This window comes from Prionailurus viverrinus, chromosome B3, assembly GCF_022837055.1.
Source record: "Prionailurus viverrinus isolate Anna chromosome B3, UM_Priviv_1.0, whole genome shotgun sequence".
Taxonomy (NCBI): domain Eukaryota; kingdom Metazoa; phylum Chordata; class Mammalia; order Carnivora; family Felidae; genus Prionailurus; species Prionailurus viverrinus.
In genome coordinates, this window is record NC_062566.1 from 85,292,515 (window position 1) to 85,364,603 (window position 72,089).

Consider the following 72,089-nt stretch of genomic DNA (forward strand, 5'->3'; position numbering starts at 1 on the left):
ATATAGCAATATAGGCCCACATCAAGAAGCAATAAAAATCTAAAATACACAACCTAATCTCACACCTAAAGGAGCTAGAAAAAGAATAATTGGTGAGCACTTAAGCCAGCAGATTAAGGGAAATAATAAAGATTAAAGCAGAAATAAATGATACAGAAACTAAAAACAATCAGTGGAACAGATAAATAAAACCAGGAGCTGCTTCTTTGAAAGAAATAATAAAAATGACTTATCAAAAAGAAAATAAAAAGACCCAAATAAATAAAATCACAAATGAGAGAGGAGAAATAACAACCAACACCACAGAAATAAAAAAAGAAAACTATAAGAGAATATTTTGAAAAATTAAATGCTGACCAATTGGACAATTTGGAAGAAGTGGATAAATTCCTGGAAACATATAAATTACCAAAAGTGAATTAGGAAGAAATAGAAAACTTGAACAGACAAAAAAACAGCAAATAAATTGAATCAGTAATCAAAAATCCCCCAACAAATAAAAGTCCAGGACCAATGGCTTCCAGGGGAGTTCTGCCAAACATTTAGAGACGAGTTAATACCTATTGTCAAACTATTCCAAAAACAAAAAAAGAAATTGAAGGAAAACTTCCAAACATATTCTATGAGGCTAGCATTACCTTGATTCCAAAACCAGGCAAAGACTACTGAAAAAGAGATCGATTGGCCAATATCCCTGATGAACATGGATGCAAAAATTCTCAGCAATATACTAGCAAATTGAAACCAGCAGTGCATTTAAAGAATCATTCACCACAATCAAGTGGGATTTATTCCTGGGTTGTAAGTGTGGTTTAATTTTCACAAATCAATCAACATGATGCACCACATTAATAAAAGAAATGATAAAAACTATATGATCCTCTCAATAGATGCCTAAAAAGCACTTGACAAAGTACAACATCCATTCTTGATAAAAACCAAAAACAAAGTAGGGATAGATGGAACACACCTTAACATCATAAAGGCCTTATATGAAAGATCCATAGCTAATGACCTTAATGGGGAAAACCTGAGAGTATTTCCTCTACAGTTAGGAACAATACAGAGGGGGTTAGTTTTACCACTGTTATTTAACATAGAACTGGAAGTCCTATCCTCAGCAATCAGACAACAAAAAGAAATAAAAGACATTCAAATTGGCAAGGAAGAAGTCAAACTTTCACTATTTGTCGCGAACATAATCATATAGAAAACCCAAACGACTCCATCAAAAATCACCAGAATTGATACGTGAATTCAATAAAGTCACAGGATACAAAATTAATGTACAAAAATCTGTTGCATTTCTATAAATCAATAATGAAACAGCAGAAAGAGTAATGAAGGAATTGATCCTATTTACAATTGCACTCTAAAACCTAAGATACCTAGGAATAAACCTAACCAAATAGGTAAAAGATCTGTACTCTGATAACTGTAGAACACTGATGAAAAAAATGGCAGATGACACTAAGAAATGTAAAAACATTCCATGCTCATGGATTGGAAGAAAAAATATTGTTAAAAGGTTTCTACCACCCAAAGAAATCAACATATTTAATGCAGTATCCATTAAAATACCACCAGCATTTTACACAAAGGTAGAACAAAGAATCCTAAAATTTTTATTGAACCACAAAAGACCCCAAATAGTTAAAGCAATCTTGATATAGAAAGGTAAAGTGGAGGCATCACAATTCTGGAGTTCAAGCTATATTACAAAGCTGTAATCATCAAGACAGTATGGTACTGTCACAAACACAGACACATAGATCAGTGGAACAGAATAGAAAACCCAGAAATTGTCCCACAACCCTATGGTCAAGTAATCTTTGACACAGCAGGAAAGAATATCCAATGAATAAAAGACAATCTCTTTAACAAATGGTGTAGGAAAAACTGGACAGCAACATGCAGAAAAATGAAAGTGGATCACTTTCTTACACCATACACACAAATAAATTCAAAATGAATTAAAGACCTAAATGTGAGTCAGGAAACCATCAAAATCCTAGAGGAGAACACAGGCAATAACTTCTTTGACCTCACCTGTAACAACTTCTTACTAGATATGTCTCCTGAGATAAGGGAAACAAAAGCAAAAATGAACTATTGGGACCCCATCAAATTAAAAAGCTTCTGCACAGCGAAGGAAGCAATCAACAAAACTAAAAGGCAGCCTATGAAATTGTAGATACTTGCAAATGACATATATGGTAAAGGGTTAGTATCCAAAATATATAAAGAACTTTTGAAACTCATGAACCAAAAAGCAAATAATCCAGTTAAAAAATGGACAGAAGATGAATAGACATTTTTTTTCCAAAGAAGATATCCAGATGGCTAACAGACACAAAAAGATGCTCAACATCACTCATCATCAGGGAAATACAAATCAAAACTACAATGAGATACCACCTCACACCTGTCAGAATGGCTAAAATTAACAACACAGGAAACAACAGATGCTGGCAAGGATGTAGAGGAAGGGGAATTAGCTTGCGCTGTTGGTAGGAAAGCAAACTGGTGCAGCCACTCTGGAAAACAGTATGGAGGCTCCTCATAAGTTAAAAGTGGAACTACTCTAGGATCCAGCAATTGCATTACTAGGTATTTATCCAGAGGATACAAAAATACAGATTTGAAGGGGCATATGTACCCCAACATTTACAGCGGCATAATCAATAAGAGCCAAATTATAGTAAGAGTCCAAATGTCCATCATCTGTTGAATGCACAAAGAAGAGATTTGGGGGCATTAGGAGGCTGAGTATCTGACTCCGGCTCAGGTCATGATCTCTCGGTCTGTGAGTTCGAGCCCTGTGTTGGACTCTGTGCTGACAGCTCCGACCCTGGATCCTGCTTTGGATTTTGTGTCTCCCTCTTTTTCTGCCCCTCCCCTGCCTGTGCTCTGTCACTCTCACTCTCTCAAAAATAATTTACATTTTTTAAACAATTTTGAATAGGGATTATATATATATGTGTGTGTGTGTGTGTGTGTGTGTGTGTGTATCTATGTATATCATGTGCTTATGTAGTAAAATCTTTAGCACATTCAGTATGAAGTGTTCCATGTCTGCTACAACTGGGGTCGATGTTCATTTTACAAGACAATGTTGAGTGGAAAAAGGGAGACCCTGGTATCTTGACCACATCACTTGCATTTTACCTGCTGCAACATGAAGCTGGAGATTTGGAAGGTGAGGAACGGTGGCCACTTGCCTTTCTTAAGAAGATATCAGATATCCCAAATAACTAGGAGCTGAGTGAAGCGAAACACCTGTTTTCTTGGGCATATCTACCTGGTGGAGCTTCTATCACATGGAGCTGGAGGATGTTAAAGAGACCATGGATTGTGATTTAGCTGCTACAGGCTCTTGATATTCTTACTGAGATTTAGTAGATCATCCTGAGTAATATTTCTTTATTTGCTCTATGTCCCTTGGGCAATTTCCAGAGGTTTTAACTTTTTAATAATTAAAAACATTTTTAAATGTTTCATCAGTTAGGGTATTTTCACTGAGAAGTGTTTTGGTGGCATCCCTTATACCACAATTATGGAAGTCATCTTTATCCTATGCTTTATTTTTGTTTCCATTTATATTTCTTTTTGGATAATTTCTATTGAGTAATGTTCAAATTTAATTATTTTTTGTCTGTGTTGAATTTCCTCAAGAGCCTGTTGGAAACATTCTTCATTTTTATAATTGTCTTTGTTTTGATATTTATAATACATTATTCCTTAGAGTTTCCATTTCTCTGATGAAATCACCCATCAGATCTTGCATGTGGTTCATATTTTCCATTAAAAAGCAAGTTAACTTTAGATATTTTAAATTCCCTTTGTCATATTTGTGTCTGTTTATTGCTTTGTCTATTGAGTGTCATGTTTTTTCTGCAATTTTTTTGGTGTGTGTGTGTGTGTGTGTGTGTGTGTTTGAGAGAGAGTCTGTGAGCAGGGGAGGGTCAGGTAGAGGGGAGATAGAGAATTCCAAACATGATCCTCATGGTCAGCACAGAGCCAGACTTGGGGCTCGATCCCACCAGTGGTGAATTCATGACCTGAGCTGAAATCAAGAATTGGATGCTCAACTGAGTGAGCCACCCAGGGCCCTGGTGTGTGTGTGTGTTTTTTTGTTTGTTTGTTTGTTTGTTTTGTTTTGTTTTATGCTTTGTATTTTTTTTAAATGTCAGACATCTAGCGTAAGACAGTAGACATTGAGGTAAGTGGTTTTTATATGTGAATAGGGCACATTTTTCTTTTTATTAGACTTAAGGCAGTGGATTGAGTTAATCTAGTTAAGAGTAAGGGTTAAGTTCTGTTACTGCTATGACTTACCTCAGTGAATCACACACTTCAGATTTCTCTAATAATATCCATGCTAGAAAAAGAACAACAAATGTAGCCTAAGCTAGGAGGAGAAGGGAAATAATAAAGATTAGAGCAGAAATAAATGATACAGTGTTGTGGATTGATTTGTAAGTTTTTTTTCCCTTGGTGTATAGTCTACTTCTAGCTTATATCTTTGTATTGTTAAAATCACCTAACTTGTATTGGTTATTGAATTAATATTTTATGAGAAAGAAAGAAAGATGAAAAAGAAAGGAAAAATGAACCTTCTATTCACTGGCTTTAGAAAAATTGTCAGTTTTATAACTAAGAAACAGGAAATAACTGGGTTTTTTTTCTTCTTTTTTTTCCTTACCTCTGAGTTGGTAACAGGATAGACATCTCAGATTAAAAATTGGCAAGTTCTGGGGGCTGGGTAGCTCAGTAGTTTGAGTATCTGACTCTTGACTTCAGCCCAGGTCATGATCTCATGGGTCCTGGGATGGAGCCCCATGTTAGACTCTGTGCTGACAGTGTGGAGCCAGCTTGGGATTTTCTCTCTCCCTCTTTCTCTGCTCCTCCCCTGCTCACATGTGCGCTCTCTGTCTCTCTCTCTCTTTTTCTCTCAAAATAAATAAGCATTAAAAAAATAGCACGTTCTTTTTCTATTTATATGTATAAATTTAGGGGCTTTCTTGGTCTCCAGTATAATTCTTTTCTTTTAACCTTTCAATGTGAAATATTTTCAACCTTCAAAAAGTTGTAAGTGCAAAAAAGAGTGCAAAAAGAGTATATCGTATATGTGCTCTCAAATTTCCTAATGTTTTACATTTACCACATTCAACTTATTCCCTGTCAATCCACTATTGTAGAAATATCTATCTACCTACCCACCTACCTATCTATCTATATAAATGTATATATACTTACATACAAAATATCTTTTGAAACATGTTGCAAGTATGATACCAAATTATAGGTTACTATTTTAGTGTGTGTTTCCTAAAAATACCAATGTTTCCTTTTATCACAACAGTACAACCATGAAATCAGGACATTTTCACTGGTAAAATTCTATTATCTATTCCAGGGATGTTAAAGTATTGCTGAGAATTCTAATATTTGTTTTTATAGGTTCATAATCCAATTTGAAATCATGCATTGCATCTAGTTAACATGTCTCTTTAGTATTCTTCAGTCTGGAGCATTTCCTAAATTTTCCTTTGTCTTTTAATACTCTGGCATTTTTGACACAAACAGGCATTTAATTTGTAGAATGTCCCTCAACTCAAAGGTTTGTCTGATCAGTCTTATTTGATTCAGTATATGCATCATATTTTTTTAAAGGCCATGCCATATATAATTATATTATCTACAAAATTATCATATTGTTTTAAAGATATATCAAATGAAGAAAATAGATAAAAGATATATACAGAAGAGAGATATTTGTTTCATATAATAATTACATACTATTTGTTATTATTTGTGGAATGCTTATAAATCTGTTCCAGTCAAGCAACTAATCCTAATGGTAATGACCTGACTTATAACATCTTGTTTAGAGATAACAATCTTTCTCTTCCTCCAAATTTTCATATACATCAGGAGAACAGGATGAGTTTATCCCCTGAAATTGTGAGAATAAAGTACCAATTCCCAGCATGTAGTTTTGTATAGAAGCTCTCATTCCTGCCTAGATGATGCTTTTCTCCTGACATAGTTTTCTTAATTACTCTGAATATAAGCTGGCTGTTTATATTTGGTAATCATTCAAAAGAAGCTCTTTAATCAAATAGCTCTTCCTTTATGCAAAGATTGTAATAGTTTGTTATTTGCTGTATTGGGAACTATGAGATCTTTAGGTTTCTTTTGATCACTATGCCAATTACTTTGTTGTAATTAAAGATAATGGAACTTTGATAATGATTTTGCCACCTATGATACTCAAGATAATAGGCTGGTAGAAAAATATCAATAGTTACCCGACGTTGTTTTGAATGGCAATTGATATAACTGTGGCATGCTAATATAAGCATAGCAGCTGTCTACTTCTTCAAGTGTGTGTGAACCCTGACCCATGACAGCTGTGCTGGTAAGATGCTGTACATTAGTCTGACTCAAATAAAAATTACTTCAAAAACAGCTTGGGTTGTATATGACCTCAGAATTTAGACTGAGAAAGGATTCAATAAAGACATGATAAATCAATAAGTTTTTTTTTCTATTGTCCACTAGTACTGTCTAATTTGGTACATTAAAAAGGAGGGTAAAATATCATTCTGATAATATGAATCACTTTTGCATTGTATTTTGGCTTTGCTTTTCATCTTCATGGATAAATGGAATTTTCAAAAACTAGTGCACATATTGTGAAGTCTCAATTATTTCTCCGATGCTTTTTATTTTTTAATTGAAAAAAAAGCTAGATCCCAACAATGTCTTTGTACAAAACCTGGAAAATCTACGAGATAGGGTTAAGAATGAGTGTTGGAAGATAGGTAAATTTTAAGAAGCTGTCACTGAGGTACAGGGGCACCTGGGTGGCTCAGTTGGTTAAGCATTCAACTTCGGCTCATGTCATGATCTCGGTTTGTGGGTTCCACCGCATGTCAGACTCTGCTGACACCTCAGAGACTGGAGTCTGCTTTGGATTCTGTGTTGCCCTTTCTCTCTGCCCCTCCCACGCTCGTGCTCTGTCTCTCTCTGTCTCTCAAAAAATAAATAAACTTTTTTTTTTAAAGCTGTCAGTGAGGTACAATTTACAACCAGGAATCAGTGATTTTGGAGATCATTTCTTCCTTTTTATTTTTCAACTTGCATATACTCTTTCATGTAAGCCACCTCTTTGACACATTATGTCTGCAAAGACATATTCTTGCAAAGAGAGGCATTATTTTGGGATCACCTCCTATCTCATATAACAAAGGCATTTCCTTTTGTAATCCTTTTGGAAATATCTTTATAATGAACTTTTCACTTCTAGATTAGCCTTATTGTTTATCCCTGTTTCCATGACATACTATTTTTTGGATATATTTATATTTTCAATATATTTATATATTTTTATATTTATATGTATTTATTTATATTATTTTTATATTTGTATTTTCAAGTATCTATTGCAATCTTTTCTTTTGATAACCTTGTAAAAATATGGAAGAACTAATATACACCTACTTACTTTCTACCATTTGTAGTACACTAACTTCAATTTGTAAGTTTCTTCTATAGTCTTCTTCACGTCTACATCCCTCAACTTCTTGGCTTCTCTCATCTGTACTCTTATGATATTAAGGTGGAAAACATTAATAAACATTCTATGATTATGAATAGATACACAAATCTTTGTCTAAAAGCTGGCTTTAAAGGCTAAAAAGGAATATACAGTGTTTACCTTATATTGATATGAATATAATGTTCACTGTTGTATCAGACAGTTATGATATATGGCAAGCAAACACAAAATATCAATGGAATAGACAATAAGCATTTATTCCTCGCTCACTCATCTACATGTTAACTGGAGTTCCATCGATCATAGGTGGGCTCAGTTTTCCCCAGGTCTCAAGCTCATATTGGGCCCATTTCACATATCCTAATATAACAAGGCAGTCTAAAGAAGGCTCCTCTCATTGAAGCAGGGGGAAATGTGAGAGGAAAACCTCAGACAGAAAAGCACGTTTTAAAGATTTTTCTTTGTTATATCTGCTAACATCGCATTAAACAAAGCAAATCACTTGGCCAAGTCCAAAGTAAAAGGGTGGTGAAACACATTCTGACCTTGCTAAAGCAATAACAGTATGTTAATGTGTACTCTAAAATTGTGGTAAAAACACAGATCAATAATTCAATGTAACAAAATTGCATAATTGCATTTTCAAATGAAATCCTACAAGTCTATTTCCTTTCTACACAACAATTTATCTTTTCATTTTTTTTCTTTTGCTGTGCAATTTCATCCTTAAGTAGTTGTAGCTATTCTAGTGTAATGTCTACTCTGTAGAATTTTTTGCCTTGAATAAATCCAGTCTGAGATTGCTCTATTCTCATCTTTCTCTTATTTTTAATTACTTTTCTCTAGCTGTGCACTGAAGCTATTGTTTTCAGAAATTCTGCTTCTTTAAAAAAATATTTTTATTTGTTTTTGAGAGACTGAGCATGAGTTGGGGAGGGGTAGAGAGAGAGGGAGACACAGAATCCAAAACAGGCTCCAGGCTTCGAGCTGTCAGCACAGAGGCCAACGTGGGGCTTGAACTCAGGAATGGCGAGATGATGACCTGAGCCAAAGTCGGTTGCCCAGCCAACTGAAGCACCCAGGCGCCACCTGCTTTTTTTTTTTTTTTTTTTTTTTTTAAGATTAGACATAACATTTCTTGGTCCCCTGTCTTTATCTTTATTAGGTGCCACCTTGATTTTCTGAAGCTCATTCTCAAGTAAACTCTTAAGAGTTGAGGTAAACTCACTGAAATCTGCTAATATGACCTGTCCTTTAATCTACCTTTATGTTTGATTATGAGAGTTTAACTGGACATCTAAGTTTAGACAAAAAAATTGAAATCTTTATTAAAAATTAACTGATGTGAATTATGATGCTCTATGTGACTTTTGTTGTTTGTATTTGACTATATTTTCTTTTATGAAAAATTTAAATTTCTTCTTATAATCAAATCTTTCAGAGTTCACAATGTTAAGTTTCTAAATATGATAATGGGGTAATATTAAAGTCATATCTTTGATCATTTTTATCTTAAAAAGGTATACTTCTTTCTTCATGTGCCTAAAAAACAAATGAACAAACATCCTTATGCTATAGGCATAGTACTCCACAGTAAGTTTTTGGGGCACCTGGGTAGCTTAGTTGGTTGGCCATCCGACTTCGGCTCTGGTCATGAGCTCACCATCCGTGGGTTTGAGCCCCGCGTAGGGTTCTGTGTAATACCTCAGAGCCTGGAATCTGCTTCAGATTCTGTGTCTCCCTCTCTCTCTGCTCCATCCCCATTCATGCTCTATCTCTCTGTCTCTCAAAAGTAAATAAACTTAAAAAAAAGAAAGCTTTCTTTCTGTGTCTATTACCAAGTTGGTCTGTTTTCAACCTGCTCAGTGGCTTTCTTCTTGCTTTTTAAGTAAGTGTGTAAGATTCTATATTGTTCTGGATCTTGGTGAGAAGACAAATACACCAGTTGTAAACAAGCATTAATGTCATGCATGTTATTCAACACTATTTATGCTTAGTGTAGCAGTTCAGCTACTTGAATTTCTCAGTAATTTACTCCTACTATTGGGTAGGTTGCACATAAAAATGTTTGGCATTTTCTGTACTTGTTACCTTTGTTTAAATATATATAGTTGTATTAAAATGGGTTCATATGTAATATTATTGGTGCATATATATTCACATTAAATATTTGTTTTCTGGGGTGAAAATTCTCCAGCCCTGCTCACCTCCCACTTATTCTCTGAGCTGTAGCTAGTGTGATCTTTTGAGAAGCAGTTATATAATATTACTGCAGGTCGCCGAACCTTTAGTATGGCTCTGTTGCCTTAAAACTAACATTGAAATCCAATATTAAGATGTACAAACCCTTCTATGACCCAGTCTCTGCTAATCAAAGTACCTCATCTCTATTCAGTCTCCTCATAAAAATCTGATTTGTCTCTAACCCGCCTACTGTACCCCCACTATCACTGCCCAGCTGTATCTAACATCCAAATAATTCGATATCTTCTTCCCTTTTTTTGGAAAAAAATGTTCCATGACACTACTTTCAGTGCCAGCAGCATCGTTTCCCTGACTCCCCTGCTGCCCCAATTATCCCTGTCAATTCATTAAATGGTCTCACCTTGGCCTTTTATATTTAAAGTTATCTCTTTCCTGACAGTCATACTAAGCTGCATCTTTCTCTTTTATATTCCAAACATGAATTTATGTCTCTGACGTAAGACCAATGACTTTTAGATTCTGAAAATTGCAATTTTCAAAATTAAAAATTTTGACCACTTTATCATAATGTTGATGCCACAGCTACTTATTTTAGTTTTTTTCACTTATCATTTTTATCTGTGAATAGTCCATACCAAAAGTAATCCTCACCTTCTAGAAAATAATTATGCTTCCTTTTATTTCTATTTCTTTTTTTCCCCAGCTTTATTGAGGTATAGCTGACATAAAATGATAATATCTTTAAAGTATATACAATAATATAGGTATACATTTGATAGAGGTATGCATTATAAAATGATTTAACACATCCATGCCCTCACATAGATAACATTTGTTGTTGTTGGTCATAGTGAGAATATTTAAGATCTACCCTGGTAGCAAATTTCAGGTATATTATATGGTAGTACTATAGTTACCATGCTGTATGTTAGATCCTCAGGTCTTACTCATCTTGTAACTAAAAATTATGCATATTGGACTTCAAACTGATTTCTAAATATAGTTGATGGGGAAATCATGGTGACTACTAATATCTTGATAGAGAAAAATAAAACTGGAAGACATAAGAAATCAAAGTGATCTATTTAAACATGAGGAATATTAAGTAAATATTTTACACATACTGCTTTATTTATCCCTATCTTAACTTATTTTTAAAGACTATTTTGAATGGATAAAGAAGATACATATATACATATACATATACATGTATATGTATGTACACACACTTATATGTGGTATATATAAAATGGAATGTTACTCAGCCATAAAAAATAAAATGTTGCCATTCATGACAACATGGATGAACCTAGAGGATATTATGCTAAGTGAAATAAGTTAGACAGGAAAAGTCAAATACGATATGATTTCACTTATATGTGCAATCTAAAATACAAAACAAATGAATAAACAAACAAAACCAGAAATAGACCCACAAAAACAGAAAACAAATTGGTGGTTGCCAGAAGGGAAGAGATGGGGGATGGGTGAAATAAGTGAAGAGTATAAAGAGATACAGACTTCAAGTTACAAAACAGGGGTACCTGGGTGGCTTATTCAGTCAAGCGTCTGACTTCAGCTCAGGTCATGATCTCGCAGTTCATGGGTCAGAGCCCCTCATTTCGGGCTCTGTGCTGACAGCTCAGAGCCTAGAGCCTGCTTTGGATTCTGTTTCTCCCTCTCTCTCTGCCCCTCCCCCACTCGTGCTCTGTCTCTATCTCTGTGTCTCAAAAAAAATGAATAAACATTTAAAAAATTTTTAAAAAACCACAAATTTCCATTTATAAAATAAGTCATAGGGATGAAACGTACAGCATAGGGAAAACAGTCAAAAATAGTGTGAAGATTTTGTGTGATAACAGATGGTATCTACCTTTTTCATGGTGAGCATTTCATTGTGTATATAATTGGTGAGTCATTATGTTGTATGCCTGAAACTAGTATAATATGGTATATCAACTAGACCCCAATACATTTTTTAATTAAAAAAAAAACAAAAAAAGACTTTTTCAGAGAAGTTTTGGATTTACAGCAAAATTGAGAGGAAGGAACAAAGATTTCCCATATATTGCCTGCATAGGTATAGATACACATGCACAGACCCCACCTCCCCCATTATCAATATCCCCCCAGCAGAGTGCCACTTTTGTTACAATTGATCAGTCTACACGGATGCATCATAATCACCCCTATCTATAGTTTACATTAGAGTTTTCTTTTTATGTTTGACATTCTATGGGTTTGTATAAAAATATGTATCTTTGGGGCGCCTGGGTGGTGCAGTCGGTTAAGCGTCCGACTTCAGCCAGGTCACGATCTCGCGGTCCGTGAGTTCGAGCCCCGCGTCAGGCTCTGGACTGATGGCTCAGAGCCTGGAGCCTGTTTCCGATTCTGTGTCTCCCTCTCTCTCTGCCCCTCCCCCGTTCATGCTCTGTCTCTCTCTGTCCCAAAAATAAATAAACGTTGAAAAAAAAATTTTTTTTTAAAATATGTATCCATTATTATAGTGTCATAAGAGTATTTTCAATGCCTTAAAATTCTTGTGTGTTCCACTAATTCATCTCCCACCTCCCTGAACTCCTGTCAACCATTGATCTTAATGTCTGCAGTTTCGCCTTTTTCAAAATATTATATAGTTGGAATCATACAGTGTGTAGTCTTTTCAGACAGGCTTCTATCACTTAATAATATGCATTTAAGGTTCTGTATCTTTTCATCGTTTGATAGCTCATTTTTTTCAGCATTGAATAATACTCCATTGTCTAGATGTACCATAGTTTATCCATTCATGTACTGAATGACATCTTGGTGGCTTCTGAGTTTTGACAATAATGAATAAAGCTACTGTAAACATCCATACTCAGCCTTTTGTGGGATATAAGTTTCAACTCCTTTGGATAAAAACTAGAGGTGGGCAATTGCTAGATTGTATGCTAAGAGTATGTTCAGTATTAAGAAACTGTCAAACTGTCTTCCAAAGTAAGTGTACCATTTTGCATTCACGCCAGCAATAAAAGAATTGTGGTTGCTCCACATTCTTGTCAACATTTGACATTGTCAGTACTTTAGATTGTTCCATTTTAATGGGTATGTTGTGATATCCCAAATTTATTTTAATTTGCATTTTCTTAATGATGTGTGATGTGGGGCATCTTTTCGTATGCTTATTTGTCATCTGATATCATCTTTAGTGAAATGTTTTAGTCACTTTGGGCTACCTAACAATTAGCATAGTTTGGGTAGCATATAAACACCAAAAATTAATTTTTCACTATTATGGGTTTGGAAGTCCGAGATCATCCTGTGAGTTTTGTCTCCATAAAATAGAATTCAAGCAGAGAAAATGGATAAGACCAAAAAAGTATTTTATAATTTTGAGAAGAATCTGGATATTTTGCTAAATGGGCAATTAAGGAAGGGGAGAATATGATCTATAATTACCTGTGGAAAGAGTTATTCCACAGTATATATATGCAGAACGTATGTAATTGGTTTTAACATAGGAAGCAGTGTGAGCTCTAGCCTCATTAAAGTGTCAAGGTCTTGATCAAGTCACGCATTGGGTTCTGTGCTGACAGCACAGAGCCTGCTTGGGATTCTCTTCACCCTCTCTCTCTGCCCCTCCCCTGCTCTCGCATGCACATTCTATGCTTTCTCTTTCTCTCAAAATAAATAAATAAACATTAAAAAAAGATAAGAGAATAATTCTTAAAGTAGTAACCTAAGAGAAAGTGAGAATAAATTCACTTTGAACTAGCAAAATAATTAAAAGGGCTCAAAATCATCTAAGACCGAGAATGAGGATCCTGAGAAACTTAGAAGACCATGGGTGAGGGGAAGGAAAAAAAAAGTTAGAGAGGGAGGGAGGCAAACCATAAGAGACTCTTAAAAACTGAGAATAAACTGAGTGTTGATGAGGGGGTGGATGATGGGCATTGAGGAGAGCACCTGTTGGGATGAGCACTGGGTGTTGTATGGAAACCAATTTGACAATAAATTTCGTGTAAAAAAATGCATTTTGTTGTTTGACATATTCATATTAAACAACATCGAAATTTAAAGTAGTACCAACATTAAAGTGAAGATGGGTCAGGAATTCTTCATGGAAAACATATTAGGGTTTATTTTTTAACAACTCTATCCATTTTATACTATCTCTATTTTTGACTTTCCATAAGAATCGAAACTGATGCACTTCTGTAACATTTGCTTTTAGTTTTGATTAAAAACAAATTCCGTGGTCTTCCTTCCTTTCTCTCTTTATTTCTTTCTTCCTTCCTAAATGTTTATGTATTTATTTTTGGCAGACAGAGAGCACAAACAGGGGAGGGGCAGAGAGAGAGGGAAACGCAGAACCGGAAGCAGGCTCTGGGCTTCGAGATACTTTTTCAGCCTTTCTCTATCATATGAAGAGAGCCTTTCTCTATCATATGCACTTATCTGTGCATTTCTCTGAATCTTTATGGTTGTTGAACCTGTTTTCTCTCACTTAAACCCCTGATAAACATCTAATTTATGCTTCATTAAATACTATAGAGAGCAAATTCTATACAACAGATTTCTGTGTGTGTGTGTGTGTGTGTGTGTACTTGAATTATTCTCACATATTAACTCCAACTTTCAATCTTGTAATAATTGGATCCTCACCACAAATCACCAGAATGCTTCTGTATAAAGAATTCCACCCTGTGGACACAGCTGAGCTCACCAGGGAGAACACTGATACAGGAGCTATTCTCACCACAGTAGCCAGTCTGTTCTTTTCAGAGATTCTCCAGCCTGCTTCTCAGGAATTATTCATTTCTACTAAGAGAATCTACTAATCTTGAGGATGGATAATTGGCTTATCCCTGATGTGAAAAATTGTACAATATGTTCCTCACCAGGGTATTAATTCTTAAGTGGAAAGCAGACTTTCAATTGACTACTATGGCACGCAACCTGCCTTGTGTTTACGCTACAGTTATTAGAGATTTCCATATGTTAAAAATCCCTGCCTCTCCAGGGACCATGTTTCCCTGGGAATTGCACCTGGAAATCTCCAAACTAAGGTAAGCACAGAGTACTCAGGATTACTACCTAGAGGGATAGGAAACTTTTTTCATGTGCACAATTCGGGCTGCTCTTCCAACAGCAAGAATACAAGCAACCAGAAAAATTCAACCAGAGTTTATTATTATCCTGGAAGAAGTAAAAAAAAAAAAGACTAATATTATTCTAGAGGCCTAGGTTACATTTATTAACCAGCGTTCAAGCACTGCTCTGAATTATTTTTGCTGAGACAAAAGAATTAATAGTTAATGGATCATGCTGCATCAATATAAATAGCATTGGTTAGGTGAAACAATATGCACTATACATCAGGAAAAGGCCACCTGACTTCCTAAGATTAAACTCAACTGCTCATTAAGACATGTTACTATGGCCTAGGCTTACCAATTAGATATGTGTACTCATTTAAATTTAAAGGGACTCATAATGAATTTACTTCTAATTATTTCTCTTATTATTTCTCTTATTTCTCTTAGTTGATTTTCATATCCATTCAGTCCTACATATTAGTAATGAGCTATTTCACATCAGATGATAAGAGCTCTTGCTACAAGAAAATAATAAAGGAATGCTAACAATTTATTTTAGCTCAAGTTAAGATAATATTTGTATAATCTTCTAATAATAAGACCAGAATTTTTTTATTAATATGTAATTAAATACCATAGTATTCAACTTTTCAAGTACAAAGCAGTGTTTATTTGGTGTATTCACAAAGATGTACAACCATGACCACTATCTATTTTCAGAACATTTTATATTTATTTTTTTTAATGTTTATTTTAATTTTTGAGAGAGAGAGATCGCAAGGTGGGCAAGGGCAGAGAGAGGGGAAAGAAAATTGGTCCCTCAACCAACTGAGCCACCAAGTGCCCCGAATATTTTCTGCTTGTATAAATTTTTGTGTATATTCTTTGGAGGAATAGCTATTCAGATTTTTGCCCATTTTAAAGTTTGGTTATTGGTCTTTTCATTGTAGAGTTGTAGGAATTCTTTCTTTTCTAAAAATTTTATTTGTTTATTTTGAGAGAGAGAGAGAGAGAAGAGCAGGAGCAGGGGAGGGGCGCAGGGGAGGGTCAGAGACAAAGGGAAAGAGAGTTCTAAGCAGGCTCTGTGCTGCCAGTTTGAACTCACAAACCATGAAATCATGACCTGCGCTGAAACCAAGAGTTAAAGCTTAACTGTCTGAGCCACCCAGGCACCCTGAGATCTCTTTTTTCTTGATGTGACATGTAACTTGAAGTCTGGATCCACTGAAACCATTTTTCTTCTTTGAGGGAGGCCAGTTGGAGGAGGAAGCTGACATGGAGAGGAAAGAATAGTTGATATAAGCAAAAAGAGATTGAACAAGAAACCTTGATATCAGGAATAAAAAAAAAAGTCTTTGGCCATCCTTTGCTCTTTTAGCTGGTTTTAGTTGCATTATCATGTAACCAACTTTTGAAGGTAGCAGATACATAAATCACACAGGATTGTTATTTTTTATATAAACAACATATGTATACTTAAGAACATATCATATATCCATTATCTACATAAAACCTCTACCTTGACTGATAAACTTTGGCTAGGTTAAGAAGAGGAGTTCCATATCAAATTTATAGTTGAGTTTCACACATCTTTAATTCTAATATAGATCAAGTTTCCACCAATAAAAAATAGCATGCACTTGTATTAGTCAACAACACTGTAAATAAATGATTTAGAGTTGCATGGAACTTATCTAGCTCCAAGGACTATTAATCTGGTTGAAGAAATATCTAAGAATTTTTGTTCGAGGGCAAATATTTTTTATACTTATGTAACTAATATATAAATACTATTTCATACTAGCATATCTGTGACCAAGACCCAATTCACAAATTCTTTGTTGTTTTTCTTTCATGTATCAATGTGTTTGCACTGATTTATAGGTATTTTGATATAAATATCAATGTGTCTTATAAAATCATAATTATATTAAATGAGATACATATGTCATTATTTGCTTTTACTCAAAATACACACATAGACACTGATTCGTTAGTATCTTCTGTTTTTTTTAAAGTAAGCTAAAAGAAATACAATATGGTTACAGTCATTTAAACTGAATATTCTTTTATTATACTGTAAGTGAAGCTTCTCTACATCAGTATCTCTCAAGCTAGAGAGAAAAGAAGAATATGAAATGTTTACAGGTTTTCAGTTTATAAAGAAGTCTACATAAAAATTGAGTTTAAGTGCTACTTAACTAAAATGATTTGAAGTGTTGGTGAGATTACAAATCATTCTCTGCTTTGGAGGATTTTCATTTGTTTGCTTGAACTATGTAATTGTTCAATGTCATTTACTTACTGGTTTAACAAAAATTTATATCACATTTACTCTGTAAAGATCGCAGACGTAGAAACTGGAAGTGCAGAGTGACCTAGGACATGAGTCCCTAGTTTCAAAGGACTTTTATTCTCCCCTTGCTGGAATGCTGTGAACTTTCCCAAGTTTATGATTATCAGTCACCACGCTACTGCTTTATTTCTAAATGCTAATTTTTCCTTCTACCTTCTGGTCTTTTAGCCTGTGGTCAAATTGTCTACCATCTGTACAACTGTCTCTGATTACATCTTTCTTGCATTATAGAAATTATAACCATATTAGTGGAAGTTAAAATGTATTAAAATTTTAAAAATTATGCACATTTTAATATTATGATTGCACATGACATGGCTTTACTTACAAGGTAGAAAAATACATCTCTCACTAATTTTGGAGATTTAGCTAAATTTTTTATAATGACATTAATTTATATATTTACTGATATAATACATATTAAAGAGCTACTATGTGATAAGCACTGCTAACTTTAAGCAAGTCTATTGACTATTGAGAATTTTCTTTAAAAATCTAATCAAAGAGGAAAATACATAATTTTGGAAACGAAATAGTACAGAGATAATGACTTGCCCAAAGGAAGAGTCAGTTTGCATTGTACCAATATTTCACACAGGGCTAGAAAGTCTTATCTTGGTAAAACCACATGCATAGTGCATTTTTTTCCTCTGGCTTAAATGTATTCTTTGATATTTTATGAGTTAGTTTAGAAGGGCTTTGAAAAGATTCATTTTAGAAAACATATTTTCCCTCTGTGGTTTCTCAAGATTTTGTTTTTTTATATTAAAAAAATATAGTTTCTAAACACATGTCAAGGAAATGCTGTTCATTGTTCTATTTTATATATGTAAATATTATCAGCATGAATGTATTGATGATAATAGGTATCCAGAATATAATGCTTTATACACAATTCAGGTCATTTGAATATTTATATTATTACTGGAAACATTTTAGCTAATAGTTTTAGTTTTAAGTTATGATTATGGTTTGGTTTATGGAAGCCAATATGTACTTATAATTGACATTAAATTTGGACTGACTAAAATAGTACAAAAAAATAATGAAAATTTTGAATCACACTACTTACAGAAAAGCGTTCACCATATAGATATATAAAGTACACATATTCATAATCTCACCACCTTGACACTAATGTTTGAAATTTTCATTGACCTTCCCTCTTCTTTTCTTATAAAAATGAAATATATAATACATAGTGCTATATCTTCTTTTTAATTATTACAGTTTGATGACTGAAGAGTTATTCTTCAGTGCTCCAAGACATGGTTTTCTTGGCTGCAGAAGATTATTTTATATGGATACATTGTAATTTTGATATTATTTTCAAATTTAGGACAATTATGTTGTTTCCAGCTTATTCTCCAAGGTAAAGAGCTATGTTGTGAACAATCTATATGTCAGCCCTTAGAGAATGACTATATTTTGCTTTTACATAAAAGAAATTAGAAATAAATATACCTATGTATTGATCATGAAACATATTAACAAATTACTCACCAGAAAGTTGTACTAATTTACAAATGGCACTCACCATATCAATGTATTAGTTGGAAAAACTAAAGACGTATAAAAATATAACCTGAAATTTTTCTCGTGCAAAAAATTAAACATTTATTTATGAGTATTCATTTCTGTGGGGCCACTTTCATTCAATCAATCATTAAGGACTGAGTTTCTTCCTCTTTGGCATCTGTATCAAGAAAGCTGGGGGTGTCTGGGGGTGTCGGTTAAATATCCGACTTCGGCTCAGATCATGATCTCATGGTTCAGTTCGTAGGTTTGAGCCTAATGTCAGGCTCTGTGCTGACTGCTCAGAGCCTGGAGCCTGCTTTGGATTCTGTATCTCCCTCTCTCTCTTCTCCTCCCCCACCCATGCCGTCTCTCTCTCTTTCTCTCTATCTCAAAAATAAATATTAACAAAAAAATTTAAAAAAAACAGAATGCTGGAGCTAGAAGAAACAATGACTGCTTCAAAAGCCTTAGTCTAGAAGACATCATTTCCACTCACATTCCTTTTCCATGAATCAAACATATGGTTACAAGAGGTCTCGGACATTTTGTTTCAAGCTGCTTCCAACCTACAAAATGCATACCATGTAAGGGAAAAGCTAATCGTTTTGCTCTGGTCCATCTCTGGGCACCATTTGACCTACAGAGGACATACCTACATGCTTTCCACCTGTTGCCCAGGGAAAACAACCTAAATTTACATCCTCGTATTTCATCAAGCTCAAAATCCAGGTTTACTGCCTGATGCACAGCCCTCTGCACATGGGTACATATGGTTCCTTTGGTCTAGCAGTTCTTCCAAGTTGGAGGTTACATTCACTTCAAGAGGTCATTCAGTTTTTCACTCTGACCCTTAAATACCTGTGCATTTTCTGACACAAAATGAGTGCCTTTTTTTTTTTTACCACTAACCATGCTAACACTAGGTTAAATTATGAATTCATTAATGCATTAGCTTATTTAATTATCAAAAAATAATTCCTGTGGGGTGCCTGGATGGCTCAGTCGGTTAAGCTTTTGACTCTTGATTTTGGATCAGGCCATGATCTCAGGGTTCATGAGATTGAGCCCCATGCCAGACTCTGTGCTGACAGTATAGAGCCTGCTTGGGATTTTTTCTCTCTCTGCAAGTCCCCACTTTCTCTCCCTTTCTCTCTCTCTCTCTCTCCAAATTAGTAAATAAACTTAAAAAATAATTCCGGCATATTTCAATTTATGGTTATTTGTTTTTAAGAGAATATATTAGGATATTGGTCAATTTTTATTATTAACATTTTTAAGAATTTTATTAATCCTGGTCTTTATTAATTATAAAGGCAGAACTTTCATAATCCTTCTTATAATAACTTGTCACTTAGATTTCCATCGATTTTTTTTTCAAAAATATATTTTAGTATTTTTATTGTTTTTTTTTTAAATTTTTTTTTTTTTTTTTTTCAACGTTTATTTATTTTTGGGACAGAGAGAGACAGAGCATGAACGGGGGAGGGGCAGAGAGAGAGGGAGACACAGAATCGGAAACAGGCTCCAGGCTCTGAGCCATCAGCCCAGAGCCCGACGCGGGGCTCGAACTCACGGGCCGCGAGATCGTGACCTGGCTGAAGTCGGACGCTTAACCGACTGCGCCACCCAGGCGCCCCTATTGTTTTTTATAAAAATAAACTCAGCAGAAACAACTAATTAGCTTTATGCTATGACATCGAACTCTTACTGTTATCCCCTTCCACTGGGGACTATGGGCTACCCAAATGGACATTGGAAAATTTTAACTTGCCCCCGTAGTCTATTATTCTTGTAGTTTGTGATGAGTTACCTGAATCCACAGAATACTTTTCTAAGTATGTCAGAATTATTTCCCAAATTCTAACCATATAATCTCCTATTTATTTTATATTTTAACATGTATTTTGACGTTGCAACATTCATTATGAAAATGGAGTGTACTCGAGGTAGTTAAGACAGGAGAAAATGCCCTCCTCAAAGTCCTCCATTAGCTTGCCATTGCAAAATCAATGTGTTAGGAATAATCTGGACACCCTCTGCCTTATATCACAATGCCACTTGTCTTGGTCCATTGAGGCTGGTATAACAGAATGCCATAGACTGGGTGGCTTATAAACAACAGGAATTCATTTCTCATAGTTCTGGAGGCTGGAAGTCTAAGATCAGATTGCCAGCATGGTTTGGTGTTGGTGACAACCTTGTTTAGGTGCACCCTGCTGTCGTCTTGAAGTGTCCTTACCTGGTGAAAGTGGTAACAGAGCTCTCTGTGATCTCCTTTAAAAGAGCATTAATCGGGGCGCCTGGGTGGCGCAGTCGGTTAAGCGTCCGACTTCAGCCAGGTCACGATCTCGCGGTCCGTGAGTTCGAGCCCCGCGTCAGGCTCTGGGCTGATGGCTCAGAGCCTGGAGCCTGTTTCCGATTCTGTGTCTCCCTCTCTCTCTGCCCCTCCCCCCCGTTCATGCTCTGTCTCTCTCTGTCCCAAAAATAAATAAACGTTGAAAAAAAAAATTTTTAAAAAAAATAAAAAAAAAAATAAAAGAGCATTAACCTCATTCTTGAGGACTCCACCCTCAGGATCTAGTCACCCTCCAAAGGTCCCACCTCCTAATACCACAACATTGGGGATAAGATTTCAGCATATGAATTTTGTGGGGGGACACAAACATTCAGGCCATAGCACCATTCATACCTAACTATACTGTAACCACATGGACTTTCCTATACTTCCTCACATACAATGATTTCTTTATCTCTGCCCCTGTTTATACACTTCCATTTGCCTGGAATATTCCTCTTGCCTGTTATTGCTTGAAGAGGCCTTTTGCGATCCGCAGACCCCATAGATTTCCCTTGTACACTTGTACTTTTTCTCCATGTCACTTACAAAAGTATGTATTGGTTTTCTACACTGTCAATTACTGGGTGGCTCGAAACAACAAATTTATTATCTCACAGTTCTCAAGCCTAGAGTTCTGAAGTTAATGTGTCTGCAGGATGAAGCTTCCTCGGAAACTTTGAGAGAAGAAGGAGAATCCATGATTGTCTCTTGTAGCTTCTGGTATTTTCCAGCAATTCTTGGTGTTTTTTGGAGTGTAGATGCATCACTCCAAATTCTAAGTCAGCGGTTATGTGGCCATCCTCTCTTGTGTGTCTCTACCTCTGTCTCTTCTCTTCTAAGGGACCAAGTCATTTTGGATTAAGGCTCACTCTAATTCAGTATGGCTTCATCTTAATTATATCTGCAATGACTCTATCTGCAAATAATCTCACATTCACAGGTACAGGGGATTAGGATTTCAACATATTTTGCGGAGGGATACAATTTAACCCATGACAGTGTGTAATTATATTTTTCAAGGCTGACAATTTTCCTTTTTTTAAAAAAAATATTTTTAATGTTTATTTATTTTTGAGAGAGACAGAGACGGAGGGTGAGTGGGGGAGGGGCAGAGAGAGAAGGAGACACAGCATCCAAAGCAGGATCCAGGCTCCAGGTCTGAGCTGTCAGCACAGAGCCTGCTGCAAGGCTCGGACCCACAAACCATGAGATCATAACCTGAGCCAAAGTCAGACACTTAAGCGACTGAGCCATCCAGGCACCCCAAGGCTAACAGTTTTTCTAATAGTTGGCTCCTTAATGGGCAGGAACGTCTGTTCTATTCTCATTCCATCTCCCATGCCCAGAACAAGTTCCCATGCTTAGCATGCAGCCTTGCACATAAGAGATGTTCAATAGATGGTTAAATAAATGAATGTTATTTTTACTTTCTACCAACCTTGGAAAATCTCCCTAGAATTATATTCTAAGGCCAACGTTAAAACTTCTGTCCATAGTTTATCACCTCTTACCTTCTAAGAATTCCTTTTTGCAATTCTTTTTTTTTTCTTCTATATAACGACTTTCTTTTCCTCTATTAAGTTCTTCCCCTGGAATACAAATATAGCCTAAAATTTATTATATTTTAAAATAATTTATAATTACTCTGATCAGTTTCATTCCAATGGGAAGGATAATCTTTTTGTTGTTGTTGTAGCTCAGTAAATCAAATATAGGAAAACTCTATCTATTCATAGATATCTTCCTTTCTTAGATGATATAAAGCACTTGGTTGCCATTTTGTAAGAGAATAGGGAATTTTCATCACTTCTCCAGTAATTATAAAATTATAAAATTATAAAATTATAAAATTTACACCTCATGCTTGGATTTTATACATATATGTATATATACACAATGAATAACTGTTGCAATGCTGAATCTACAGTGATCTGTTTGGCAGATTATGTGACAATTAAACCTAATGTTTTAGTCTCAAAACTGCAATTGTGAGGCAAAATTATGACAACATGATCAACTTTTGCATGCACAGAAGCAAAGACAACTATGGCATGACAGCCATTCAAGCTGCAGTAATTGTAAGATGACATCACTTAAAACCACAACTCAATTTCAGAAGCATTAAAATGTAGATAGCATGCCTCTTAAAATTGATTAAATGCAGTCAAGTATAGACAGATGAAATATAATGGATTTCTAGAGAGAAAGGTATAAAGAATAGAGAAGTACATTTTAAATTCATGATTTGAAAATTTGGCTTACTTTAGGAGAGAGAATACTTTAATATCCTCCAACTAGTTACTTGGGTGTGGCGCGATTTTTTTGAGAGATAGTGCAAGTGGGGGAAAGGAGCAGAGGGAGAGAGGCAGACAGAGAGAGAGAGGGAGGGAGGGAATCTTAAACAGGCTACACACTCAGTGCAGAGTCCAACACAGGGCCCAATCCCACAATTCTGAGATCATGACCTGAGCCAAAATCAAGTCTGATGCTCAACTCACTGAACCACCCAGCCACCCCTTACTGTGGTGAAATTTAGAATGTAGTATAAAGAGAAGACTAAAACATGTATAAAAAAATGCATATGCCACTTTGAAATTGAGGCACAATAAATATAAAGCTCATAAATTACAACTTGAAAGTTTAAAAATGGAAAATAAAAATATACAATTAGAAGAAATATGAGGAAAATATGTGAAGTGGGTTAAATTCGAGTAGCTTTCAAATTGTAAATGTCAAGATCTCAAGGCCATGGAACACTTGGGTGTCTGCCATTATGACCTAAAAATTAAGTGTGTAATTCATTTTTGGTCAGCAGGAATTCATAAAAGGAGGATTGTAGTAAGTACAGTCAAATTTCTTTTAGGAGCAGCAATACAAAATTGACAGAAGGTGGTTCTTGATATAATTTTATGACCTTTAAAAAGGACTTTGTTGCTATGTTTTACAAAGGACTATAGTATAATGGAAGAAAGTATGGCCTTGAAGACAAGCCACTTGAATCCATAAAAAAGATGATTTTTCTATCAAAGGAAATGGTACTAATTGAAAAGGTTTGGGTGAAGAGAATATTTGGGAACTTAAAAAAAAATCAAAACCCTAATTATTGCCTTTGCTTTAACTGGACAATAATTTAAGAGAAATATCATACAAGAAATGTAGGACATGTATGTCCCTTACAGGCCTTGCATGCTGGGTCAAATGCAATTTAAGCATTCATAAAATGTTGTAATTCATTAAAGTTTCAACTAAGTTAAATTCATTAAATTAAGAACTAAATGATGTAGCTGACATGACATATACAAGCATTCCATATTGGAAATGCGTATTTTATTTTCATAGATATATGCTCTCGACACATAGGATACACCATTATAAGAATGACACATAAACTATTTGTCAATTCACAACAAATAATCAAATTTATGGGAAATTTGGGTGAACAAATATATCTGTATATGCATAAAAATGATTTTCAGCTCTGCTCATAAGAAAACAACAAAAGAAAAATAAAAACTCATAAAGAGCCAATTTGAAATCAAATTATCCGTCTGAGCTAAAGCAGTAACCCTCCTCCTACCCCCAGAAGCTGTTGGACTTAGTGTTCTACCAGGTCATTTTCATGTGTTAATTAATTGATTTTAATGTTCTGTAATTTATATATGGTAAAAGCACAGATCTGAAGTGTACAGTTTTATGAGTTTGGTGTATTAGAAAAATGGCTTCAAATTATTCCTCTCCCTGTAACCAAGCCTTTTGCAAATATGGTCTTACATTGACGCTGGGCTGGCCTTGGGATATTGCAACATGAGATTCAAGTAGAGCTTTGAAAAGTGCTTTCACCTGGGATTTGCTTGTTTGCTGCCTGTGGGAATCTTCAAACCACAACTGTGAGAGTTGTGACTTTTGTTAAATTAACATTTGTTAAGTAGAGCCCCAGGTGTCAGATGGTGAACCCGGGATCAACAAAGACCACAAGGAAAAATTAAATAGAGAAGTATATTACTTACAGGTCCTGGTTGAAGTACGTGGATGCCTGCAGGGGCCACTTAGAAGTTCAAGGCGGGGTGCAGGCAGAGAGTGAACAGCATGACCTGGGACATATGTCTTTATTAGCATCTGAGAGTGGAATGCTTTCAGCTTTTGTGGGTGGACTAAGGCCAGATTGTCAATTCCAACCAAAAAGAGTGGAGTTTGGCAAGTTCCAAGAGGGTCCTATTTAAAGGAAGAACAAAGAGAAGGTGCTGGGGTGTGGTCGTCACTAGGGAATTAGAGAAGTCACATCAGGAAGTGACTTGTAACTTTGTAGGCTGTTATCAGAGGCAGCAATATAATGGAATAGTTTAAACTCTTAGCAATGAGTCTAGCCTGTTGGATGATGATCAACATGTGGTCAAGCCATCTCCTTTGCTCTGGTTGAAACCTAACCAACCACCAGATATGTGAATGTTGTCATCTTAGACATTCAGTTTGAGCCAGGACTCCAGCTGACCTCAAGTACTGGTTGATCCATATCATAACTTCCATGGTGACATACTGATAGATGGCTTCATAAGTGTGTCATTGTACAGGTCTCTGTGATGGTAAAAGCTTAAGAATCTTATACTTGGAGTTTAATATTTTGTCATTGCTATCTTGAAATTCCTAATAATTGTATCTTTGAATTTGTGTTTTGTAAGTAAAGTCCCATTGGACGATGGAGCAGGCAAGAGGGCTTGGATTCTTGGTTCACACAGAGTCCTGCCATCCACAGCCTCCTTGCCTTTCTGAGACAGATTGTCAGCAGGTTTTCTTCCTTCCCTTAGTGCTTGCGGCTCCCTCTGGCAGCCCTTCCCTGGCCTTCTCTCCCTGCCCCTGCCCATTGACTACTGCTTCCTCCAGTGGTCTGGGTGCAAGCACTGGATCTAGTGTGTACAATACCTCAGTACCTCAGGGTGGGGCGTGGTGGCTTCTGTTCCTGCTCCTGGATGTAATGCCATGTAATTTCTAGGTGGGCAAGACTCTGGCTCACCCTTCATCCAAGTTGCAAACCTTTGGGAGTCATCTGTCTGCCAGGGATAGGGGCAGCAAGCTCACTGTATGGGGAGATAGGTTTTCTTATCTTTAGCAGGAACACAATGTATTTCTATGGTAGTTGACAGGAGAAGGAATCTTGAAGCCCATGAGCCACGCCCTTGTACCACATAATGGGCTGTGTCTCCCAGCACCTGTGAGGTTCATACTTGCCAGGAGCATCCACAGCTAACAGAGGAATGACATTAAATTAAAAAAAAAAAAATTTAAAAACCACCATGACAGGTCATGAGAGAGGTCATCTAGGAAGAAAGAAAAAAAAGTTTTACATTTAGATCTTTAACAATTTCCCCGCCCCCTCAGGTTTTTGAAGAAGAGGATCCCCATTTTTCCTTTGCACTAAACCCTGCAAATTATGTAGTCAGCCTTGCCTACAGAATCATGAAGAATAATAAGTGGTTTGTGCTTTAAGCCACTAAATTTAGATATAGTTGGTGTGTTATGTAGCAAACGCTGCAGATGAGTTTTGACAAATATATAAACCCCATGCAATTAACACCCCAATCATTATATAGAATGTTTCTACCATCACCAAAAAGTCCTCGTGCCCACCTCCAGTCTGTCTCTTGTCATATATACATACATATTTATGTATTCAAGGTCATCAAATTGGTGACTTGTTTAATGGATTACTTTTTTTTTTTTTTGAGATTCACCCATGCTTTTGAGTAGATTTAACACTATCTCCCATCCTACATCTTCTTTTGCACTGTTATTTTGCCACTACCTCATCAAGAGATGGAATTTAGTCCTACGTATTCTTGAATCCTGGATGGCCCTGTGACTATTTTGACCAATAGAATAAAATTAAAGTGACAATGTGCCATTTCTAGGTGTGACTCTTAACTGGCTTGAAGTTTTTGCTTTTTGCCATCTAGAAAGCTGGATATCTGCCTGCAGATGAACAGAATTATAAGATACAAAAAATTATTTTATCTTAGCTCATTGATCATGTATTTGTGAGAAAATTTCTCTGTTTCTTTCATTTCTTGTCTGTATCTGGGCACTTAATTTTTCCCAATACCTGTTTGCCTATCCTTATGACAGTAATACACTGACTATCTCAGTTACTGTCATGTTATTAAAATTATTCAAACCAACTTAGATAAGTTTTCCTTGTTCTTTTATTTTCAGAATATTTATATATTATAGCTCCTTTGTGTTTTCACTTTAATTTTAAAATTAGATTGTTGATTTATAAAAAGGAAAAGACTTTGAAGATTTGTATTGGATTGTGTTCAAATCTATAGATTGCTTAGGTGAGAGCTGACACTTTAAAAATATTGAGTCTTGTAATCAGTGAATATGACATTCTCCACTTATTTACATCATTTAGATGTTTTTAATTTCTCTTAACAATGTGTTTTAATTTTTAGAGTATAGATCTCCTCACATTAAAAAAATATATATATTCCTAGATTAGGTATTTAATTTTTTTGTTAAATAATTTATTTTTGTTTCAGTTTCCAATTCTTTGTTGTATTATATAGAAATTCAAACTATCTAGTATAGTGCCCTCTGCCCTGTGACCTTATTCCATTAACTTTATAATTCTAACATAAATTCCTCAGGAATTTCTGCATATAAAATCATGGCATCTGAAAATGTATATATTTAGGGTTTTTTTTACCCTAAACTTTAAGCTTTTTATACAAGTAGGATTAGAACTCTGAGAATTTAAGATATTAAGTATATAAACAGGTATCATAAAAATGATGCTTTACATTTAAAATTTATAGAATGAGAAAATAAGTGAATAGAAATGAAAAATGGTACAGACTTAACTGAAAAATTATCAAATAAAAATTCAAGGAAGAAAACCAAATAGTCATTACAATTAAAAATTAAATGATGGGTGAAATGAAAGATAGAGCTGAATAAATTACTGGGCAACTAGCACAGAGAAGACATTGAAAAAGTTGAAAAACATAAATGATTAAATGGAATAATTGGAGCTTTCTCTAAGAGACTGGACAGAAGAGGGAAATAGAAGCGATATTTTTCCATGTTTTATTGAGAAATTAAAGTAGAAAGAAAAGTTCAAAAATTTATACAGCAAATGCATTCATATGGACATACAGTTTCAACAATTATTTAACATATTCCATAAATTAATTTCCATGTCTGTGTGTCTCTGTCAATCTTTCTCTCTTTCTATAGGTAAAAAATTTCAACATAACTTGAATAACAATGACACTTCATAATTCAAGATTCATCTTCTAAGAGTTATTCATCATAAATTAGAAAATATAAGATCATTCCCTGAAATTTCAGATCCAGTGCATATTTAAACTTCCCTATTCCTTCCCTACCAAATATATTTAAATATATTTATAGCTGCTTCTTCATTAAATGATCATATCAAGTTTCAAGAATTACATTGGGATTTTGTGACTCCTTGGTCTCTTTCAATTTAGAACAGTTCTATCATATTCATCCTTCCCCTATGACTTTTTTGACAGAAAGAGGTCAGGGGAGTTTTACAGTATACATTTCACAATCTGGATTTGCCTGTTTATACTTTTATATTTTTATCTGCTTTTTAACTTTTTCTATTAATTATTATTTTCTTTATGCTGGTCATTTTCAAGGTTTGATTACATATGGGTTATTTCTGGCAATAAGTATTTATAGATAATAATATGTATTTTATAATGCATAACATAATGGGCATCTAAGCGTACTAAAATGAGGAGGCTAAGTTTGATCCTCTGCCCAGCCTATTAATAACAACAGAAATATAAATTGAAACCATAATAATATATCAGGGCACATCTGCAAGAATGACTGAAATGAAAAATACTGGAAAAAATAAGTGTTGACAATGATTTGGAGAAAGAGGAACTCTTACATAGTACTGTTACACATATAAATCACTGCAAAGATTTAATAAAATTGTTTAGTTAAATTTAATAATATTAAATGCTTTTCCAATTGCTATCACTTGGTAATTCCACTTGGAAATGACACACGTATACATGAGCACCAAAACAGTACTACTAAAAGCGTGGTCTAAAGGTCACTGTCTATCTGCAAACTCCATTCTTATTATTTGAGTAACGATGCACTAAAAGACATTTGTAAGCATTTTCATATCAGTATTGTTCATAACTCAGGGAACAACCCAAATGTCTACCAGCAGTGGAATCTGAAAAATAACATGTAGTTTATCTATATGAATGTACAGATGTATATGTAGTTTATCTATAGAAAGTTTAGTAGTGATGGGTATTCTCCTGTATGACCATATGTACCATCAGAACTGCTGTATGTGAAGCAATATAGCTACATTTCACAAGCATAATGTTGAATAAAGAAGTCAGTCACAAAACAACATGTACTCTGTGGTTTGTTAACGTATTTAAAACTGTTTGATCTATGGAATTACAAGTAAGGTCAGGTTTGGGAAAGAGTGATGAGGAGTGAGTGATAGAGACTTTTTTTTTTTTTTTAGTTTTAAAAAATTTATTTATCCTGAGAAAGACAGAGAGACAGAGAGCATAGGAGGAGTAGAGAGAGAGAGAGGGAGAGAGAGAATCGTAAGCAGGCTCCATGCTGCCTGACGTGGGACTCAAACCCACAAACCCATAAGATCATGACCTAAGCAGAAACCAAGTTGCACGCTTTTAACAACTGAGCCACCAAGGTTCCCTGAGACCTTTTTTTTTTTTAATTTTTTTTTTCAATGTTTATTTATTTTTGGGACAGAGAGAGGCAGAGCATGAACGGGGGAGGGGCAGAGAGAGAGGGAGACACAGAATCGGAAACAGGCTCCAGGCTCTGAGCCATCAGCCCAGAGCCCCACGCGGGGCTCGAACTCCCGGACCGCGAGATCGTGACCTGGCTGAAGTCGGTCACTTAACCGACTGCGCCACCCAGGCGCCCCGAGACCTTTTTTTTTTTTTAATTGGATTTTTTTTCTTTTATTTCATGTTCTCATTCTTTTTTCAATATGAAGCATAAATTTTATGATACTGATCTATTGGTTGTATGTAATACCTTAAATTCTCAGTGCTCTAACACTAATATTGCACAGTGCTTAGAGTGATGGTATATTTCTCGACTTGCTTGAATAGACGCTTTACTTTCTAGACAATTCATTATGCTGAACACCTTTGAGGATAAAACATTAAAAATCTTAAATAAAGCTCTAAACCAACAACTTTGAAAACAGATGGAGTCTCCAACTTCCCAGAAAAAAATATTATTTACCGAAACTTACTCTATAATAAATATAAAATCTTAATAACTTGATGAAAATAGATGTAACAAATTTAATTGTTAAAAATCTAGTCACCATTAAATCCAGCTCTAGATCACTTTTACAGAATTCTTATCACTCAAGAATGCAATAGTTCTAATTAAATTTTGACTCACACAAGGAAAGGCAGGTGGGGAAGAATGTTTCACAGGGAATTTCAACTATAACTAATGTTTTACTTCACTAAAATACTCTAAAAACAAATGACAACATAGTAAGGTTTAATATAGCTCAATTTGGATACACATGAGGATATGCAAATATATTTGAAATATGCTGTAATAACAGTTATGTGCAATAAATGATAGAATAATTTAAGAGATAAATATATTTGGTATTTAAATTGGTTTTGTAGAGGGGCGCCTGGGTGGCGCAGTTGGTTAAGCGACCGACTTCAGCCAGGTCACGATCTCGCGGTCCGGGAGTTCGAGCCCCGCATCAGGCTCTGGGCTGATGGCTCCGAGCCTGGAGCCTGTTTCCGATTCTGTGTCTCCCTCTCTCTCTGCCCCTCCCCCGTTCATGCTCTGTCTCTCTCTGTCCCAAAAATAAATAAACGTTGGAAAAAAAAAATTTAAAAATCAATAAATAAATTGGTTTTGTAGATTAATTATAGGTTAATTATAGATTAATTGGTTTTGTAGATTAATTGTAGATTAAATTGGTTTTGTAGATTCCTTTTTTTGAAGTTTATTTAGTTATTTTGAAGAGAGAGAGAGAGAGAGAGAGAGAGAGAGAGAATCCCAAGCAGGCTCCACACTATCAGCACAGAGCCCAATGTGGTGTTCAATTCCACGAACTGTGAGATCATGACCCAAGCCTTAACCAACTGAACCACCCAGGTGCCCCTTATAGTTTTTAAAGACTACACTATCCATATTATGTGTCGCCATTACTTTTGCAAGTACAACAATTTTAGATTTACCTAAAATAGACAACAATGTTATTCACCATCCTTGTTCCTAGAAAGTTATGAAGGGCTATGGACATTTTCCAGTTGACACCTCCTATTTTTAAATGGACTGGCATATTACCTAGGACTCTGAAGAATCCACTTTGATCCAGATAAGAGATGCCAAAAAAATTCTTAGTTCTCAGACTTCCAGTGATTATTTGTAAAATTACATAGTCAGAGTCAGACACTCAACTGATTGAGGCACCCAGGCATCCTTCTTATGGTTGCTTTTAAAAAACTTAAACTTTGTGGGGCGCCTGGGTGGCTCAGTCAGTTAAGCGTCCGATCAGCTCAGGTCACGATCTCGCGGTCCGTGAGTTCGAGCCCCGCGTCCGGCTCTGGGCTGATGGCTCAGAGCCTGGAGCCTGCTTCCGATTCTGTATCTCTCTCTCTCTCTGCCCCTCCCTCGTTCATGCTCTGTCTCTCTCTGTCTCAAAAATAAATAAAACGTTAAAAACAAAAAAAACACTTAAACTTTGTGTTGGCATATGTGGCATACTGCTTAAAAATTATACATTATACTGGTAGCATTATTCATTAAATTGCATTATTTTACATGTAGTTTTTTTAATGTCACCTTTATTGTATTATGTTTTCTAACATATATTTGTATCTCTTTCTGGAATTTTTACTATGTTCAGTTTATCTATCTACTCCCATGTCAGTATAGACAGTTTTATTATTTTATACCATGTAGATTTTAATGCATGGTAAATTTTCTTTTTAATGTTTTTAAAACTTCTTTTTAATTTTTTATTCTAAGTCATATTTAAGTCTTGACTAAGTCTGTGAAAACCTCACTGACTTTGGTTAGAATTAATATATAAATTAAATGAGGATAATTGACTTATAATATACAGTTGTTCCATTTAAGAACAAATGTATTCTTTTAGGTAACATACCATATTCTGATGAGACAATATTTAGCCTTGGTCTTTCTTTGTTTTATCTTTTTTTTTTTTTTTTGACGTTCATTTATTTTTGAGAGAGACAGAGTGGGAGCGGGGGAGGAGCAGAGAGAGAGAGGGAGACACAGAATCCGAAGCAGGCTCCAGGCTCTGAGCTGTCAGCACAGAGCCCGATGCGGGGCTCGAACTCACAAACCATTGAGATCATGACCTGACCTGAAGTCGGATGCTCATCCAACTGAGCCACCCAGGTGCCCCTCCTTGTTTTATCTTTTAAAAAATATTTTAATATATTTTACATTCTTTGTTTTGTGATACATTTCATTAAAATTGTAGCTGATTATAATTAATCTATAAAGTAATTTGAAATTGCCATATTTATTTAGTAAAAGGTCATCTTTCTAAAGTTGTTGAGTCATTTGGTTGTATTTGGTTATTTGTATGTCTTCCTTGCAAGTGTATGCTTCTCTTTTTCTTGGTTATAACTAATTTTTATATGATCCTTGCTAAACAATATGCTATCCACAGACCTACAACATTAGAATCACCTAGGAGCTTGTAGAGATGCAGAAACCTAGGTCATATCCCACATCTACTGACTATGAATATGTATTTTAACAAGAACCCAAAGTGATGCATATACCCATTTAAATTTGAGAAGGTTGTATTCAATACAGCCTTCAGAATAAAATTTCGGTTAGGCTTTCTGCATGCCACCCTCGGATTTACATGTCTTGTCGGTGTCTGCCATTAAACTGGATTTTTTCTTTCTTTTGCCACTTGTTCTCAGATAAATCCTCCTGCTTTCCTTCTGATATCCATAACAGGACACCCCAAGTGTGTGCTTTTTCATTATAGACAAGGCATACAGATGGATTCCTTATTTGCTTTTAGTTTCTTTATGGTCTCGTCCACTTACCCTGGCACCCTTTCTTTCAAAGCAGAGAGAAGATCAGACTGGCCTTTTGCCTTCTTTCATCTTGTTCCTTTCCACATTTAATGGAACAGAAATGACTCTAAATTATTGGCACAAGATGTCAGTCTTCATAATATCCAATACATATTTTGTTCTTTTTGTGTAACTTGTTGCTCAACTATATGGGATTCTGGGCATATAAACATCATACTGTTTATTTATTGGGCAATAAATAAATAATTCATTGCTATTTATTATCTAGCAGTTACCCAAATCTGGTATTATGGGTCAACCAAGTAACTAGATACATTTTTGTTTTATTCTTATAATTTTTATAATTAGGATCTTTGTCATTTGGGTTTGGTCAGGTCAATTCAACAATTATGAGTGATATGAAATAAGACTTTCTGTGAAAAGAAGCCCTATAATTGTGAGGTGACTGGGAAGAAAAGATTTTAAGATGATAATTAAAAAGTCAAAGAAAAGTTGCTCACAATCTAAATTGTGGATGTGTGCTAGTACAGAGGTTTATGGAAGGCTCTTACTCCTTTGTGGTAGGAGGCTTGAAATTGTAATAGGTCAATCCCACAATCCCATAAGCACTCTGGAAAAAGTCTGGACGTGGAAAGAAGGAAAGAAAGGGAACACTAAAACCTTGAGGACAGAGTAGGACCTGTGAGGACAACTGACAATTACTGTTCTACCCTGCACCTTTCTGATGCAGTGTGTGGGATACTGTGAAAATCTGCTGTGTATTCACACATGCGTATTCCTGGAAATAGATGAAAGTTGTTACCCCTGGGTCAAACCTTGACGAGTGGAAGATGAAAGTCAGTTAAAAAAAAAAAGTGTTCCTTATAAACGAAACTTCTATAAAAATGGACAAACTAAGTTTGGGTTTTCTAAGATCAGGTCTTCTCAGTTTATTGTGCATCTCTATCTAAATGCTTTAGCTAGCCATAAAAAATGACAATTTTAATTTTAATTATAACTACCCTAAATATCCTGCAGCTTGTCAAGTATACAAAGGGAAGTCGGGTCACTATTTTGTCAATTTTGTTGTTGTTATCATTGTACTTTTTAACATGTCCTGGTCATGTCCATACTAGAGGCTAGCTCCAATAATTTCTCATGTTCATTTCTTTATCTGCCTGTACTACGACGCATCTTTTAAACACTGCTAAGATGGCTCTATGTCCTGCACTGATATTTTGCTTCTACTCTGAAATCTTGTCAGTGTTGGGGAGGTATTCTCTAGCACATCCCATTTATTCTGGTTTACAATCATGACACTATCACGCATGTTCCATCGCAAATTTGTTCTTTATCATTCTTATGGATCTTTTTCTTTTTTCTACCATGCTTTATCCCTACTCTTTCTGGAACATTTTTTTTTAACTGCTCTCAGCTATACCCTATCTTTTCAGGAATGTATTTATTTCCTTATACACTTTGTATGATATCTGTCAAACAGGCCCAGAGGTGATCAATTTATATTAGAGCAATTTATACATACAGAGCCAATATTGGTGTTGACATGATGTAAATGAATAATAAAGATAGTGAAAGATTTTTTTTTTACTTTGTTCTTATAACTTTCTCATCTAAGGAATATGCTTTCGCATTCTGTATTTTTCCAATATGTTAAAAGTCTAGTAGGACCTCATTTCTCAGGATATGGTATTACCAAGTCCAAATAAAGGCTAGAGTTCAGTAGTGTCTAGGGATATGGATAGCAGATGGCAAATAGCATTCAAAGATCAAGACACAGTTGACATAACTGTAAAAGTCATTACCTGCCTTTGTGAGTCAATCCCAGATTGAAGAATTGGGAATAATCTTGAGTAGTGTTACGTATCTAAAAATTCAGTATCTTCACAGCATATTTCTCAAGTAATGAGTAAGAAGATATTTATTTAACAAAATAAACACACTAAAAGTGCTAAAAGTAATTTTCTTAATAATTACCTTATAGAATTAAGCAATTAAGTATTTTTTAATATTTAATTCACTAGGTATTGAACCATATTCAAAGTTAGACATCAGGTTATTTTGAATTTTTCTATAGGAATATTTTACACACACATCAAAAAAGCCAACAGGAAGTATAGGAAAAACTAAAAATTCTTAGCAGAGGCTTTTTTATCCATAGCAGCTGTTCCAGGAAGTGACTTGGCTAATATTACTCAATGCAGCAGTAAACTGACTACACTCAGCAATATCTGAAGCAAACATTTAAAGGCTACATGAAATGAATTATTTGTTAATTATGGATATATTTTTCTTATATTCATGAGGAGGATATTTACAGACTAAAGCTGTAAATGCCATGTAACTGCTTTCATACTTAATGTTTACATCTTTTTTCACTTTTGCAATATCGCTCCTTTCTTTCTTTTTCTTCCTACTCAATGGGAGATTTATATTTATATACACTTTGTTTATTTCTAATATCCACCTTTGATTATTTCTGAGGTGGTGTTAGTGTTAATTGTTCCCATTAAATATAATGTATAATAAATCCATCCAATTTGTAAGAAAGGCTACTATATCATTCCTTGAATTATCTTAGACCCAAGCACAAAAAAATTGATTTTATATAAATTGATCTATATATTATATACATTGATCTATAGGGATCTGGAATCCCTATTCTGTTCTGTCAATACTGTACTTATATCATTATTTATTTATTTATTTTTACTGTTTACTTATTTTTTGAGAGAGTGCACAAGCGGAGGAGGGGCAGAGAGAGAGGGAGGCATAGGATCACAAACCGTGATCATGACCTGAGCCAAAGTTGGATGCTTAACTGACTAAGCCACCCAGGCACCCCTACTTCATTATTTAGACTGAAATAACTCTTGAAATTAGGCAATAGAAGTCTTACAACTTTGTTCTCCTTTTTAAAAATTGTTCTAGATATGCTATGTCCTTTTGTTTTTCCATAAAATGATGTAGCCAGGATTAATGTCTACATCAAACTTCTGAGATTATGAATGGAAGTGGTTAAGTCTATAGATCAATTTGGCTAGAAATGATGTATTTAGAGTATTGATCTTACAATTTAGAAAAGTTGTATATCTCTACATTTATTTAGCTCCTCTTTAATTTATCTCAGCAATATTTATAGATTTTTGTATAAAGTTAGATAATCTCTTCTTTTAATAGGTGTGTTTATTCTATTTTCATGTATGTTTTCACTGATATTATCATATTTAGATCTACCAACTTTTGTCTGTGTATTTTCTATTGTCTATTTTCTATTTTCCATTGGTTTTGTCCTGAATAATAACTAAGAGCTAAAATCCTCTTGTTTTCTCAAGTTTTGTTAGCTTTTATTTCATAGGTTTTGAAGAACTTATCAGATGCATACATGTTTATAATTGTTATGCCTCTCTGATGTTTTATTGTTATCAAATTTCCCACTATACCTGCATTATACTATTTTCTTAGACTAGCTGACATGTATTAACACAGCTTTGTGGTTTTCCATGTGTTTCTATTTTAAGTTTTTATTTAAATTCCATTTAGTTAAAAAACATACAGTGTCATATTAGTTTCAGGTGTATAATGTAGTGATTCAACACTTCCATACAATATCCGGTGCTCATCACAGCAAGTGCACCCCTTAATCCCCACTGCTATTTAACCCATATCCCCACACCCACCCCTCTGGTAACCTTCAGTTTGTTCTCTTTAGTTAAGAGTTTGTTACTTGGTTTGCTTCTCCCTTTTCTTTCCCTTTGCTCATTTGTTTTGTTTCTTAAATTCCACATATGAGTGAAATCATATGGTATTTGCCTTTCTCTGACAGACTTATTTCATTCAGCATTATATCCTCTAAGTTCGTCCATGTCATTGCAAATGGCAAGATTTCATTCTTTTTGATGGCTGAGTAATACTCCATTGTATATATATAAACCACATCTTTATCCATTCATCAGTTGATGGACACTGGGCTATTTTTTTCCACATGGTATATCTTTTCTTATTGTTTTACTTTTAAAATAACTGTTTTAAAATTTTTTTAACATTTATTTATTTGTGAGAGACAGAGACAGAGCATGAGCGGGGGAGGGGCAGAGAGATAGAGGGAGACACACAATCTGGAGCAGACTTCAGTCTCTGAGCTGACAGGACAGCTCACAACTGTGAGATCATGACCTGAGCAGAAGTCAGACACTTAACCAACTGAGCCACCCAGGCACCCCTAAAATAATTGTTTTTACCTTAAGTTAGAAACTATGCATTTTTTTTCTGTTTTATATTTCCTGAAAATTTCCACTTTTAATTGGATTTTTCTTCCATTTTCACTTAAAGAAAAATCAAACCCTATTGGGTTTAGCTTAACCATTTTTGTCTGTTTTCCATTTATCCCATATGTTTTTGGTTCTTATATTTCCTTCCTTCGTGACTTATTGTAAGTGGATGCAATACTCTTTTATTCCCCCTAGGATTTAATTTTATTTACCCAATGGGATTTTAGTTATTCTGCTTTATATAACTTTTAGTGCTTGGAGTAAGGATTAGCACAAGCATCTTAAACCATCACAAAGGAGATAGAGTTACTCCTGTACCAAATGAGATAAAGTAGAAGTACTCTGCAACACTATATTCACTTCCTCCCTAGTTCTAATTCCCTTACTTTGATATACTTCACATACTGAGCTCTGTAATTCAGTTTTTTAAAGTTGAAATTACTGACTTGTGTTTCTAACAAATAAATTGGATTTTTTTTTAATTTTTTTTTCAACGTTTATTTATTTTTGGGACAGAGAGAGACAGAGCATGAACGGGGGAGGGGCAGAGAGAGAGGGAGACACAGAATCGGAAACAGGCTCCAGGCTCTGAGCCATCAGCCCAGAGCCTGACGCGGGGCTCGAACCCACGGACCGCGAGATCGTGACCTGGCTGAAGTCGGACGCTTAACCGACTGCGCCACCCAGGCGCCCCAATAAATTGGATTTTTAAGAGAAGGATAATCTCTTCATTTTCCCATATTTTAGATTTGTTACTCTTCATATTTTTATTCTGGATCCAAAATTTTCCTGTTGCTGTTTACCTTTAGTCTGAAAACATATATGTTGTCCTACCAAATTATCATAGTTTTTTCTTATTTGAAGTATCTTCATTTCTCATCTTATTTTATTGTCTTCTGGTCCCCTTATTTCTGAAGAAAGGCCAGCTTTACTTTGTGTTGTTAATTTCCTTTAGGTAATACATGGTAATACATTGGTATTTTTCTCTGGCTGCATTTAAGTGTTTAATTTTTTTTAATTTTCGAGAGTTTGTCTACATTGTTCATAGGTGTGCTCATAAGTCTTTGAATTATCATGTTATGAGTCTGTTAAACTTCTTGGAATTGTAAGTTTTACTTTTCCTCAATGGTGAGAGATTTTAAACTATTAATTTTTTTCGGTTGCTTTTGCTTTATTCTCTCTCTCCTTTCCTCCTGTAGCTCTAATTACACATTTGGTATACCACCAGATATTTTCCCACATATGACTCAACACATTATCACTTTATTGCCATCCGTCTTTTTTTTCCATTGGTCATAGCAGATTACTTTCTATTAATTTATCTTCTAAAGTATATTTCCTTTTAATTTTTCAACATGATGTAAAGCTCATGTAGTACATTTTAAATTTTAGATATTATAGTTTTTACTTTAAGAATTTGGACTTTTTATAGTTTTTTTTTTTTCTCCCAGGGATTCTTCCCCATCTCTCTACTCATTTTGACAGTATTTTGCTTTAGGTCCTTGAACATGTTTATAACACTGCTTAAAACCACCTTCTGTTAATTCTAACCTCTGTAATTTTTTTCAGCCTCTACTTACTTATTTTTCTCTTGTCTATTGGTCTATAGTTCTTCTTTCTTCATGTTTCTCTTATTTTTAGTTGCATACTCTATATTGTGGATAATGCATTGTAGAGCTCCTAATAATTCTGTTATCTTTCACTGAAGAATTTTTATTCTCATTTTAGTAAATTTTCAACTTTAGCTACACTTAATTTATGAACTCCATCCCTATTCAAAAGTAGCTAACAGGAACTGAAATTCCTGCTCAACCTTTTTAATGTCTCCAGTGGATGTGTCTGCTGGAACCCTTGGAGAACCCTCTGCATATGTCATTCAGGTGTCTTTCAAGAATTTATGCATAGTTTACACAAACATTTATAAAATCTTCATGCTTCTTCCTATCTTGGGCCCTCCCTCTAAATTTTTACAAGCTATGATAGCCCCAGACTTAATTATATGATCCATGGCTCCCATTACATTTTGTTTAAATTTTACCCACAGCAGGGGCGCCTGGGTGGCTCAGTCGGTTGGGCGGGACTTCAGCTCAGGTCACGATCTCGCGGTCCGTGAGTTCGAGACCCGCATCGAGCTCTGGGCTGATGGCTCAGAGCCTGGAGCCTGCTTCCGATTCTGTGTCTCCCTCTCTCTCTGCCCCTCCCCCATTCATGCTCTGTCTCTCTCTGTCTCAAAAATAAATAAAACGTTAAAAAAAATAAAAAAAAATTTTACCCACAGCAGATTTTTTTTATTTTATTTTTTTCAATTTACATCCAAATTAGCATGTAGTGCAATAATAATTTCAGGAGTAGATTCCTTAATGCCCCCTTACCCATTTAGCCCACCCCCCCCACAACCCTTTCAGTAACCCTCTGTTTGTTCTCTATATTAAAGAGTCTATTATGTTTTGTACCCCTCCCTGTTTTTATATTTTTTTGTTTCCCTTCCCTTGTGTTCATCTGTTTTGTCTCTTAAAGTCCTCATATGAGTGAAGTCATATGATTTTTGACTTTCTCTGACTGACTAATTACGCTTAGCATAATACCCTCCAGTTCCATCCACGTATTTGCAAATGGTAAGATTTCACTCATTTTGGTTGCCGAGCAATACTCCATTGTACATATATACCACATCTTCTTTATCCATTCATCCATTGATGGACATTTGGGCTCTTGCCATACTTTGGCTATTGTCGATAGTGCTGCTATAAATATTGGGGTGCATATGTCCCTTTGAAACAGCACACCTGTATCCCTTGGATAAATACCTATTAGGACAATTGCTAGGTGATAGGATAGTTCTATTTTTAATTTTTGAGGGACCTCCTACTGTTTTCCAGAGTGGCTGCACCAGCTTGCATTCCCACCCATAGCAGATTTTTTTTGTTTGGATTATAGCTACATTAGTCTTCAAAATTTGGAGACTGTCCTCAAGTAAAATTCACATAAATGTGGATCTCATATAGTATAGTTTCCATCTCTCATAGATACATCATTCCAATTTATGCCTGCTTTTGGTCAGTCCCCAGTGCCTTCAAACTTTTTCTTAAATCTGGAATTTACAAATGTTACTTTGACACCAGAACTTGAACTTCTGTTTGTCTGATTTTACTTGAAGACTTCTTTGGGTTTCATTTTCAGGAAGATAATGCGTGCTTATCTATAAATGGATCAATGGATGTAAAGAATAACTAACAAGATGATCTATAACAAACCAAGTTTTGGGGCTCAGCTTTTTGTGTAGTATCTGAATGTTAGGAGGAGGCTGTAGGCAGATTAAAGAATTTGTGTGTGTGTGTGATAACCCAGAGTTTGCCACAAACTTAACACTGAGAAATGAGTACAGAAGACCAATTTTTCCATAGGTTTTTCCTTTCTCATTGGATTTGAATACATTCCAGGAAATGTATATGGTTAAATTAGGATTATTCAGAATGCCCAATATAAATCTGATATACATATCTAGAAAAAATTATAGTTGATATTATACAATACTAAAATATAATTTTGATATTAATTTTTGGAATAGAATAAATACTGAATTATAGTACATATTTTAAAATTAATTTTTATGGAGAAATTATTTTTTTAAGATTTTTTGTTTATTTTTATTTATTTTTAGAGAGAGATATTGAGCAAGCAGGGGAGGGGCAGAGAGACAGGGGGCCAGAATCCTAAGCAGGATCTATGCCGTCAGTGCAGAGCCCCACACGGGGCTCAAACTCATGATCCATGAGATCACAACCTGAGTGGAGATTAAGAGTCGGCAGCTTAACCCACTGGGCCACCAGGCACCCCTGGAATAATTATTATAACAGTTACACTGAAGCACATTCATCTTTGCTATATATGAGTGAAAATGATTAATTATGCAATAAATAATTATAAACTATAAGTGTAAACATCTGTATATATTAGAATTAAACTGAGTTAAGTGATTTTGGCATAAACCAGATATTTTCTTTTGTATAATGCTTATTTATTTATTTTGAGAGAGAAAGAGTGTTCACGCATGAGTTGGGGGAGAGGAAGAGAGGGAGAGAGAATCCCAAGCAGGCTCCATGCTCAGCATAGAGCCCAATACTACTACATCTTAAATGTAGTACATATCTAAGTACATTTAAGTACTAAATCTGAGGCTTATATGAGAGCCTGCTCATTTCCTCCAGCTTCCCAGGAACCATGCTTAATTACTCACGCAGCTCCAATCACTGTACTGCTTCTTGTTCCTCATCAACCATGTGTGCAACTCCCTCTCAACACCCGAAAGTTCTTTATTTCTATTTCACTGTGCCTATTTCATTCATTCCTATCCTTTACCTTTGCATTGCCAAACTTCCCTAAAGAGCAATTTTTACCTATTTTTTTCTATATCCTAAGTCTGAATGACATCTCAACCCACTATAGCCTGCCTTTCATACATACTCTTGTATAAAATTATTCTTTAAAAAGCTATTAGTGATCTTCTTAGCTTTGTATCCAATGGTGATGCTTCAAAACTTAACATACTGGGCTTTTCATCTTCATTTGACACTCTTTCACCTTATCATTATTACATTCATCTTTCCCTGTTGACATCTACATATTTCTCAAAGTATTTTGTCTTACTTCTTTAACTTTCCAAGTGTTTATTATGTCCATAACTCTCTGTATAAGGAAAACACTTTTGTGTTTCTCCTTTCCCTCAAAGCACAGCATGCTTCACTTCACTTCTTGACCCCAGATATTGGGGTTTTCCATACAGCCAGCAAGTCTCTGACATCAGCTGAGATCCTACAATTTAACTCAGTTTTGACACTATCTACCTGCTCCTCCTTCCAGGTGCCAGTTACAAATATAAGACTGTCCCCTGTAATTCTGACAGACTAGCTATAAATCATAGTTCTTCTGATTCCCTTCTTGGGTTTGATAATTTGCTAGAATGACTCACAAAACTCAGAAAAACATTTGTGCTTACTGATTTATTATATTTAAAAAAGAATATGGTAAAGGATACAGATGAACAGCTAGGTGAAGAGATACATAGAGCAAGGTCTGGAAAGCTCCCAGGCATAGGAGCTTCTGTTTCCATGGAGTTTGGGTGCATGACTTTCCCAACACATGAGTGTCTTACCCAATCTGGAAGCTATCCAAACCCTTATTTTAGAGATATTTATGGAGGCTTCATTACAACATGATCCATCATTAACTCACTCTTGAGCCCTTCTTCTCCTCCTGGAGCTTCTAATTATGGCTTGATCTTTCTGGTGACCAGTCCTTATTCTTAATCTATCCAGGAGTCCACTAGAAGTTGCCTCATTAGGATACAAAAGACGTTTCTATCCCCCAGGAAGTTACAACAGATTTAGGAGCTCCTTGTCAGAAACCAGGGTCAAAGAGCAGATATTTGAATAAAAGATTCCCTTAGTGCTCTTGTAACCTAGGAAATTTCAAGGGTTTTAGGAGTTCTGTACCAGGAACCAGAGATCTAAATAGAAAGATAGATAGATAGTAGATAGATAGATAGATAGATGATAGATGATAGATAGATTTTTTTTCTATTATTTTATACATCTACTATCAATTTACATGCAATTGATTTCAAAATCACTGTGTCAATGCAAAATTTCTTACAAAACTCTAGATAAATTCTGAAGTTCCTTTTGAGTATCTCTGTCTGAATAAACACAGAACCTCAAATGGAATGTTTATAAGTAATTAACTGTCTCCTCCAAATTCTCATTTGTATTTTCTATCTCACTGAATACTACCAATATCCCAACATGCTGTGGAGGTAAAACCTTTGTAGTTTCATTAATCGTTTATCTTTACCCTGTCTACTTCATCTGCAGTAAATTATCAAATTGTGTCAATTTAGCTTCTAAATATTGTTACATTTACCCATATCTCCCCATCCTCTTTGACACCGCTTTAACTTTTTCACCTGGACTATTACAACAATATCCCAACAGATTCTGTGGAGCCCATTTTCTTCATCATCATACTTTTTTATCTGTTATTTATTTATTTTTATTTGAGTATAGGTGGCACACAATATTAAATTAGTTTAAGGTGTACAACTTAGTGACAACTTTGGCAAAGTACAACTTTGGCAAAATTACACATTCTGGTATGTTTACCACAAAGTTCTGTTACATCACTATTACAATATCATTGACGATATTCCTTATGTTGTGCCTTTTATTGCTGCTACGTACTTAATAAAAAAAGAAAGAACTGACTTGCACTGTTTCAGTTCAATGGATTGAATTTGACCACACTCTTAATAGATGGAGTTTTCATCATCACCATCATCGTCATCATCACCATCTCATTGATTAAAAGCATACCACGTGTCAGGTGTTATAAATAATTTACATAAGCTATACAACCAAGTGGGTCATAATGCACATATTACAGGAAACTAAGTTTTATATTAAGTAACTTGCTAAAAAATAATGAAGTTTGATTAGAATTTAGTCTCTATGTCATTGCCCTTGTTATCTTCATTTACTTTGTTATAATTTACAATTATATTCTTTGTTCAATTTTCCTGTTAACTTTTTTACTCTTCCAGGACTGCATAAACAAGAAAACAGTGATCTTATCTGCTTTGACCATGACTATATCCTCAGTGCTTAGACTAAGACCATGCACACGACAGATACTCAATAAACAATAAGGAAACCCAGCAAGGTTAGCTCTGAAACCTGTGCTTTTATGTTACCTAGTACACTGTGCTGGTCAAATGAATGTAGGTGATTTTCTTTTTGGATGCTCTCTAATCTTTCGAAAGGCAGTATATCTGTTGACCCTGGATGCAGGTACCTAGGACTGAGACTATTTATTTAGTCCACTCTTGTCACAATATTACTTTTAGAAAACTACTCTAAAACTCAGAAATTAAAACACTAACCAAATATTCCCATAGTCATATATCTGAAGATCAGCTGAAATTCACTGGGCTAGACTAGAGTTAAAGAATTTGGGCTTGAAAACTTCCATACTCATTCTATGAAGCCAGAATTACATTGATTCCAAAACCAGACAAAGACCCCACTAAATAGGACAACTGCAGACTAATTTCCCTGATGAATATGGATGCAAAAATCATCAACAAGATACAAGCCAAACTGGATCCAACAATACATTAAAAGAATTATTCACCATGACCAAGTGGGACTTATACCCAGGATGCAGAGTTGGTCCAATATCCACAAAACAATCAGTGTGATACATTATATCAATAAAAGAAAGGACAAGAACAACACGATCTTCTCAATAGATGCAGAGAAAGCATTTGACAAAATACAGAGTTCTTTCTTGATAAAAACCCTCAATAAAGTAGGAAGGATCATACCTCAAGATCATAAAAGCCATATATGAAAGACCCACTGCTAATATCCTCAATAGGGAAAAACTGAGAGCTTTCCCCCTAAGGTCAGGAATAAGACAGGGATGTCCACTCTCACCACTTTTATTCAACATAGTATTCGAAGTCATAGCCTCAGCAATCAGACAACACAAAGGAATAAAAAGCATCCAAATCGACAAGGAAGAAGACAAACTTTCACTCTTCTCAGATGACATGATACTCTATATGGAAAACCCAAAAGATTCCACCAAAAAAACTCCTAGAACTGATTCATGAATTCAGCAAAGTAGTAGGATATAAAATCATGCACAGAAATCAGTTACATTCCTAAACATCAATAATGAAGCAACAGAAAGAGAAATAAAGGAATGGATACCATTTACAATTGCACCAAGACCATAAAATACCTAGGAATAAACCTACCAAAGAGGTGAAAAATCTATACATTGAAAACTATACAAAGCTCATGAAAGAAATTGGAGAAGACATAAAAAATGAAAAAAATATTCCATGCTCATGGATTAGAAGAACAAATACTGTTAAAATGTCAATACTACCCAGACCAATCTTCATATTCAATGCAATCCCTATCAAAATAACACCAGCATTCCACAGAGATAGCACAAACAATCCTAAAATTTGTATGGAACCAGAAAAGACCCCAAATAGCCAAAGCAATCCTGAAAAAGAAAAAGAAAACCAAAGCTGGAGGCATCACGATCCCAGACTTCAAGCTGTATTAAGGAGCTGTAATCATCAAGACAATATGGTACTGGTACAAAAACAGACAGATCAATGGAACAGAATAGAGAGCCCCAGAAATGGACTCACAAATGTATGGTCAACTAATCTTTGACAAAGCAGGAAATAATATTCAATGGAATGAAGACAGTCTCTTCAGAAAATGGTGCTGGGAAAACTGGACAGCGATATGCAGAAGAATGAACCTGGACCACTATCTTACACCATACACATAAATAAACTCAAAATGGATGAAAAATCTAAATGTAAGGCAGGAAGCCACCAAAATTCTAAAGGAGAAAGCAGGCAACAATCTCTTTGATCTCGGCCACAGCAACTTCTTACTCAACATGTCTCTGGAGGCAAGGGAAACAAAAGCGAAAACGAACTATTGGGACCTCATCAAAATAAAAATCTGCACAGCGAAGGAAATAATCAGCAAAACTAAAAAGCAACTGACAGAAAGGAAGAAGACATTTGCAAATGACATATCAGATAAAGAGTTAGTATCCAAAATCTATAAAGAACTTAACCAAACTCAACACCTAAAAAACAAATAATCCAGTGAAGAAATGGGCAAAATACATGAATAGACAGACACTTCTCCAAAGAAAACATCCAGATGGCTAACAGACACATGAAAAAATTCTCAACATCACTCATCCTCAGGGAAATACAAATTAAAACCACGATGAGATAGCATCTCACACCAGTCAATATGGCTAAAATTAACAACTCAGACAACAGATGTTGACGAGGATGCGAAGAAAGAGGATCTCATTTGCACTGCTGGTAGGAATGCAAACTGCTGTAGCCACTCTGGAAAACAGTAGGAGGTCCCTCGAAAAATTAAAAATACAACTACCCTACGACCCAGCAATTACAGTACTATTTATCCAAGGGATACAGGTGTGTTGTTTTGAAAGGGCACATACACCCCAATGTTCATAGCAGCACCACAGACAATAGCCAAAGTATGGAATGAGCCCAAATGTCCACCGACAGATGAATGAATGAATAAATAAGATGTGTTATGTATATGCAATGGAGTATTACTCGGCAATCAAAAAGAATTAAATCTTGCCATTTGCAACTATGTGGATGGAACTGGAGGGTATTATGCTAAGCGAAATTAGCCAGTCAGATAAAAACAAATATCATAGGAATTCACCCATATGAGGACTTTAAGACACAAAACAGATGAACATAAGGGAAGGGAAGCAAAAATAATATAAAAACAAGGAGGTGGACAAACGTAAGAGACTCTTAAATACAGATAACAAATTGAGGGTTGCTGGAAGCATTGTGGGTGGAAGAATGGACTAAATGGGTAAGGGACATTAAGGAAGCACTTGTTGGGATGAGCAATGGGTATTATACATAGGGGATGAATCACTGGAATGTACTCTTAAAATCATTATTGCCCTGTATGGTAACTAACTTGGATTTAAATTAAAACATTAAGTAAATAAATGAATACATACATATGTACATAAAAATTTTAAAAATAAATAATAAATAAAAATAAAGGCTTGGGGCTTTAGCCTCCAGTTTGGTTTCAGATCTGCTCCACATGTTTTCCAATATGTGGTTAAAGATTGAATATACAAATGGACACATACCAGACCACATGTAAAAAGACATCTCTGACCCACAATCTGCAACAACCAGCCCAGGACACAAATCCATTACCTTCAATAACAAGCCCGGGATGCTTAAACTAAACATCAGGACTTGATTAAATAACTGACAGCTCCCCTAAACTTTGTTCCCAATTCTAGTTAAGATCAACTAGAGAAATCCAGGCATATCTCCTGACCAGTCACATAAGATGCCCCACTTCTGGTTAGCCCACCCACAGCTTCATCATGCCAACAGCCTACAACCAAGGGCATATCTGAAGTCTTCCTTTTAGAATGTCCACTATAAAGCTTTCCACTCCCATGTGTAAGAATTTCTCTGTATTCATTTACTAACATTAAGCAACTGATTACTTGTCTAGTTTGTTCTGTATGTACCTATTTTTTTGAAGTTATATTCATCTTTGTTTTATCTTAGAGAGAGCAAGAGAGTGGTGAGTGGGGGAGGAGGGGCAGAGGGAGAGAAAAAATCTTAAGCAGGCTCTATGCTCAGCATGGAGCCCTACACGAGACCTGATCCCACGACCCTGGGATCATGACCTGAGCTGAAATCAAGAGTCAGAGGCTCAACTGAATGAGCCACCCAGTCTCCCGTAAAGTAATATTCATCTTATTGATGATTGAGAGTGCAGCAGCATATACAATATCAGCAACGTGTGAGCGGATTTTTTTGTAGACACTCAACACAGCTTGTTATCAAACTTTGTGATCTTTAAAAATTTTGATTTGCATTTTTATTATTGGAATGAGGATATATTTAATATATATAACATATATAACACATTATATATAACACATTATATATATGTGCATATATATATATATATATATATTACTGCTCATCGAAAGTAGACATTATTTCTCTGACTTGGAAGAGTTTAAAGCTTAGGACATATAGCCATGGTGTTGTTTGTTTTTTGAAAAGGAACTTTAGATACATTTTAGATTAGCAATTCAATATTTTTCCTTCATACATTTGGAAATATCTTATTTAGAGAAAAAAGTTAAATAATCATAGCTGCTTTTATAAAAACCTATTTTCTTGAATTCCAATGATTTTTTTCAGGATGGTTCTTGCTGAACCTATACTTTGTTCCTTTCCATTAATTTTATACTAATTATGATCATGGAATTTAGGATTTTTAGGTTGATTTTAAAATAATTTGACTTACAATAAGACACAGTCCAAACATCTTTCTAATAGAAAACATTTTATTGTAAATTACTTGTCTCTCACATCACAACAGATTGAGGTCAAAATGATTCAAATATATCATTTCACTCCTAGTAACAGGGAATTTATGACATATCAGGAACACCATGCTCACTAAGGATGCTAAAATTCCCATTTTTTTAGGTATGCTTTTTTTTTTTTCTTTTTGATTGCAGTGGTGCTATAGTATGCTATTTTCTCTGATACTGGTTTTCTCTGATGAAATTTTTGGTATAGGTGAGAGAAGGGAGATCAAGCAGGAAGACAGAAATAGTTCTTTATAGTTTTCAGATAAAATTTCTTTTCACTTAAATTTTCTCAACCACATACATTAATTATAATAATGACATCAATCTCTAAAAGAGTTTGGGAAAGACAATCGCCTAAGTTACTAATAAGCTTTGCCAACACTTGGAATTCTTGGAGGAAAATCATCTAAGAAATAGAAAATACAATTGAGCAACAGTGACCACAGCATCAGTAGAAACTTCTCAGTGTTTCTGCAATAAATATGCAGTGAAAAAAGAGATGTTTTTGACCACAAAACAATGAGAGCATTTATAAGTGGTTTAATGAAATGTAAATTTAAATGGGAGAAAAAAAGAGAAATTAAGTCGTCTTACATTGCATTCACTGACTCTTTTGCAAGTTTTGAAATATATTTTTAAGACATATTTCAGATGTGAAGTTATATGAGATTTTAATTTTTTCAACAATACTGTATATTGAGAAGGCACCAGGTGTCAGGCAGTGTACCCTGGGGATATCATGAGTAATAAACAGAAAAGCAAAACCCCATGCTGTTACAAAGTTTACATTCTTGAGGGAGACAAAGAAAATAAATGGCATAAACTAAACAGTTGTCATTAAGTGCAAACTGCTAAGGAGAAACATAAGGAAGAAGGGTAAAAAATGTCAGTGAAGGGTTGTTGACACTTCAGGTAAGGCTTTCTGAGCAGGCGATTTTCAATGAAGAACCGGAAGAAAGTAAGGGAGTCAGCTGTGCAGACATCAAGAATACTCAGAGAGGTGAGAGTAAGAACAAGGATTAAGGCAGATAACGTGCCAGATGTTTTCAAAGAGCAGGAAGAAGAGTGTGGCTAGAAGACAGGATAAACACACAAGGGTCACAGATGAGAACAGATTAAAAACAGAGCCAGATTATGAAAGTCTCTTAGGTCACGGCAGGTGCATTGACCTTCACTCTGAGAAGGGAGAGCCTCAGAGACATAACATAAAAAGATGTATATTTTATGTTCTACTATTTAGATATACCAATAGTGATAAGCAATTATACTTACAAGTGGGACTAAAAGGGAAATGCCTGGGTCATATCAAAATGAAAAAATTCTTTTCAGAGCTCTATGTGATACATAGGTGTTGTTAACATACGAGTTCACAGATAAAAGGATTGGACTAGGAGCGTCTGGGTGGCTCAGTAGGTTAAGTGTCCAACTTTTGATTTCAGCTTAGGTCATGATTTTACGGTTTGTGAGTTTGAGCCACACATGGGACTTTGTGTTGGCAGTGCAGAGCCTGTTTAGGATTCTCTCTCTCTCCCTCTCTCTCTGCCCCTCCTGCACACATTCTGTCTCTCCCCTCCTGCACTCATTCTGTCTACATTATATCCAAGGCTTTGACTATAGTTCTGTTGTGAGCTGGTTTAGGTTTAGGATAATTACCACCCAATCTAAGTTCTAACATGGGAAGTATTGATGTCATGTTAATGGGGAAATGTTCTTATCAAAATCATGGCATTGCAACTAGACCAGGCATTAATCTGTTTTGGATGACTTCTCATTTTTAGTGGAATTTCAATCAATTTTAAAATATCTCACTTTTCAGATGAAAGAAATAACTTTCATTTTCAGAAGTAGCAACAACTCCCTTAATACAAGTGTGAAAGAAACAGTGACCAATTAAACGTTAGGATAAGTTTTGTCTTTTACAAACACATTGAAAACAATTTTGACTACTTATAAAAATAAGTTTTAGGAAAAAAAGCAACCACTGGATTTACAATAAAAATCTTAGGCACAAAATTTAAAAATAATGACTTTTAGATGTGTTAATGTTAAAAAGAAATATTGTAAAATACTGATATTGCTAAAAAGCAATTGAGTAAATAGAACAAAATATATGTGTAAAATAGCACACTTTATTAACTTATTTTGACAAGTATAATTGAGTTTTAACTATGAGTTTTATGAGTTTTCCATATGAGGTAAATGGACTGTAATGTCATTTTTAAAAACCATGAAATATTTATTATTATCAATTTATGTCAGCATCCCATTACTGAGATTATTCTTGAAAATAATCTTGAAAAATATTCTTGAAAATCCTGAATACCAGATGCATTTGTTAAATATACTGTGCTTGGAGCTTAATTAACCTGGCAGGGATTCAGTATATAATCATCATATGTCTCAACAAGAGGCACAATACTATTTATTAAGACATTTTTCTCTTGTTACCTCAGATTAGAGGAAAAAGATAAATAATTGTATGCTGATATTGCACACAATCATTTAACAAAAGTCACTTTACTAAATTTAAGAATTATATGTCAAAAATATCTATACAATCTTATTCTTAAACTATATTGGTAAGCATAATAATTGATCATGAACTCTGTCATGATATTGGACAAAAGATTTGACCAGACTGATAAGTATAATCCAGGTTAATTTTGAATATAATATACTGAATACTTCAGTACAATATAGAAAGTAAGAGAAATGGAAGAGAATAAAGAGGTTAAGGAAAATAAAAGGCAATATTATATAGTAAATAGAGTCCAGTAATTCCTTAATATCAAAAGATAAGAGGCAAATGGTGAAAATTTATTGACAATAAATTTAAATGAACTAATGACAGAGCTACAAATAATATATTTTTAAGTTTACAGGAGATAGAATATACTTTATTCTTGTCTTCAGAGACAATAGAATACTTAATTAAATTAGTTGATAATGTCCTTCTTTGTGTCCCCAGTGGGCTATGTTCTCTATAGCTAGTAAAAAGCCTAAAACATTAAATGGGATTTAGTGAATTGGCTACCCACTAAATTATGAGTTTCTTGAGGGTTGAAATTATGTTTTATTTATTTGTTCTAGTACTTTCTTTAGTGCAGTAATGGCTCATTAAGGAAAGCCTAAAGGACTGGTCTGAATCATTGTCTTCCTTCTTAAGAAGTCACCCATTTTCTCCTGTTCATTTTAGTTGTTTTTTTATCCCCAATGATTCCAATAAAAATGTTACCAAATGGATCATTTTATTATAATTCAGTTATTATTTCTACGTCCACATCTTAATTTGCCTTTTGACATCACTTGCAATAACTTAATATTCCCTTTTAGGATAACTGTTTCTAAGGATTCTTTGGCTTGTAGGTTGACTTTGTTTTTTGTTTTTGTTTTCCCCAATCTCCATATTTATTTTATATTATTTCCTTTGTGACTTCTGTTACTTGCTTTCATTCTCATGTTTTGGAACATATCAGGACTTTGTCCTCTTATATGTTGATCTGAGTTCTCTCCATAAGGGAGCTCATTCTCTTTGCAATTAGGAAAAAAAATCTAAATGGGATTCCTGTTTGATTTTGCTCTGAATCCTTCCTTTCTCCTTTACTTCATTTATTACACTCATTCTCACCACCCTGATGGAACCATGCTGGCCAAATAATAGGCCATTAAATATGCCACAAGAGAGACTGCTAGATCTCACCACTATCTATGGTATGTTCTTGTGTTTTTTATTTTTATTTTTTTTTCTTTGTATGTATTCAGCATGTAAATCAGTCCTCTGGATTTAGTTAATGCCATGAAATTGGCTCTGGCCAATGAAATATGGGTGGAAGTAATTCATATAATCTTTAGGCATGATACTTATAAGCTTTGATATTCCATAGTTTCTTCCCATGTCTTCTGGCCTGAAGCAGAATATAGGGAGAATGTTTAATTCACCAAGGAGTGCTAAATTCTACATCCCTTCTACCTAACCATTGTTTGTTGGGGGGGGGGATCATTTGCTGAATTATTGGGGTTCTCATTTTCTATTTTATTTTTTAATGTTTTATATAGATGAATGCAGTTTATACAGATGAAGACAGTTTGCACTTTTGCATTTCTCTGGGAAAAGATGACAATTTTGTTTGTCAGGTTTTTAGTTCAAGAGCATCTCTTTCCTTTAGCAAAGTATGATTTCTTTATTGGATAACTATTTGTTCTGGGGAAAATTTGGAAAAAATTTTGGAGAAAATTTGGACTTGAATCCAAACTCTAACAATAAGTTTTGTCCAAAGACACAAATATGCACACTTGGCCCATGGATCCTAATTACTTACAGAAACAACCCAAAATATCTTAGCTTTATATTCACCACAATTTGTCACAAAAACAATATCTTGCCTTCTTACTCTTATCTTCTCAACACGCTGATAGGTCTACACTGTAACCTATAATATGAAAAAAAGATACACTTTTAGTGTTTCTTTACATGTTTAGTTTTCTTTTTTCTTGTACTGTACTAAGTTATCGTTTCTTCATGTTGCTGTTTTCATCTTCACTGCTAATTTTCCTTAGAGGACCTCACGCTTGATTCTATTTTGCTTCTGCCCTTAGGGCAGCATCATTCCAAGGCGATCTTCTCATGCCTCCCATGCACCTTTTAGTCTTTTCTCTGGAGTTAGTGCTCTGACCTAGTAATGAACTTTTTCAGTATTTTAATACATAGGGTGGGTTTTTTTATTCTAGGGATAGATTTGATCAAACTTTATCCTGCTGTCATTCCTTTTGTCCTTTTTTTTTATTCTTTGTAGTTTTTCCTCAATGTTTACTTCTTTCTGTGAAGATATGTAGTAGAAATGTAGTATGTAGCTTGCATAGATTGGGTGATATTTTGGATGAGAGTTTTTGACAGGACTTGGTTTTCCAGTTAAACCTTTGAAAGTCCTCTATGAGCTACATATACTAATGTATTTGGCCAACACTAAATTTTCAATTCTTAAAACAATGTCACGTGGTAAGTCATGATATACCCATTTTGGATTTAGAGAGATGGCTTCACACCATTGTTGAGGAGAAAAGAACAAAACTAATCCAGGTCTTCACATTTCCTAAATCCGTACTTATTCCCTTGTTCTAAACCCTTCCCCAGATATTAATTATATGGTGGCGTGTCTGAGTTTTAGCCTTCTCCCTTGCTTCCATCTCAGATAAAATTAAATGCTTTGGTATCCTACTAGAAAGAGACTTTAAACACTTAAAGTTCAAATTGAAAAGTTATTTCAATTGGAGTTGTGCTGAGTTGGGATTTCAGGGTGTACTTAAAATTCTATTTGATATTTGAATAATCTTAGGCAAATATTATTTGATCTCAGTCTCCTAGTGACTATGAGTTTCAAAGTGCTATTCTCATTTCCTCTTATAAATAATGAAAGCTGCAAAAAGAAAACTTGTCATGATACTACATCCCATAACGTGAGATACGTGATATGTATTTAATGTACAGGGAAAGTAGGGATTTTTCATAACACTTTCAGATGCAAATTTTAGCATGTATGTATGTGTGTGTGTGTTTGTGCATGTGTGTGTGTGTATGCTGCTAAACATAAGAGTTTCATAGAGAGGCAAAAAGCCATATGAATAATTTTCCAAGATGAGAATCTTATTATGGTAAATAGTGAAGACTTGGGTTGATATATGTCTTGCATTTGTGACTTTCTTGACAATTTTATTCCCTGTTTCAAGTTCTCATTACCTCTTTTTTGATTTTTGCAGTCTCATGAAAACTTTTCCTGAAAATAACCTAATCCTCTTCAGACTTGAATCCAAACTCTACCAATAATTTTTGTCCAAAGACACAAATATGCACATTTGGCCCATGAATCCTCATTACCTACAGAAACAACCCAAAGTATCTTAGCTTTATATTCACCACAATTTGTCACAAAAACAATATCTTGCCTTCTTACTCTTATCTTCTCAACACCCTGATAGGTCTACACTGTAACCTATAATATGATCGGTTCTGTCTTCCGTAACCATAAATTTCTGTTTACTTTCTCCTGTGTGTACACTTGGCCAACCTTCCCTGTTTATGCTCAAGCTGTCTCTTCATTCTATCAGGCACTATAATCAAGAAGAATTTATTAATGTCCAGTTAGAACTAAATTCCCCCTAAGATTCTTTGTAATTCCTAGAATCCCAATGTGCCATGTTCTTTGTGCTGTGGTTATGGTGGTTCTACAATTGCAGTTGATCACACAGTCACATTTTAAAATGTATATTTGGATATGTTTTTTGGTAATGACTATAGTGGATTTACATACATGAATAATTATTAAATATATCCTAAGGCTAGGCATCATGCTAAGCATTCTCACACAATGTTCTATTTAATAACCAGAAACATCAGCTAGTAGGAGAAATTGGCATGCAAGGAAGTTAAAGAGCTGGCTCTTTATTTTCACTAAACTCTTTACTTCAATTTAATGCATCCATCAGTTATAAATGTAAAGAACACAACATAATAGTATTAACATTTCAGGCTTGTTTTTCACCAATAGAAATCAGATATATTTTCATAACACATTACAGATATGTATTTAAACATATTGCTTACTCTCATCACATCTTCAAAATTATGGTACAGTACTTAACAGATTCACTAATGGTTCTTGTTATTTAACATGTAATAAAGAAAATGCTATAGTATTCTATTCCAAGTCATTAATTTTTTTAATTATTTATTTATTTTGGGGGGGGGGCACCAGGGGGCAGGAACAGAGAGAGAGAGGGATAATCTCAAGCAGGCTCTACACTGTCAGTTGATTCGGAGCTCAAACTCACAAACTGCAAGATTGTGACCTGAGCCAAAATCAAGAGTTCAACTCTTAACCAACTGCCTGCTACCCAGAGACCCCAAAACAAATATTTTCTTATAACCTGATCTCCATTAAAAATTTAAAACTATTTTATAATGCATTTAAATATTTTCCTTGAAGTCTTTATTTTTGCTCCTTTTGTATGGACTGCCTTCACTGATTAAAAGACAGTCTATTTATTCTACTTCACCTTTCCTTTTCATTCTGGCTGCTCCCAGTGTTCTTTAATGACACACATTATTAATACTGACAGGAACTTAGACAAATATAAATCGGATGCTCATGTGGAAGATAAATTTGTAAAGTCAAATTATCATTATTTCATAATTTATTACCTGGGTGAAAAGCTTCCACACAACATCTGGTTGATTCTTTGTAACCCAGTTTTAATAACCAAATAGATATTAGCTGCATACTGACTTTTTTGAATATAGATGAGCTATATTATTGATGTGCAAAAGTTAGAAAGCAGAAATAGTTTTAAGGTAAAAAATTTCTGGGCTATAGAAAAGCAAGGCAATTAATGATAACGTTCACTGGTTCATTGTCTTCTTTGGTCAAATAACCTAAGTGTTGTGATTTATTACAGGAAAGTACCAGAGGGGAAATACTTCCATTTTTTTTTTCTCTTGACAAACATCAACTGTTGATAGGGTAGCTGAAGTCACATTTATCAATTTCTACTCTGCTGTGGGAAAATTCTATTGAATTATAAAGTATCAGAGATTTATTAAAACTACTAGAGTCACAGATACAGGCTTTAAGTAAGAGAAAGTGTGCATTTATCAGTCTTAGTTTACTTTTCTTTGATCTAATTCTCCTGACAACTGGAGTTACTTGATGCCAACCATAATTCTGCCTTCCTTAACCATAAAGTATAAATCTTGAGAAAAGGCAAGAATAATTCAGTGACATTTAGTCCAGTCACCTGGTCCTGTGTTTGTTGGTCTCAGATCAGTTTTAACTACAGATTTTCAGTTTGTTCTTGAAATTTCACCATTTTCTTGTCTCACCTCATGAAACTCAATCCAAGTCTCTACTCATTTCACAAGTTTTATTGAAAGAAATTTAAGTTATTCTCTCATGATTGGTTCAGTCTTAATCAGGCATGTGAAAGTGATGAATCCTGGCTTCTTCACTGTGGACCTGTTTGGTTAACCCTGATATCTTCAAATCATCCAGCTAATAGTCTCTCATGGTTATTTTGGGGGGGGTGTTTTTAAGTAGTTATAAAATATGGATAACATCAAATTTATCATCTTAACCTCTTTGAAGTGTACATTTCAGCCGTAACACGTACCTTCACATGGTTGTGAAACCGTCACCACTGTCCATTTCCAGAACTTTTTCAGCCTTGCAAACTGCAACTCTGTTCACATCAAAAACTACCTCCTTATTTCCCTGTCTCCCCAGTTCCTGGTAACGATTTTGCTTTTTGTCTGTATGAATTTGACTATCTGACTATGAATATTTTAGGTACCTGCCATAATGACATCATATAGTATTTGACTTCTTGTGATCAGCTTATTTCACTAAGTGTATCTTCAAGGTTAATGCATCGTGTAGCACATATCAAAATTTCATTCCATTTTGAGGTTGAATGATATTAATTCGTATGTAATATACCACATGTTGTTTAGCCATTTATCTATCAATGGACATTTGAGTTGTTTCCACCTTTTGGCTATTGTGAATAATGTTGTTATGAACACTGGTGTGCAAATACCTGTTTGAGTTCCTGCTTTAGTTCTTTCGAGTGTATACTTACAAGTGGAATTGCTGGTTTATATGATAATTCTATGCATAGTTTTTTTGAGGACCCACCATATTCATATTGTCTTACACAGAAACTGCATCATTTTATCTTATCATCAGCAATGTACAAGTGTTCCAATTTTTGCAAATCCTTGCTAACATTTGTTATTTTCTCTCTCTCTCTCTTTTTGATAATAGCCAGCATAATGGATGTGATGTGGCAACTCATTGTGCTTTTGATTAGCATTCCAAAATGATCGGTAACACAAGTAGTTTTAACTGATTATTACATTTTTTGTTTAGTGTTTAATTAAGCACCAAATTACAGCAACATTTTGATCTCAAAGTATTTTAAGACTTAAATATTCTGCCTAAATCACTGCATAAATGATAGTTATCCATTTAAGGATGAAAACTGTGTATTTATAAGAAGCATACTAATATAAATAATTTTAAATCATATTACTTTCCTTCTGGCATTAAGGAAATATGTTGAGACTGTTCTAAAGGTTAACCTGGTAATTACTATATAAATAAATGTATGGTGGAAATAGAAGAGGCCTTGGGATCAAACAGACATGCCTTTAAATTTGCCTCTGGTATTTCCTAAATATAAAGAACTAGGCCAATTACTTAACTATCCTAGTCTTGATTTCCTTAACTAAAAATTAATAAAAATCACTACATAATAAGGGTTGGAGCTGCAATTCTTAGATTTTCTTCAGTAAATATAGAACTCCCTCTTCTTTAGGCAGAATGCACTTTTCCCCTTACTGGTGTTGGGCTTGGTCAGGTGAAATGTTTGGCTAATGAAATATGAGTAGATATGTCTTAGGCAGGCGTTAATGTACATGCACAGTTTGGCTTAGCTCTTACGATCATTCCATTTGTTAGGAGAATTTTATAACTCAGTTATCTGCTGGTAGAGAGTTATCTACTGATGAACCCTGAACTAAACTAAGCACTCTGGGTAAAATGATGTGCCCATGTAGGTTCATCAATTGTAACAAATGTGCCAGTCTGGTAGGGGAATGTTGATAATATGAAAGCCTATGTGTGTATAGGGGCGGTAGATATATGTGTAATCTCTGTACTTTACCTTCAAATTTGCTATAAACCTAAAATCCTAAAAATAAACTTTGTTTAAAAAATGAATTTGAGGGGCAACTGGATGGCTCAGTTAGTTAAGCATCCGACTCTTGGTTTCAGCTCAGGTTATGATCTTGCAGTTTGAGAATTTGAGCCCCAAATCACCTGACAGTGTGGATCCTGCTTGGGAGTTTAAAGGTACTACATTTTAAATGTAGTATTTCTGGGGGCACTTGGGTGGCTCAGTTGGTTAAGCATCCGGCTTATGCTCAGGTCATGATCTTGAGGTTCACGAGTTTGTGCCCTGTGTCAGCCTTGTGCTGACAACTCAGAGCCTGAAGCCTGCTTCCTTCCGATTCTGTGTCTCCCCACCTCTCTCTCTGCCTCTTCCCTGCTCGCACTCTTTCTCTTTCACTCAAAAATAAATAAACATTTAAAAATAAAAAATAAATGTAGTGTCTCTGAAATCTAACTTCCTTTCCTGGTATTGTAACATTTCCACTTTGCCTCAGGACAAACTACAGCAGAATGTCACTTTCTAGCTTTGCAGTGGTTGAAGGAAGCGAGACTATCCTTTCTTTTCCTCTTTCCAATGTAACTTACCACTTATTCATTTGAGAGTCCCCGCCGTAAATTTACACACTCTTCCTGACTTCCAAATTTCTTAGGAAAGACACACTCCCACTTGTACATGAACTGAAACTCATTTTGTTTCCAGTCCTTTCTTTTTCCCACTTTCTTCCTCGCTGCGGAATGATTTGCACTATTTTATTCATGTATGGCTAAGAGTAATATCCCTTCTTTATTCCAGATCTGTTCTACTACATATTTGCCTTCTTAGTTGTAATAGTTGATTGTATCTTATTTTTTTCTTTTGCTAATATTCATTTAAGTTACTACTTATTTTATTAGAGACTTTAATATTAAATATTAAGTTCAAACATTCAGTGATGATTCATAATCAAGTATTTCTACCACTCTATCAAGCTAAGTCTTCATTTTTATAGAAATGTCAAATGTTGTAGCATAAGCCATATCTTAATCTTTTAATATATTCTACAAAATTTTCCATGGATCTACTCATTGTTCAGTACTCTCTGATCTGCTTTCTTTTGTACTCTGCTTTTTGGAAAATGCCTGCTTTAGCTGTCTGCATCATCTGGAATGTCTGTCTTGCATGGCTGTCTCAGAACTGTACTATAACAAAGGGGTTGTACAAGCTTTGTGTTTGGGAAGGAAAAGTCACTGTAGATAGTCTCAGCTGAAAAAAAAAACTGGTTCTCAAATGGGCAGAGAGAATTAACTTCATAAAACAACTTTTTAAATACATCCTTCCTGATATAACAGCCCCAGTTTTATTGCTTATCCAGTTTCAGTCCTCCATCCCATAAGCTACCACAGATCAAGAGTAGGCATGCCTTTGGCAATTTGTCTTCAGGAAGTGCACCCTAAGATGATTAGAGCACTTGAAAAAATGTTTTGTTGTGTAAATTTTATATCATGTTACTTTAAAATTTTGCATATGTTTGGTTATTAATACATTTGGCTTTTTTATAGCTTTTTTGAGGTGTAGTTGGTACACAATTGTACCATTTAATGTATACAATTTAATGTGTTAGGACATGTGCAAACAGCTGTGATATCATCACCACAATCAAGATAAGACACATCCAATACCTCACAAAGTTTCCTTGTGTCCCCCTGTTGTTTGTTTTGTTCTTTTTATGGTAAAAATACTTCACGTGAGAGCTACCCTCTTAAATTTTGAAGTGCACAATACCATGTCATTAGCCATAAGCATTAGGTTGTGCAACAGGTGTCTATAACTCATGCATCTAGCAAATGTTTGACTTTTTTTAAGTTTATTTATTTATTTTGAAAGAGTGCATGCAAGCGTGAGTGGGGAAGTGGGGGGAGAGAGAGAGAATCCCAAGCAAGCCTTGTGCATTTTACTCCATCTCAAAAACTATGAGATCATGACCTGAGCAGAAATCAAGAGCTGCATGCTTAACCGCCTGAGCCACCCAGGTGCCCCGGATGTTTGACTGTCTTAAAATAATATGGCAATTTGAAAAAAAAATGACTAGTTTTTGGCCCATAATTAGCCAGTGATTTTTTTCAGAATCAGCTAGATATAGAACTAATGCCAGTTGGTCACTTTTTTTTTTTGTATTATATAGCTAAAAAACCCATTTCAAGGAAAATCAGAGAAAGGCAAAAGATTTTCTGATTCCTACTCATAGCTAAGTACACAGAAAAATAAAAAACAAATCTATTAAGACATTGATGTTCTAGTTAAGTACTGAATTGGAGTTTGATTTTCACAGTGAACTAAACTTTCCCACAAATATAGTGAACCTTCAATCTTTATTCTTCTAATTTAATTGAACAGAAACTAAGGATGCCAGGAGTTAATTTATGAATTACATGTAGATTGGATAAGACAAAAAAACAAGTCAGATTTATGTCAATGTGGTAAAAAAAACTATTTACTATTTTCTATTATTTTATTATGATTCACATCTCACAACTGAGAAAGTTCAGTTTCATTGAAATTGTCCTATTGTGTATGTACAAAATTCATCACTTATATTTTTTATTCAAGCCATTGATTAAGGAACTCTAGTTCAAGGAGGTGACCTACACATAGCACTTTGTATCCTCTGAAGAAAGACTTTAACCTTCAAATTGTGTAAGTTTACCACATCAAGTGTGAGCAGAGAAAAGGGAGACACTCTAGAGTGACATTTCATTATGTAATTTTGAAGGACTGAAAATAACGAGAAAATGCTAAAAATGTCCAAAAAGGGAAATTTATCTTTTACAAATGAATAAGATTAAGACTGGCTTAATAACTGATCAGAAATATTGGAGATGAGTAAACATGAGAGAAAAATCCTTCAAAGTTTGAAATCAATATTGTTGTATTGCCATCAAACTATTAGGTAGTTGTGAGACTCAACCAAGAACAGTAAAAAGTGGTATTTTCAGGGATAAAATAATTTTGAAAATGTACTACTCATTGTACCTTAAATGACAAAAAGTTAATGAAACAAAAATAAAAATAAAATAAATGAATAATATAAAATGAAATACTTGTATATCTAAAAAATGAGTTCCAAATAAAATGAACCCCAAATTAAAATTATTTAGCACACCTAAAGTCAGTTGGGAAAAATTAAATGGAGTTCCTGGGTTTCAATGGAAATGTCTTCAAAAACAAACAAAAAAATTGAAATGCATTCAATACCATAAATAACTATTTGACTTCAGTATAGCAAATAAGACTTTTGCTTCTTTTCTTCAAAAGAAAAAAAAAAAGGCCAGAAATTCAAATGAGAATACAAGGAAAAGCCATACTCAATATCTTTAGCAAATTTATGTTTCAATATTTTATTATTTTTGAATAATTGATTTTTCCATAAAAAATAGAATTTAATTTGACCCATATGCTAACAATAATTGTATAATTGAAACAAAAGTTATGACATTTGCCAATAAAGAATGAAAAGTAAACCTACCCTACTGTATGGAACTTTAGTAAAATATTAAGTTTCCTACAAAAATATAATTCAAGTATGGTTTATATAATTTTCCAACTTTTTGAATCAACCTATAGAATATTTATAGAAGAATCGAATATTGTCACAGAATGTAACTTAAATATTATCAACTCAGATAGGTAGTACTTAAAATAAGAGGTAGGTAGATGAAAAGAGAGCACAGAGCAGAAAGATATTGGGCTCACACATGTGTTATTCTAGTATAGTGAGCACATTAGAGACAAAAGTTGTGCAAGATGTGGAATTTTAAGTGTTTCTGTTAGATCAGGGTTTTGCAATATCAGTGATACTGATATTTTGGACTGGACAGTTCTTTGTTGTTGTTCTTGGATGTTTAGTAGCATCTCTAGTCTCAAAACACGAGATGCTAGCAATGTCCCCTGCCCAAGTGATGATAATCACTGTCTCCAGGGTGTCTGGGTGGCTCAGTTGGTTAAGCGACTGACTCTTGATTTTGGCTCAGGTCATGATCTCAAGGTTCATGAGTTTGAGTCCTGCATCGGGCTCTGTGCTAGCAGTGCAGATCCTGTTTGGGATTCTCTCTCTCCTTCTCTCTCTCTGCCCTCCCTGACTTGCACGTGATCTCTCTCTCTCTCTCAAAATAAATAAATAACCTTAAAAAAAAAAAGATTCTTAAAGAATGTCTCCAGATAACTACCATAGCTTGTCATATAGCTTGAAGTAGCTATGAAAATTAGGCAAGGGGAAAAGAATGAAATAGTGCAAATAAGCTAATCTTCATCTTTCAGTTCATAATATTAATGTGTAATAAGTAAATAAGTTTTAAAAAAGATATAAGAAAAAACTAAGCTAAAATTTAAAATGGCAACCAATGTTGGTTAATGTTAATTTGATAAATTGAAGGCAATATGTGTTATATACAAGTATGTTAATGAAAAAATAATTGTTGAGAACTATATAAAAAATAGCTTCTGTGTCTATAATTAAGTCCCTTTAAATAATTTCCTGAAAAGGTTTTATTTTAACTTTGAAAATCTTTTGAATTAGAGAAAAATGGAATTTTATATTAAGTATTTAAATTATGATCATGGAATATTTCATGAAGTTTCTCAATTTCCTTAAAACAGTACATTATGAAACTAACATTATATGAAAATTCTTCTTGACTTTGTATTTAAATCTCTACTTACTGCTTTCAATTATAATGTTGAAAGACATATTTTTTATACATAAGGCATCATACCACAAAGCCATGATACTTTAAGCTTACTGTGGCAGATGTTAATAAACAAATACTAAAATTTATGAAAACTAATTTATAAAAGCACAGGTTTTTGCCTTAATTCTAAAGATTTTAAAATATGTATTCTATTGCCTAGTAATATTTTGATCTATACTCCTCCAAATGCAAGATGAAGGGAAAATCCATAGAAAAGTAAAAACTAAAAGCTAAAAAACTCTGATAATTTACCATTAACACATAATCCTTTCACTAAGTGTATAGAAACAAACATTGAATATTTATCATGTCATTCTTGTTCATTTAGGGGACTGCATTCTATTTAATGAAAGTTTTGGGATGGGAATATATTCTGAAAACATTTTCCAAATATTATGTCCTTTAAATTATTAATTTTACTATCTATTTTCTAAATTTTTTCTAATGTTTATTTTTGAGAGAGAGGGAGAGAATGACAGAGAGGGAGACACAGAATCTGAAGCAGGCTTCAGGCTCTGAGCTGTCAACAGAGAGCCCCACGCAGGGCTCAAACCCACAAACCGTGAGATCATGACCTGAACCAAAATCAGACGCTCAACCAACTGAGCCACCCAGGCACCCCTAGTATCTACTTTCTAAGGTACACTCTAAAATATCACATGTATGCATTTATAACAAGATAGCATGTAATGTATTTCAGAAAATTTGATTTTTATTATGAAAACTACTTCACGGGTCTTTTGTTCTTTCTACCATGTACATTGTCCTCAAATAGTCAGTGATTCACTTTTATTGTATATGGGCAAAATGTTGGGAGGAAAGTTATTCACAACTATATTTAGGTCATTTTTCTGCATAATCAGAAAGATAAGACTAAAGATAAAACAGAAACGGTGGAGAAAGAACATAGATGTAAAATATGCCACCTATCTTTGATGTTAAAATGTTGGACTAATTTTATATACCAACAGTTAGCTACTTTCAATTCTAGTTTATTACACTAATTCAATTAGCACTGTAAATCTTAATTATATATATATGTATATATATATTTGTGAATAGCCTTTATTTTGTGAAAAAATGTGATTCCTAGGGACGAATATTATAAAAATATTTATTAAATGGTGACATAAAGTAGGAAATTACACTAAAATTTTATCTAATGCTGGTAAGCAGTTCTTTTCTGATTAGATGGTTTCCAAGGAATTTAATTTCATTACTACATAATTATCCCTTATTTATTTTTTACAAGTTCCTTTTTCAGACTTTTGTTGTTTTTGTTTAAGCAACCAGAAACTTCTCAAAAGATATTCACATTCTGATATTTGTGTTAGGAATATAAATGTAAAATTTTGCCTATTAAGTTGAACCATTAAAATGGATCTATATTCAAATATCATTTTTCCTTATAGTTGGTTTAACACCTGGAGACTGGGTGCATTTAATAGGTTATAAGACATGTGTTGCAATCGTCCAATGAAAATGTATCATTATTTTTATTTCAGTAACAAAAAAAAAACTCAAGTTTTTGAAGGGATGGGGTTATCAGGGCAATAGATACAAATGTATCAATGATTCCTTATAAATAAGGTTTACCTGTAATTTTAAATATATATAGTTACTTACTACAATGCACTTCACTGATATTAAATGGAAAATGTAAGTGAAGAGGGATACACAGAGGAAGCAGTGTACAGATAATATTTCACTTTCGCCATGTTCTGTTTGAAGCACAATGACACTATGAATACGTCTTCAATACTGATGTCTTCTTTGCCAGCATAGAAAATACAGTGTATTGTAGGACTGTGCCTGCATGCGAACCTGGCCCAATAGAAGAAAGTTTCTCAGTGCCTTAACCTGTGGAATTACTCAATGAAAAAAAATTGGAATAAAATAAGCACTCAAAGATAAGTTCATAAATCAGCAAAATGAAGTGAAACATGAGAAAATAAATAGAACAACAAAGCAGTTTTTAAAAATGCAATAAATTATTGGCAGTACATGAAAAAATATTCTAATTTGAGAAGCAAACTGAAAGTCAAGGAAATTTGATAAAGTACAACTCTGAGACTTTTTTATGTTGTAGAATGTGAGAAATAAGTTTTAAATATATTCACCATCTTGGCAAAAAAGGTGCATTATTCCAAAGGGGAACAATTGGACTAAAATTAGGGCTTCTCTATAAGAGTTGTCAACGCCCAAAGCTTGTGTAAAAATGCTTATAGATCTTAAAGGGGAAAAAAAATGTAGTCAAGAACATTTCATCCAGCCAAGTTTTCATTCAAGTGTAAAAACAATAGACAGACATTCACTAACAAAAACACACATATAAACTGTTCTCGAGGAAGATAAGCTTCTTTAGCAATTCAATTGAGCCAAGTGAAGAAATTAAAATAGAAACTTTAAGGAAAAAAATGAGACAAAATGACTGATGACGAACATGGATTGACATGATGAACATAAAAATAAATTGAATATTTTTGTCAGTTATGATTAGATAAGGAGTATGAAATACCATAAGCAATATCATTACAAAATAATGACTGACTAATAACACTGAAATGTGCAGGGAAGGGAGAAAAAAGGGACATGTGAGTGCCAATGCCCTTATGACACATAGCAGGCTATCAGCAGATATTTTAGAAATGATAGGCCATGTTTTTTAAAAGCCCAGAAACCAAACCACAACCTCTCACTGTGTTTCGTAGTTCTTTCAAACATTCCATGAAGAGTTTAGAAATAATATTTCCTATAGTGAAGAAACATTCATTTGAAGGCAAGAAATTCCCTTAGTTTTATTTCTGGTTTAAAAACAAAAAATCATTTAGGATCCTGGAAAGGAACAATGAGATTTCTCCTGATCTTTACCCACAATCCCATTTAAAATTTTGGTATGTACTACATAGAGTTGAACATCTCAGTCTGATAAGTGAATGTAAGTTTATGTTGTTTATTTTCATGTATAGATCACTAAGCAACAATCGTACTTCATGTTGAAAATCTAGTAGTGTTCTTACTGCAGTGAGGAGCATACAGTTAATTATTATTAGCAATACAATGCTAAAACCTTTTTGGAAATTCTGATCACTGTAATTAGAAAAGAAAAGTAAAAGTAGCTCTATAGATTTTTAAAATTGGAAGCTAATATATCAGTAGCTGTGGAAGATTTGACTACCTAGATCTAAGAGATTTAGCTATGTAAATGTAAAGAATCAATTAAAATGTTCAGAGTGAGGTTAATGACAAAATTTGGACACCAAATCAGTCATTTTCTTACAATTTTTAATGTTGGTAGATTATTATCCATGGATCTATTGCGTTTCTTCACATGTTACACATAGTGGCAATCACTTTTTTGACTATATTTTTAAGGACGTTTGTATAGCAAACAGCTTTGGAAGCCTGAGATAGTGTCTCCTTGTTGTGAACAGACATTTGTTTACTGTCCGGTATAATAAAGAAATGTCTTCCTTCAGCCATTTATAAAACATTCATAATTCCCTCAGCACTAAGCTTCTTAGCTGTGGTGTAATCACACTATGTGCACATCTGTCTCTGCTCTACTCTACACACTCATGGAACCTGGTGTCAAGGAGATCTGACTAAAACAGGGACATCAGGCTGCTTGCAGCATCGTGAGTGATAAAGTCATTTGTCTCTATCCCAGGATACCTGTGTCTTCCATCAGCATACGTGAAATTATGGCAGGCTAATTTGTTACCTGTACGTAGGGTAAATTCTCAGAATTTTCACAATTCTTGACATAAAATAGCCACTGAAAAGATGTAGTAAATGTGACACCTTTAAATAGAGATAAACTCTATGACACATGGAAACGCAATATGTTATATGGGAGACATTTAGAGATTATGAGATAAATACATTCTTTGGTAAATGACGTTAGGGCATCAGGCTGGGGTGGTGCTACTAAGGAGTAGAGATAATCTCATTCCTTTTTCCAAGATAAATTACAAATGATCAATGTGATTATATAAAACTATAAAACATTTATGGCAAGGCAAACACGAACAAGACAAAGGTCCAAGCATAAACAAGTTTAGAATACAAAGAACAACTTGAGAAAGGAAAAAAAAAAGAGTAAGTCAATAAATTATGGTAAACATTCAGGTTTTAAATAAAAAGGCCAAAGAATATTGTAGACAATACTGGAATATATATATGAATATGATATATAAGTACATATGAACATATATATGAAATGTGCATAAGAGTACCCTCAGCTGGATTTCAGAGAGAATTTAATAAAGGAATATACCACAAGTATGGCCACATTTAAGGAAGAACAGAAAATGCTAAGTAACCCAAAGACCGGCATTAGGAAGAGACTGTGACCAATCTTGGGTCTGAAAAGGTAAAGAAATAATATGTTACTAGTACTAGTGAAGCCAGCTAAGACCTAGACCCATGAAAGAGACAGCAGCAGGTCACACTCCTATGGAATGTTCTAATGGCCAACGTGTTTGGCAAGCAGGACAGAGAAGGGCAGTAGAAGGACTTGCAGAGATGGCAAATGAGACTGGCCAGAGCTCTACTCTTCAAGGCACACAAACAAAACAAAACGTTATTTATCATGCATCAATAATTCTATATTTTCAAATGTATAAGGAATTTTACACATATATCTATGGAACCAAAAGCTGATACAAGCTTTCTAGATGACATTCTGATTATTTGTATAAAAAAAAAAAAAATACATGGCATATTTTCATTATTTAGCATTAACTTGTTACTATAATCACTAAAATCGCTTCTCGGCCTTTTGACAAAGATCAAGTGTAGCATAATCATTAAAAATTTTGTCCAATTAATTTTTATATCCAAAATGGCAATTTGGATACATATATATATTTCATATATATACTTCATAAATATATATGTTTACATATATATTTTATAAACATATATATATTTTAGTGTAAAGTGATAATCTGATTTTTTTAACCAGTGAGATGCTTTATTTTTATTAGGAAAAACAAAATAGAAACCAATTTGGTGTTACAGAGAAATTTTAATAAATCAATATTTTGAAGTGCTAGAAATCTGAAATATAATATTAGAACACCCAGTATTAACATTAGGTTTAACACTGGAATACCCCTAAATCCGCCCTTGTTTTATATTTTCTTTGAAAATGTTTATTTTTATATTTATGCAATTAGATTTTCCTAGATGCCTGTAAAATTTAAAGTGTTTTAATTTTATTTCCAAGGAACCTCATTACTCTCCTCCCATACAGTTCATGGAATCCTATTGTTGCTGTTTCAGAGATAGTAAAAAGTTTTTTTAAGTCCAAAATTCTTGTATTTTTCTGTTATAAGTTTTTATTTAATTTTAATCTCAATGTTTAAATATTTACTTTTGCCAGGCAAAGTGTTCTTATGTCTCTGGATAGAGGATGAGAAGCTGAAGAGGCTATTTTAGACTTAACTTTCTCTTTAAAAAGCAAGGAGTCTAGCCATTGGTGTAAGTAGCCAACTAACTTCTTTAGAAATTTCTCTTTTTCATTATGAATAAGTCAGAAGAATAATTTCTGCTTAGAAATTCCAAGTGTCATATGAAACATAATATCTCCGCAGTGCAGAGTGAAGCAGGGCTCTAGGCAACTTGTCTAATCTTCAACATGTCATAATTCATTTTATATGGAAGGCAGAGGAGTTCTGAAGTGTATACTCTTTGTTTCTCGAAAGATACCATTCATTATTTAATCTGTCCTGTGCATTTTGCATTTTATTACCATTTTTTTCTCTTAGGTGCAGGGAGGTGTGTGGTGTTTTTGTTTTGTTTTGTTTTTAACCTAGTGTAACATTTCAAATATGTGAAATATTATAATTTAGGTTTAATTCACTGGCAACTTGTCTCCAAGGGCTGGTGCTGTCTTTTTCTTTTCACATCACCTCTGTTCCTCTAAGTGTCAAGCTCTCTGACGTCAGTTGTGTTACATTAGGTTCAGCTCAGAGTCCTGCTTGTGTTTTGTCCTATGGATGAGAATCCCAAAAATCTTGAGGCCCAGTGGAATTTGTAAGCTCAGAACTGGAGAACGAGTAATGGCTTCTTCATCCAAGAAATGTGTTGCTCACCCTTCCCCACTGTTGGCTTAGTTCCATTGGTCTCCAGGTCCTGGCCAGGGAGGATATTCAGTAGGCCTCCGCTTACTTCTAGTTTTGTGGTGAAAATCCAGCTGCCCTCTACTATCCAACTGATCTACCTTTAAATCACACCCACAGATGTTTCTTCCCCTAATTTCCTTCTAGTTCTATCATTGTGATACAAATCCTATGCCCTAGTTTCTACAACCCCCCTCTTTTAAAAAAAATTTTCTTGGGGCGCCTGGGTGGCGCAGTCGGTTAAGCGTCCGACTTCAGCCAGGTCACGATCTCGCGGTCCGTGAGTTCGAGCCCCGCGTCAGGCTCTGGGCTGATGGCTCAGAGCCTGGAGCCTGTTTCCGATTCTGTGTCTCCCTCTCTCTCTGCCCCTCCCCCGTTCATGCTCTGTCTCTCTCTGTCCCAAAAATAAATAAAAAATGAAAAAAAAAATTAAAAAAAAATTTTTTTCTTAATGTTTATTTTCTGAGAGAGAGAGAGAGAGAGAGACAGAGTGTGAGCAGGGGAGAGGCAGAGAGAGAGAGAGAGAGAGAGAGAGAGGTACAGAATCCCAAGCAGGCTGCAGGCTCTAGCTGTCAGAACAGAGCCTGATGTGGGGCTCAAACCCACAAACTGTGAAATTATGACCTGAGCCAAAGTCAGATGCTCAACTGACTGAGCCACCCAAGCGCCCCTACAATTCCCCGCTTTTTATTTTTAAGACATCATTTTAATGTAAAATTAATTATTAATTAATCCTAATTCGTTCTTATTTATTTCCTCTTGGCTCCCAGGTCAGCTCATTCCCCTGGCACCAGGGAATTTTGCTTGCTTGCAGACATGAGGGATTTGGGGGTTCATTTTTAATTTTATTACACAAGGATATCCAAAACCATATGTAAGTTATACATCAGTGTTACTGCTTAAAAAGGACTTGCTCTGAAGATTTACCAAATGGCAGTCATGTTATCTGCTAGCATCAGATGATTATAATTTTTTCCTGACGTTTGTCTTATTACTCTGATTAGCCTCAACGTTCACATTTGATCTTTAAGTTTCAGTCAGTGGACAGTCCTAAGTTTGTAAGTAAAGCATAGATTTTATAGAGCTGAAAATCCAGTACGCACTTTTTCCTGTAACGGGAATGGGCCTGTTGCACAGCGAATCCAACTCTGCTGTGAGCGGTCTGTGAAGAGGAGTTCAGCTAGCTTTGCAGGTAGATTTCCTGGATTAAAAAAAAGTTTAAGTGAGAATCTAAGGAGTTATGCTTCAAAAACTTTTCCAATACACTGTCTACAGGGAAGAAGTGGTCTCTTTTACAAGGGCATTGGACGGTTTTAGGTCATGTTTTATACTCCAAATACTGGTCTTTCCTTATCAGTTTATGGATATATATATATATATATATATTTTTTTTTTTTTTTTTTCTGCTGGATTTGTTCTCACCTACTTCAACTGTGGTATTTCAGTCCTCTGAAGATTTGTTTTCCAGAAAGTAACAGAATAACTACTGTGACATGAAAGAGTTTAAGACTAATATTATAGGTTTAGCAAAGGAGTAAAATATATCAAACTGAGAAAATCCTTTTAAAAATGTTTATTTATTTTGAGAGAGACAGTGCATGTGAGCAACCTTGGTGGGGGAAGCAGAGAGAGAGAATCCGAAGCAGGCTCCACATGGGGCTGCATCTCCCAACTCTGGGATCATGCGTGACCTGAGGCGAATCGAGTTGGTCGCCCAATTACTGAGGCACCCAGGTGGCCCTCAAGCTGGAAAAACTTCTAAGTGCTAAACACATGCATACTTTTATTAAAGGAAGAGTGAGCATTTATTATAGTTCAAAGTGATATCTAAGTTGCTGTGAAAACTTATTCAATATTGTCTTATTGAAAGGTCCTATAATTATTAATTCTGAGCATTACTTAGTAATTTAACTGCTATCACCTGAAAAGAAGTGGATGACTCATAACTGAGGACTGAATTAAAATATTTCTTCAATGGGGGCACCTGGGTGGCTCAGTCAGTTGAGCGTCAGTCTTCAGCTTAAGTCACAGTTCCTGAGTTTGAACCCCGCATCAGGCTCATTGCTGTCAGGGCAGAGCCCACTGGGATCCTCCGTCCCCCTTTCCCTTCCCGTCTCTCGCTCTTTCAAAAAATAAAAATAAAAAAATAAGAAACAGTGTAAAAAATGTTTCTTCAGTGGACAGAATCACACTTAATTTGTAAATTCAATTCACATCTAAGAGCTACCCTTGTGTAGTTACCTGAACATTGTAATATTATGTATCACAGTTCCTGAGCCGGTAACATTGTAGAAATAGTCCATCTACCTTGAAAAATACCTAATGAAGGTTTCCAATTCGTTTTACTGATTAAAATGTATACTTCAGAAGAATGTTGCATGGTTATCCCAGGTTTGCCTGCACTAGAACACATAGTTGCTCATCCCTAGAGTTACCTTTACTTGTTTTGGAAGCTCAGTCATCCAGTGACTTAATGTTTATTTCTTTTTTAAAGTTCTTTTATATTAACATGATACTAATAACCACTTAAAGCATCTGGCTATACAGCATGTGCTATATTTTCTCCATAAACTCTATTTTGAAATGCAGAGGTGGAAATAAAAAACCAAGAGTTTAGCTCCCTTGCTTATGGTGGGGTAACCACAAACAGAAGTATCATTCATACCCAGATTAAAAAATAGTAATCTTGAACTCACTCCCAATTTGGAGAACCATATCCCAATTAATCATCTTATTTTTCCAATCTCCATAGAGGCCAGACAGTAAGACACAAGTTTCAAAAAGACTTTAAGATGAGTTTTACCTTTTTAATTCCTTAAGGTTTCAGTATGGACTAGTTTTATCCATTGGGGGGGGGGGGGAAATGTGCAGTACTTCCCCCTTATTCACAGGGGATATGCTCTAAGAGCCCCAGTGGATGCCTGAAACTGTGGGTAGTACTGAGGCTGATATACAATGTTTTTCCCCATACATGCATACCTATGCTAAAGTTTAGTTTATAAATAACGCACAGTGAGAGATTAACAACAGCAATAATAAAATAGATTAATTATAAGAATATACT